This window comes from Malus domestica, chromosome 01 (assembly GCF_042453785.1).
Source record: "Malus domestica chromosome 01, GDT2T_hap1".
Classification (NCBI taxonomy): Eukaryota; Viridiplantae; Streptophyta; class Magnoliopsida; order Rosales; family Rosaceae; genus Malus; species Malus domestica.
The window spans coordinates 14,355,036-14,426,377 of NC_091661.1; the positions used below are offsets into that span (position 1 = coordinate 14,355,036).

The following is a 71,342-nucleotide window of genomic DNA, read 5'->3' on the forward strand; positions in this document are numbered from 1 at the left end:
CCCCCAATGCCACTCCCAGCTACTATCTTCCTTCCTGCAATTGCAAAATGTACTCTTGTAAAGAAGTAGCCGCCGAAGACATTATACAGTTTAAAAAGTAAACAGTTCATACTACAAATCCTCCATCCCTCGGTAGAAATATATCGTCGTACAGAGGAAACAAAAAGTAACATGTCGTCGTACCCAGTGCACAAGGCTCCCGCTTTACGCAGGGTCTGGGAGAGGTGAATGTCGGCTAGCCTTACCCCCATTTATGGAGAGGCTGCTCCCAAAAAGTAACATGTCATTGCATTATTTTATATGCATGCTTACCCGAGAGCAACGGAATAACTGGAAGCTCAAGAGGCTTCTCTGGTGCTCCAACCATCACTAGCTTTCCGTGAGACTTCAACAAACCAATCAAGGGCAATAGAGGGTGGACTGCAGAAACCGTGTCAATGATACCATCCAATGTGCCCATTTCAGCCTAAAAAATCCACACACACACACACACACACAAAAGAAAAAAAAAAGGGTCAGTCACTCCTACACACTTCAAATCAACTTGAATTACTAAACAAACTTGTTTAACTGATCTTCATCACGGCTGACCAAAAACGAATCAGCACAGAGATGTTCAATCGCTTCATCCTTCTTATTAGGGGAGGTACTGATGACATTAACCTTAACCCCCATAGCCTTAGCAAACCTAACAGCCACATGGCCTAGACTGCCTAAACCCACCACACCCACATGGATACCGGGTTTGTCAAGTCCGAAATATCTCAAAGGGCTGTAAGTTGTAATCCCAGCGCATGGGAGAGGAGCCACTCCATCAAGGGGAAGGTTGTCTGGTATACGGACTACAAAGTGCTCATTGGCCACCATGATGTCAGAGTAACCTCCATATGTGGTGGTTCCGTCGTAGTACTTGGCACCATAAGTGAGTATCACTTTGGGGCAGTAATTTTCATGATGCTTGGAACAATTTTCACAAGATGTACATGATCCCACCATGCATCCAACACCTACCTTGTCTCCGACATTGAATTTTTGTACTTTGCTCCCTACCTCCGTCACTACACCAACAATTTCATGTCTGCATTGTCCAGTTCACATTCCATTAGTTTTGGATACCAAATCCAAATTCAGATACTTACATATGTGTTCATTCTACAATGTACTATTTGGCATCAATACTTGTAGCATTTAAAATGAAAGTTTAGTATGTACCCGGGACCAATGGATAGGTAGAAATTCCCCATTCGTTATTGGCCATGTGAAGGTCCGAATGACATATCCCACAGTATAACACTCTGAATATTACATCTTTGTCGCCCGTTTCCCTGCAACCAAAAGAACGCAATTTTCAGAGAACATATAAAAAGAGTGAGTAAACAAGAACTTGATGATGAAGTATGTATTAACACTGACCTTCTTGAGAATGGAAAGAAAACGCCAGATGAATCCCTGGCAGCCCAACCAAAGGCTTTCTTGGGGTGTTCTTGTTCTTTAGACATCACCATTTTCGCTTGATTAATTAGTACGAGAGCTTTGGCTAGTAGAACGACTGAGAGAGAGAAGTTTGGGAGTGGTCGGGTGCTATTTATATGTATATGGAGTGTGGCTGGGATGACGTATTGGGTGAGCGAAATCAAAAGTGAAAAGCGGGGTCTTCTAAATATTCCATTTCTCCTCTGAACTCTCCTAATGGTTTACTGACGTCATCCCATTGCAAAATTGCATAATGGCTTGCCCTATACCGATCTTCCTTTAATGTTTGCTTGATCCTTACTCATTTTGTTCTATTACCATCCAAAAAAGGAATCATTTTGTTATATATTAAGGTCACATACCCCCCAAAATTTCTCCCCAAACCCAACCCAACCCAAGGGGAAAATTTGGGCTAAATGCTAAATGCTAAACCAAGGCCAGATTCCGCCCAAATTTTAGCCTAGAAATTGGTGTGGGCTCCACCGAACCGAGTGAAAAGGGGCGTTTGTGCACTAAACGCAGCTCACCCAATCGCCCAACTCGCGCAACGCGCAACGCCTCAAATAGCGAGGGCCCTGCCCATGTGGGCCTGTCAGCCACGTTTCGTAGCGCCTCCAACGGCTACTTCCATCCAACGGCCACAATCTACAGGCCGTTGGTTAATCCAACGGCCTAGATTCAAATTTTTGTTTTGTTTTTATACTTATATATTGTTGAATCCAATGGCTGAGATCGAATATAATCAAATCTAACGGTAAAAAAAAATAAAAAATCTAACGGCCCAAATTTAAATCCAACTGCTAAAATAATTTTAAAAAAAATTATTTAACTCAAAATTCTCCCAAAAATTCTATAAATACCTATGTATTTGTTCAAACATCCACACAAAACTCAATTTTCTCCTACAATTCTTCCAATTTATCTTTCTACCATTTCTTTCCAATTCCAAATTGTTCAACATGGCAATAGAGCATATTAGAGGTCATAATTGGACCTATGAGGAAGATGTTGCTTTATGCTTGGCATGGGTTTCTATTAGCGAAGATGGTGCAGTTGGCACAAATCAAAATAAGAAGGTTTTGTGGGATAAAATCATTGCAAAGTTTCAAGAAAATTGCAATTGCGGCAGCGGGACGGTGGTGGTGTTTATGATCGGTGGAAGACTATCAACAAAGCATGCACTTTATGGAAGGGAAGCTTGGAGAGAGTTATGGTTGGCATGGCTAGTGGAAGGAGCGCCACATAAATTGCGAGTTTTGTTCTTGATATTTTATTTGTCATGTACATAATATTATTTTGCAACTAATTATTTTTATGTACTTTTTGCATAGGGTGACAAAGCAATGGAAATGTACAAGATAAGAATAACCCCAAAAAATCAAGTTTTTAAGTTGCAACATGCTTGGGACGTCCTCAAGGATTGTTCGAGGTGGGGAACCGATGCGGACCAACAATGGGGAAGATTATTTCAATGTGAAGCCGCATAAACAAATGCCAGAGATGAAGGTGTCGATGAAATGACCCCATCTCATTCTTTTACAAGGCCTCCAGGAAGAGATAAGTAAAAGGAAGCAAAGAGAAAAGGGAAGTCCCAAGATCCGATGAGTGGACACTTTGCTATCGGAATTGCAAAATTGAACGAAACCTATAGCGCTCACCAAGAAGAAACGGCCCGAATGCGTTTGCAAATGAAGGAAATCTTGGATAGGGAGCAAGATAGGTTTGAAATTAATTTGATGATGGAGGACCTCAGCAAATACACTCCAGAGAGGATGAAGTTCTTACGTGGTAAGCAAAAGGAAATTTTGCGAAAGTCTGCCTCAATGAGTATGTTTCAAGATGATAAATCCTCTGAACCTTATATCCCAAGTCCTGTACGAAGTCCATCACCAAGTGACGATGGTGGATATGATTATTAAGTTTATGTAGTGTATGAATTATATGCTTTATTAATTAAGTTTACTAATTATCGTTTGTATTAAGTTTATGTAGTTTATTAATTATGTGGTTTATGAATTATCAGTTGTATTAAGTTTATGTGGTTTATTAATTATTGATTCTATTAATCTAGATGCCTTCAATAATTATTGTACTTATTATTCCACACTTTGATATAGAATTGATGCCTTCAATAATTCAACCTCCATTCAATAATTTATCCAACGTAGTAGATAAAATACTTTGCACAAGAAGACACTTAAATTTATTACTAGAAACTAACAACATAGTACACTTAAAATTATTACATAAATGCTTAACCAACATCAGCAACGTTCACTTTCTCGGTGCCATACATGCTCAACCAAATCCTTGCGGGGTGTGTCATGACATTGAGGAGCTTGAATTCTATTTAAACGTCTCATATACTCACTCAAGGTGACCTATCCTGTCGGGTCTCATATGTGGTTGGAGCGAGATATTCAATATCTCTTGCAATAGATCTCGCATGTGTTGGTTGGTCATCATCCACATCTCCGTCTGAATCTTCTTCAATTTCGATGTACTCATCTTCCACAATCATGTTATGCAAAATTATGCACGTCATCATGATTAAATGGAGGTCTTCGATCTGCCAAAATCGTGCAAGCCTTCTAACAATGGCTGATCGAGCTTGTAGGATCCCGAACACTCTTTCCACATCCTTCCTGTAAGACTCTTGCCTCTGCGAAAATAATTTCTTCTTTGCACTATCGGGATGAGAAATTTTTTTGACAAAGGTAGACCAACTAGGATAAATACCATCAGTTAGGTAGTAACCTAGCTTATACCTATTACCATTTACCTTGTACTGAAATTATGGTGCCCATCCATTAACAACATCATCAAACGGAGGACAAGACCAAAGAACGTTGATATCGTTGTTTGATCCATGAGCGCCAAAGAAAGTATGCCAAATCTATGTGTCGTAAGACGCCACAGTCTCGAGCACGGTGGTTGGCTTGTTATGACAACTCTTGAATTGGCCAACCCAAGCAGTAGGACAATTCTTCCACTCATAATGTATACAATCGAGACTTCCTATCATGCCAGGGAAGCCTCTTTTGTCTGCCTTGCTTAGAAGCCTCTTTAAGTCTTCACGATTTGGCCTACGGAGGTATGTGGCTTCATATATGGCTTCAACTGCCTTACAGAAGTGCTTCAGGTTCTCAATAGCAGTACTCTTCACAAGTCGGCAATACTCGTCAGTTGAGTCTGTAGAGCACTTATTAGCTAGCATGCAAAAAGCAGATATGAGCTTCTGATGAGGTGATAGACCTTGTCGGCCTGTGACATCTATCTTCCTTGCAAAGTAGTGGTCATGATTGACAAATGCGTTCAAGATGCTTTCAAAAAGCTCTCTCCTCATCCGAAACCGCCTCTAAAAATAATGAGTACGAAATCTCAAACGCTCAATGAAATAATCTTTCATCATTTGATCATGATACTTTTCTCTATCACGCTGCACATATGAACGCCCCGTGACATAACCACAATGGCTAGATTCGCCATGGTGCTTAGATTGCATAAATGAGTTTACAAGTTCATCTTTGGCGTTGAACAATTCTGCATCCTCAATCTCAATCCTTGCTTGGTATTGTGCCATCTGCATTGCCATGTTACGCCTTCTTCTATCACCCATTGATGAGATATTGAGAATTTTTAGGAAACAAAAACTCTTTGAAATTTGAAAAATTGGTGAATATTGAGGATGGTTAATATAGAGGATGATTGAATATAGAGAATATTGTGTGATCAACTAATATCGAGATATGTTTATATAAAGGATGATTGATGAAAGTTGAACGGTTGGTGAAAGTTGAAAGTTTGGTGTTGAACGGTTGGTGAATTGAAAGTTAACCCAGGGTTGAAAGATTGGTGAAAGTTTGAGGCTTGATTTGTGGAAAATTTAGTGATTTTTCAATATTTATCGGAATTTAAATATTTTTAGATTAAAATGTTCATAAAATTAATTTACGATAGTTTACATATTTTAAAAAAAAAATTAATTTAATAAATAATAGTCTAAGTTCATTCTTTAATAATTCCGAGCTAAAATTTTAGATCAAAAGGATTGGAGCAGAAAAAGCTGTTTCTGAGCTAAAAGCTAAATTTTATGAGCTAAAAAATTTGGCTTTTAGCCCAACGGTTGGAAATGGTCTAAGGGGTTGGTATAGTAAAAAGAGAGTAAATTTTTTAAATTCTCAGTATGAGTTTGAGTTCCACGAAATTGTATGGGTTCATCCACTATGCTTTAACATATCGTTTGACTTGAGAAGTAAAAATACGCTGAAACCTTATGTGATACCGAAAATACATAAAAAGAGAATCAATCCATTATCGATGGACAGTGAGACCTTCTATATTAAAAGAATAATAATAATAATAAAGTCATCATGCAAATAGCCTATACTTCCACAATAGTATGTTAAGGAATGTGGAACTCTTGGTGGCAGCATCATACATACTCCATTTGCCCTTAATTTGCTGCTTTTAGGTGTTCTTATTAATTTGGATCTTTACCAAATAATTTCTAGGTAAATTATTCTATTCCCTCAAGGAAATATCAAAAAGTGAACCAATGATTACCACTACAAGTGGCTACTTAGCATTTTTTTTTTCTTGGTGGAGAGTGAAGACCATTTAACAAATCACGCCACACCCTATATGTTGGAGAACAATTTATATATGAAACGGATTCAATGTCATGTCGTTCAAATTTAATAATATATTGTCATGTAGAGAAAAACCTGCACTGAAAAATATATTACAGGATGGGGGATGTCACATGACGATGAACATGTTCTATGTAAGTCTTTCTCCACATATCACTTTTCTACAATTGCAAAAAGCAATCATGCTTATGTACTTAGTGCAGGTTCCATCTCACACCCACCGATTCTCCTCCGCTAACCCACTAACATTATCACTCTGCTAAATACCAAGATATTTTACACTAATCTACACTAAGGGAAGAGAGAACAGTTTGAACATGAGACGAAGTGCGTTGAAGAGAAAGACCCTAAATACCAAGATAATTAACCACTTATAGGTAATTATTCAATGTTTTTTTATAAAAAAAAATATATTTACACTAAGGGGTTGGGAGATTAAATTGTTTGTGAAATCATTATTCCTCAAGATTTGAAAGTAAAGAAGAATATCCCTTCTGACACACCCCGACCCGGAATGTCCATCTGGACTCCGAATCGAGTTGTGCTGGCTAACACCCGGAAGGTGCTGAAGCCATAAAGTGTAGTGAGGTGGAAAATGTGAATAAATTTAAACCTAAAAGTGTCTAAATGCAAGAGTGCGCATATGAGAGGGAATGAAACAATTTCACATGTGATGTCAGAGCATAAGTAAAGTACAATAAGGGTAGGATAAGAATTATACCATCAAAGGTAATCATCCATACCAAGAATTACCAAGAATTCCTCATCGTCACAAAAGCTCAGCTACTAAACCTGGAGGGGTGAAAAACAAGGGTGAGTGGGCCTAAAAATAAGGCTTTGTAAAAACCTTTTCAAAAACATAATAACTCTTTACCGTAAAACAAGAATAGTTTCCAATATAACATACTACATATAGTACAAAAATACTTATCATAGCCTGCAATACCTCAACAATTCAATACGTACAATATTTCGTAAATAAAACATCTAACGTCTAATAATCACATAATCTTGCATAAACAAACATATCGTATCAAGTGCGCATCGACATATGCGAACACATGAGTACATGCAGAGATATTCTGACATGAACAGGATTAGATGTAATAAATGATTTACGCTTTAGTACTACAATCACGTGAAAACTGGTGCTATGCGCATCACATACGAGTCCTAATTACCTATAACAATCTAGAATAGGACTGGCACCTACAATGGATCCAAAGTGAGCATACGGTGCGGTGTGAACATACACTTGAAACCTGGTCCTGGCCCAGGCGAGTACTAACACCAGTGTAGCACACGATGAACAAATAATATGAATAAAATCACGCAGTGGTAAATCGATAATTCCCGTCGACATAATACTATTCATAACCATAAATATGATTAAGGCATCCCAAAATAGTACACATACCGGTGCATCCCGTAGGATTATAATGATTTTCTAATTATCATCATTATGACATTTCTTATAAATGTTAATTTAATTATGGCAATCACGTAGGAACTTCGTTATTAGATGTATATATGGAAACTAAACAAATATATACATACTATATAAAAGAAAAGACCCACTCACAGATACTTGTGAAAGTTGCAACCGTTTGAGCTAGGAAAGCCAAAGTCTCCGATAGTAATCACACCTAAGCCAAACTCAACTAAAACGATTAAATTTGAGAGAACAGAGTGCGGAGTTGGAATCAAGGCGTCGAAATACGCCAAAAAGGGTCCCCTAGCAAATTTTTCGTAAAAAGTCAATGAAAAGTCAATGATCAACCTTAAAAAGTCAACCAAGCCGTCGAGGCGGTCAACTACATTAAAACTTTGGAATTTCACTAAATGGAAGCCAAAAGAAAACTTGGGGCATCAAAATTAGCCTAGGAGGGTTTCTTAGAAATTTTGAAAAAGCCTAGGAGGGTTTCTTAGAAACTTTGGAATCAGGCTGGGTCAACCTAGTTACAGGTCACCGAATCAGCCGGAATCTGGGCAGCGATTCCAGAGCTTCGTTCGAGCTTAAAACTTAACCATTTTCAATGAAATAAAAGTCAAAATGAAGCTCGTGAAGTAAGGGTTTGAAATATACCAATAGGGAATGGAGTCATGGCCGGAGTTGGTAGGAAATGGCATCTAAAACCTCAGAATCTCGTCGAAAAACTTAGGAAAGCATCCCCGCGTGGTTTCTATCCTCAAATCATTGGTCAGAAAATTGTGAAATCTCACTGGGAAGTGTAGCGATGGTGGCTACCATTGCTGCATCTATGCAGTGAGCACAGTATCAAGAAAAGAGATAGAGTGTTTGAGAGAAGCAAGGAGGATGGAAGTGGTTTGATGGGTGCGTCTTCGAGGCTCAGTGATTGCCGCTGGACCACCTCGATGTAGCACAAAGAGACGGGAAAGGTAGAGAGTTTGAGGGAAGGAAAGACAGAGAGCTAAGGGAGTCTGAGAGAGTGAAGGGAGAGAGAAGTCGAGAGAGTTCCAAGAGTATGGGGGAGAGTGACACGTGATAAGAGAGAAGTGGAGAGTTTGGTGAAGTGTGGGCCTCACGGTCTACTAGTAATTAGATCACTTGTTAAGCAGAGGCACATGCAAGGATCATTTGTAATTATGTGCGTCTTAGATTTAAAACTCCTATTCTCCTTAATTTAGTAAATTTTTCTTTAAAAAAACTTACTATTGGTCTTTTTGAAAGGGAAGTGTTATTAGCACTCTAAAAATCTCATTCTACACTTCTCACATGTGTATTTTTCTTTCCAAATATAGAAAGTTTGGAGTGTCAATAACAATTTCTTTTTTTAAACCCAAAAGTGTTAATCGAAGGCACTTGCCCCTATTGGCCTACTTCCCATTGCCCTTTCCCTACTCGATGCACCTATTACACTATCTTGACCAACTACGTACCATTTACTTGAAAGTGAAGTATATTAACCGCAAGCCTAATGGACTGAATGCCTAGCACCTGAAGATATCAAACTACTTAGAACTTAAAGTCACAAGAATATGTTAAGCCATCTTCCAGCGATCAATCAATCAATCCTACCTAAGTGTGGGTAGTGGGGGCACGGCCAAATTGGATCGATTATTTCATTCCAAACCCATGATCAAACCAACTACAATATTAGACTTGGCATTCGTGTCGTGTTTCTCGTATTTGTGTTATACCCAATAGCTTAATGGGTCATGTCATGTAATACCTATTAAAGTACGGGTAATATGACCGACCCAAAATCAACCCATTAATATTATCAGGTAATATGACCCGACCCGTTATCCATTAAGAAAAATATATTTTAAATCAATAAAAATGAAAATGAAAAACATAATACTAAATTAGTATATACATACTAAATTTCAAAGTTAACCCCTTCATGAAAGTTGTAAATCTTTTCATTACGAGTGATTACACTTTTCACACTTCTACAATAATTATTATTAATTTTGCACTCAAATAAAACATATTGTTCATGAGATTTGGAGGGTTTTAAAATGTAAACAACCATGTAACCATCGTCTAAGCATTGAGGATGCAATTATAAATGTTTGTTATGCTTTCATATCTTTCAAACTTATACATTAATGATTATGAATTTTGCTTATTTTGAACTCCCTTAAAAATACTATTCATGAGAGTTTGTATGGTTTTATAAATTCAAACGATCATATACCCATCCTCAAAGCATAGATGATGCAACTACGAGAATTTGCATGTTTTTTTCATATTTTTTCACTCATATAAATTAATTATTATAATTTTTTAATGTGTTTGGTATTTTTAAATTACTTGATATTTTTATTTTTAATGTGTTGTATGATTTTTAATCTCAATCTTTGCCTATAATATACTATAAAATAAATAAATAAATAAAACTTAAATTTTAAAATTTATATAGAATAATAATTAATAAACAATATATACGTAGTCATTATATCTATTGTATTTTATAGTAAGTTTTTTTAGTAGTTTAAAAAGTTAAAATCATCAAAATAACTTTTTTCTTATCGTGTCGAAACAGGTTACTTGCATGTCACTCTCATGTAAACCTGTTAAGGACCCATTATTAACGTGTTATTATCGTGTGACCCGATAATAACCCGATTAGTTATTGTGTTGACCGGAAAACCATTATTTTTTGTGTTGTGTTACGAGTCGTGTAAGAAATTGTCAGGTCTATACAATTGTTTGGACCCGATTTTACACCGTCGGCCCAAGCTATCGAGGCCGATGATGAACATAGCTCTCAATCGTTGGATGACAGAGTAGTTAAGATAATAATTATTGAAGGATATATTGTGGTTTTAATCATGATGTTATCTTTTAATGGTGAAGTATTTTGACATTTTCTAATACGGGATAAATGAGTTTCAAATTATCTCCAATTTAGAAGCAATAACATAGTTCCAATTAATTGGGGTTTGTTGACAGAACATGCAGAGATCAACACTTGGCGTGATCAGATAAGTCTTGAAGAATGGGATGGCATGATCAGATGGGCCTTGAAGGGATAATGAAAGAATATTCTTTTATTTTCCCATTTGGTCAAACAAATTTGTCAGATAAGTAAGTAGGTGATAGGTTTTAGCCTATCATGATATAGGGAAATGACCATGTGGAATGCATCCAAAAGATAAGAAAGGAAAAATAGGTTTTTTGGATAATGGCGATAATACTGAAGCAAAATCAGGTTATCTATTTTTCTGTTATTTGCTAAAGGATAGGCTCTCGCTTGTCTAGTTGGGATTGAAGTCAAATTCTACTCGAGGATCAGGTCGTGCCAAGCAAGCATACAGTAACTATAAATACAGATGCAATGACAACGGAAAAGGATCTCCAACTCAACACACAAACTGCCTTGTGCAAACCCTCGCTCTACGCGAAACCTCTCAAACATCTTGAGATTTTTTATTTTCTTTTTCGCCAACACATCTTTAGTTTGGATAAACAGCACTGTAAAGGCAACCGGCAAACATCTTCAATTTTGATAAACAGCACTGTTGCCGTAAAATCAGCCGATCGTGGAGCACCTTCAGTTTGGATAAACATCACTGCATTGAGGTCGACTAGTTACCTATCCAAGTCTCGGTCAAGAAGGATTTTCGAATCCTTATTGGTAGAGATCATCTCATTAGCCTTCTCGGTGAAGTGAGGTGTTACAAGTTACTACATTCGGCACATTGAAAGCTGAATTTAATATTGAACTTCGCAGAACTAGCAACCTTGTCTTCAGGCTCTAGGACCCGAAGGCCGAGAGTGTTCCTTCCTCGGTCGCAGTCGAACGATTTAGAAGTCAGCAGCGCACCCAACACAACATCAACATATTTTACTCCTCGGTCAAGCTCGGGCAACGAGTTGGCACACCCCGCAAACAACCGAATGACGTAATTAGCTTACTAATTACTCGGCCTGTGCGCCACGCAGGCTTGGTAGTTTTTAGGGTCAACATTTTGGCATGTCCAGTGGGACTAAGTGCTAAAACTACGAAGTTCACATGATATATCAAGATCACAATCAATCAGGATGAGATTTGGTGCCTATTAAAGGAAAGTGTCGAGAAGCAAACAAAACTTCTTGAGGAGTACTGTAGAATTCTTGAAAAAATGCTAGGGCCGGGGGGCAATTTTTCGCTCCGGCCACAACTAACATTTGGCCTAAAAAGATTGTCGAGATGGCCGAAGAAGAACCTATGCCACTTGTTTTTTCGGTCGAGACAAAAATTATGGTAGGCCTAGAAGCAAAAGTTCAAGTCTCTAAGCCACAAATCAACTTAGAAAATGATTCTTCAGAAAAGTGCTCCAATGAAGAACAAGGCCGAGACATGGGCCTAGCTGAAAAAACCACACTAATTGATATGATTATTGGTGATAAAGCCGATATAGAGATATCCCATTTGGCTCAGTTGTTTGAGTTAAAAGTCGAAATTGACGAAATTATTATGCCTGGGGGGCATGACAATTGTTCAACACATTTGACAGCTAATAAAAAATATTTCACCAAGTCAAAAAATGTTTCTTTGCTATTCTTTTACCCTTCTTGGTTAGAGCGGTGTAGTGGGAGCTGCAAGCTTCACGTGTCTCAACTTTGTCAGAGAACTTTGGCAAAGTTATCTGTGGTACCCATGAGCTAATGTTGCGTGTGGGAAGTGGGTGATTGAATAGTAAGATTCATGTGCTTTCTACTTCACCAGAAATCTTCGACATAATGCCCATAATTTCCGCAAAGCTGACAGGTGCTGACAAGGCTGGAAAAGTAGGTGCCTCTTCGATTTTTGAGATCGGCCCTCGTGGTCTCTGAGCAGCCCAGCTTTTGAGAAAGCAAGCGCCTCTTCGATTTATGAGATCGGCCTTCGTGGTCTTTGAGCAGCCCAACTTTTGAGAAAGCAAACGTCTCGTGGTCTCTGAGCAGCCCAGCTTTTGAGAAAGCAAACGCCTCTTCGATTTCTGAAGCTCCGTCGAGTGCAGATTTTTTATAGAGGCTGACATTAAGTTCCAAAGCACACTTGAATCTCCACCAGTAGAAGCTCCATGCTTGCACTTCTAAGATCTTGATTTGTCCGACCTCTTCTCTCTTCAACACCTTTGAAAATGTCTGGCCCCTCCGACCGTCGTTTTGACTTGAACCTTGTTGAAGAGGCAGCCACGCCTTCTCCGGACAACATATGGCGCCCATCCTTCGTCTCCCCTACTGGTCCTCTTACTATTGGGGATTCCGTGATGAAGAATGATATGACCGCTGCGGTAGTGGCCAGGAACCTTCTCACTCCCAAAGATAACAGACTACTTTCCAAACGGTCTGATGAGTTGACTGTTAAGGATTCTCTGGCTCTCAGTGTTCAGTGTGCAGGTTCTGTGTCTAACATGGCCCAACGCCTATTTGCTCGAACCCGCCAAGTTGAATCATTGGCGGCTGAAGTGATGAGTCTCAAACAAGAGATTAGAGGGCTCAAGCATGAGAATAAACAGTTGCACCGGCTCGCACATGACTATGCTACAAACATGAAGAGGAAGCTTGACCAGATGAAGGAATCTGATGGTCAGGTTTTACTTGATCATCAGAGATTTGTGGGTTTGTTCCAAAGGCATTTATTGCCTTCGTCTTCTGGGGCTGTACCGCGTAATGAAGCTCCAAATGATCAACCTCTGCTGCCTCCTCCTTCTAGGGTTCTGTCCAGTACTGAGGCTCCAAATGATCCTCCTCCCGTGCCTGCTCTTTCTGGGGCTCTACCGACTGCTGAGACTTCTCCTAAGCAACCTTTGTGAAGGCTCCCTCTTGTTTGTTTATTTTGACTCATGTATATGTACATATTTGTGACTTATCGGGGATATCAATAAATAGCTTTCCTTCATTTCAACGTATTGTGTTGAATACACCAAAGCCTTCTTTGCTAAGTTCTCTGAATTTTCTTTTGTTGAAGCTTGTATGTTGAAGCTTTGTGAGTGGAGCATGTAGAGAGTTCTCATTAAAACCTTGCTAATTGGCTTGTAATGATGCCATCTGTAAGGCTTTTCGGATGGTCATGGTTGTATGTGTTTATATTTTATTCAATTTGTTTTTATACTTGATCTTAACATTTTCTCCCTTCTTTTGGCTGAATATGCAGACGTGATGGCAGCATTTCTTCTGTTGGTCGTATTGCAATTCAATCATTCTGTGCTCCACAGTGTGAATATACCGACATGGTTTGTGGCGCTGCTATTTGCTCTTACCGTTTTAATTGCATTGGGCCTCTGATTTACACCCGCTTCTTGGTTCCTTTGCCCTGCAGTTTTGTTGTTAGGAGTTTGTATGCCTTCTCCTTTTTGAAAACTTTTATTAGAATAATATGATAGATAACGACATTTCCTTGTTATATCAAAGTCTTTGGAATTTTATGCTGGAAGCATGATGAATATACTACTTAAGTTGAGCGTAGTAATGTCGCATTGCAGGAATGGGACATGCTTTCCTTTCTTAGATCTCTAAGAGCCATGGTCAGATCTTCAAATGCAGTTGCTGTTGTGACATTTCCACCTAGTCTTCTTTTGCCATCCTTCTCTATAAGATGGCAGCACATGGCAGACACCTTGCTATCGGTCAAAGCAATTCCAGGTTAATATCTGCGTTCACACTTGTTTTTGCACTGTCAAATATTTCTCCAATAATAATCCACATGAATCATCCATTCAGACGAGGACAAGGAATTGGAAAAGCTCCTTACTGGTTACCAGGACATGGTAGGGCTTCTCAATGTGCACAAAGTAGCACAGAATAATACACAGGTACTGCAAGACTATACTTCTACCAAGATCTAAAACTGTATGAATCAATTTCTGTCTCTCCTTTTTTTTTTTTTTTTTTTGTTGCAAAAATGAATAGCATTTATGCACTTGCCATGAATTTGTAAACATGCACCTGCATGACCCACCACCCAGTCATCCTTAGAATTGCTTTGGTACTATAGCTCTTCCAGTTAACTTAGATTAAACGCACGCACGCCCATATTATAGGGGGCCTTTGCACTCCCCTCTTACAACACCACCGTCTGGCGTTGTGCCTCGCTGTTGTAGCCCACTCCTTGTTACCACTACGAAGCAACCTTTTATCCCCGTATCATGGCTTTTTCTTCATCTTGCAGTCACATTGTTTCACTTAGAGTAGCCAATCTATGTTGGATTTAAGATGTTATGAAAACTCGAGGTTAAAACTAGAATAGAAGGGGTTCAAAGGGAATAACTGATTTGGAAATCAACTTCCTTTCCTGTTCTGTTGCTTTTGCTTATGTGATTTAGTTTGATTATTATTCATGGTTTCTACTGTGTCAGCAGGTTCCTGTGATCCTTGAGGCAACAACGTACTCAATGAAGTTGAAAAGGCGGAGGTTTATGGTTTTAGAATGTCTAAACCAAGCCCCAATCGATGATTCAAGTGGGAGTTCGTATGGCACTTCGGGTAGTTGTTCTGTCTCCTCCAAAACTGGGGCTCTTGATTTTTAACACCCAACTTATATTCCTCTTTTGAGATGTCACTGATAAAAAAATTTCAGCTTGTAAACTCAACTCTAAGAGTCAGCCATCAACCATGATGGCAAATAGCTCCTTGTGTTTCTACAAAATGTTTTGTTTTAGCGAAGCAGTCGCAAGAATTAGAATTTTGGAATTGTTTATTTCTCTGATCAATGTTTCAACAGGTCTTGTTTTACAAGTTTGTGTCTACTTAGTTCAATGGATGTATTAGTATTTGCTAAAACACCCATCTTCTTTGATCAACATTCTCTCCAGAGACGGCCTCCCATGTCGCCCACCCGCCCCATAGAAGTCCCAGTGCCTGGTCGGGGTCTGATTCATTCCATTTTGACGGGTGCCTTTGCAGCGGTTGTCTTTGAATGGATGTCCTCGTCTAGGCCTGGCGACTCTTCTGTTGGCAAGGTGGGGTTTATTTTGTTATGTTGCTTGGCAGCATTTTGAGGACGAGAAAGATAAAATCGAGTCATACTATTTCAAGATGGAGATTGACGAATGTGGAATACTTGACAATTTCTTTTAGGCGGATGCTAAGTCAAGACGTGGTTATGACCATTTTGGTGATGTGATTGTGTTTGACACTGCATCCAACACCAATGTGTAGGGGTTGATGTTTGCTCCTTTGTTAGGAGTGAATAATCAATCAAACAACGATATTGGGTTGTGGATTCCTGAAAAAACGGAAAAGACCAAGAGCTTTGAGTAGTGGTTGAAAGAATTTCTTAAGGTTATATCACGTGAGCCGCCAAAAGTCATACTTACGAATCAATATGGTGCCATAGCAAACAAATTGTGTCGTTGAAAATCCAAAAAAAAAAAATGATGGTGGCACTGAATATATTAATTCTCATTTTACTCACTTGTGTCAAACAAACGGAACGGATCACTTGAATTAAGTCCTAAACCCGCAAGGAAAATATAAACTCGAAGACACTTAAGTCTGTTGTTTGCTAGGAGTACGTCTAGGACTTGGTTGATCAAGTTCTTGAAGAATCTAAGTGAGATCACTACAATAGTCACCAACACGAGCTCCATTTTGCTTCCTGGTGACTGACCGTTTGCAAAGATCATAATCTTGTTTATTCATTAATTCAAAATACATCAATACATTCCGCAACATAAGAAAACCAGAACCATTCTTCAGTAAAGAAAGGGGAAAAAACCCGAAAAAGCTACAGCTTGAATGCGAACTCAATTTCCATTCGATCTCCCAAGGGGCATCAGTTCTACCATGCATCGATGCAAAATCTACAAGGTAGACTTCAATGTGTTTCCAATATCGATGACAAATCGATATCTGACATCTCCTTTAAGAAGGCGCTCCATGGCAATGTTCACATAATCCATTGGGATAACCTCAATATCAGCTGTTATGCTGTGCTTGGCTGCGAAATCAATCATCTCTTGCGTCTCCTTCATGCCCCCAATGCCACTCCCAGCTACTATCTTCCTTCCTGCAATTGCAAAATGCACTCTTGTAAAGAAGTTGCCGCCCAAGACATTATACAGTTTAAAAAGTATACACTTCATACCACAAATCCTACATCCCGCAGTGGAAATATATAGTTGTATACAGGAAACAAAAGTAAACATGTCGATGCATTATTTTTTATGCATGCTTACCCACGAGCAAAGGAAAAACTGGAAGCTCAAGAGGCTTCTCTTGTGCTCCAACCATCACTAGCTTTCCGTGAGACTTCAACAAACCAATCAAAGGCAATAGAGGGTGGACTGCAGAAACCGTGTCAATGATACCATCCAATGTGCCCATGGCAGCCTAAAAAATCCACACAAAAAATAAAAATAAAAACAAGAAAACGGTCAGTCACCCCTACACACTTCAAATCAACTTGAATCACTACACAAACTTGTTTAAATTAATAATCATCTTACCTGCATTTGATCTTCATCGTGGCTGACCAAAAACGAATCAGCACAGAGATGTTCAATTGCTTCATCCTTCTTATTAGGGGAGGTACTGATGACAGTCACCTTAACCCCCATAGCCTTAGCAAACTTGACAGCCACATGGCCTAGACCGCCTAAACCCACCACACCCACATGCATACCGGGTTTGTCAAGTCCGAAATATCTCAAAGGGCTGTAAGTTGTAATCCCTGCACATAGGAGAGGAGCCGCTCCATCAAGGGGAAGGGTTTCTGGGATACGGACTACAAAGTGCTCATTGGCGACCATGATGTCAGAGTAACCTCCATATGTGGGGGTTCCGTCGTAGTACTTGGCACCAAAAGTGATTATCCATTCGGGGCAGTAATTTTCAAGATTGTTGGTACAATTTTCACAAGATGTACATGATCCCACCATGCTTCCAACACCTACCTTGTCTCCGACATTGAATTTTTGTACTTTGCTCCCTACATCTGTCACTACACCAACAATTTCATGTCTGCATTGTCCAGTTCACATTCCATTAGTTTTGGATACCAAATCCAAATTCAGATACTTACATGTGTTCATTCTACAATGTACTATTTGACATCAGTACTTGTAGCATTTAAAATGAAAGTTTAGTATGTACCCGGGAACCAATGGATAGGTAGAAATTCCCCAGTCGTTCTTGGCCATGTGAAGGTCCGAATGACATATCCCACAGTATAACACTTTGAACATCACATCTTTCTCGCCCGTTTCTCTGCAACCAAAAGAATGCAATTTTTAGAGAACATATAAAAGCATTGATTAAACAAGAATTTGATGAGGAAGTTTGGATTAATATTGACCTTCTTGAGAATTTGAAGGGAGAGAAAATGCCAGATGAATCCCTGGCAGCCCAACCAAAGGCTTTCTTGGGATGTTCTCTTTCTGCAGACATCACCATTTTTCCCTTGATTAATTTGTATCTGAGCTTTGGCCAGTAGAACGACTGAGAGGGAGAGAGTGGGAATTGCTAGATTTGGGGAGGGGCTGGGTGCTATTTATATGTATATGGAGTTTGGCTGGGATGACGTACCGGATGAGCGAAATCGTAAGTCAAAAGCGGGTCTTCTAAATATTCCATTTCTTTCTGAACTTTCCACATGGTTTGCTGACGTCATCCCATTGCATTGCGTAATGGCTTACCCTGATGCCGATCTCCATTTAAAATTTGCCTGACCCCTAATCAAATGTTTGAAATCTTCAATTTGAGTTCGAAATCCGTTGAATAGTTTGGGATCATCGAATATATTTTGACGTGTTATTCGACTTGAGAAGTAAAAATTATCTGTCATCTTATGTTGTACCGAAAATATATAAAAGAAGAAATCAATCCATTACTAAAACACGGTAAGACTTTCTATATTAAAAGAATAATAATAATAATAATAATAATAATAATAATAAAGTCATCATGCAAAGAGCCTATCCTTCCACAATAGTATGTTGAGGAATGTGGAACTCCTGGTGGCAGCATTATGCATAATCCATTTCCCCTAAATTTGCTGCTTTTATGGGTACTTTTTAATTTGGATTTACCAAATTAATTTCTAGATAAATTATTCTATTCCCTCTTAAGTAGATATCAAAAAGTGAATCAATGATTATTACCACAAGTGGCTAGTTAGCATTTTTCATTCTTGATGGACAGTGGAGGACCGTTGAAATTCTTCGATATAAAGCTGGACTCTTTGGTTAGTGATAACTGTGGTCGAAAAGAGAAAAAGAAAACGAAGAGGGAGGTAGGAGTTCTCAAATTGATGTGCTTAAAGATCCAATTCAAGTTAAAAGGAAATGAGCGTCGAAAACAAGTACAAAAGAGAAGCTAAGTCAATATTAAAGACACACCAGTGGTAAGTAGAATTGTCCACGTCCAAACACAGGTATGCAACGAAATTAATTACCGATTATGCTTTGCCTCACAATATATTAGTGGTAGTAATATTTAAAACAACTTTGGATTGTTTTGTAATTGTCTAGGTCTTGCACGACTGAACTCGAAGAACACACAGAGGGCACTTCAAAATAAATAAAATTAATATTAATGTATAAGTATGAAAAATGTGAAAGCATATATAAATGCTCGTAATTGCATCCTCTACGCTTAAATGATGGTTACATGATCGTTTATGACACACCCCGGCCCGGAATGTCGACTTGGACTTCGAATCGAGCTGTGTTTGCCGACACCTGGAAGGTGATGAAGCCATAAAGTGTAGTGATGTGGAAAATGTGTATAAACTTAAACCTAAAAGTGCCTAAATACAAGAGTGCGATGTGAGCGAGAATAAACCCATTTCACACGTAATATCAGAGCATAAGTAAAGTACAGTAAAGTAGGATGAGAATCGTACCATTGAAGGTAACCATCTATACCAAGATTTGCTAAGAATCCTCGTCGACACGAAAGTTCAGCCACTAAAACCTGGAGGGGCGAAAAACAAGAGTATGTGGGCTTGAAAATAAAGCTTTGTGAAAACCTTTTTGAAAACATAATAATCCCTCGCCATAAAACAAGTATAGTTTCCAAAATATACATACTACATATAGTATGAAAATACTTACCAAAGTCAGCAGTATCTCAAGAATGCAATACATCATAAACTTTCGTAAATAAATGCAGGACGTCCGTAAGTGCATAATCTCGCATAAGAAAACATATCATAACGAATGCAAATCGACACATGCTGACACACAAATTCATGTAGAGATATTCTGACATGAACAAGACTGGGTGTAACAATGACATATGCTCTTGTACTACAATCATGTGAAGACAGGCACTATGCGCAACACATATGAGTCCTACTTACGTATAGCAATCTAGGACAGGACTGGCACCTACAATGCATCCAAAGTGAGTGTACAGTGCGATGTGCATATACACGTAAAAGTTTGGCCCTGGCCCGGGCGAGTACTGACACTAGTGCAGCAAACGATGAGCAAATAACATACATGTAGTCATGCCACAGTGATTCGATAACTCCAGTCAAGATTATATTATTCATGAACATAAATATAATTAAGGCATCCCCTAATTGTAAGCTTACCTAAGCATCCCATAGGATTATTTCATACTTTCCCAACAATGAGGCATTTCTTATGAACGTTAATTTAATTATGGCAATCACATAGATAATTCATTACTAGATGTATAGATGGAAACTAAAGAAATATATGTATATATAAAAAAAAAGACCCACTCACAATTCATGTTGTCGAGTTGAACTCGCCTCGTAGTATCAAGAGTCCTTGCAATTCGTTTCGCCTAGAAACGAAACCATTTATGTAAATACTTAACGTACTAATGTATAAACGCATTTTTGTACAAAGTACGGCAAATAAATGAACTATTTTAAAATGATTGAATTTCGGAAAATGGACAGCGGATTCGGGTTCATTACGTCGAGAAACCTAAGGAAGGACCTCGGGTTCCTCCATGCACCGCCGCACAGGCCGCCAAAAGCGGCTGCACATGCAGCTATGCGCCACATGCGCCGACCACCCTCATGCGTCTACGCGCCTGCGAGTACGAACGTACTCGCCTTTTTCGCGAAGCACAGGTTCGGCCTTGTTTTTGGGCCAACTTTCAGAGCTAATATCTAGCTCAATTCACCACTAAAATTAATGATTCAAAAGCCATTTTGAAGTTAGGAATGTAGGGAACAAAACCATACAAAGTGAGGCCGAGTTATTGTCGGCGTTGGCTAGAAAGATGATCTAAAAGTGGCCAAATGGTGACGGGGTCTTGCTAAAAATCTGGGGAATTTCTTCCCCCGTGTCAGTTTCGTTATAAACCTTCACCAAAACGCCTGAGATGGGTCGTAACTAGGTTCTGATCGATCTAAAATGAAGGTTAGAGAGAGTCTCGTGGCTTACCTATGTCAAAAAAGGCGAAACTCGCTGGAAAATCCCTTGAATAATGACGATGCAATAGTGCAGTTTTGTGTCCCATGGCTGGGTTGAGTTAGACATCCATGAATATGGCTTTCTAGGTTTGAGGATCTGTAAATCTTTTCAGGATGGTGAGTTTGATGGCAAGTGGTTTATGACCGCTAGTTCTCTGTGTTTACAGAGAAGGAAAGGAAGTGAGATGAGAGTGTTTCAAAGAAAGAAAATAAGGAATAAAAAAGGGAAAATATAAGTAGAGGTGGTGGTCTGGAAGGGTGGTGAGATTGCTCCTGATCTTTTGGTCTCTCTGTTTTCAGAGATGAATATGGTGATGAGGGGGAAAGCTGACAAAGATGAGGAAGTTAGAGAGAGTTAGGTGAGAGAGATGAGAGATAAAAGGGAGAGGAGTGAAGAGAGAGAGGTTCCGGATTGTGGAGAAATTTTTAGTTGTGACAGGAACATGGATGGTACACCACTTGTTTTTATGCAAGTGGTGGAAAATTTTAATTTTTAAGTTATTAACCTTTTAACACACATAACTCATCATTTATATAAGAACACGTGGTGTACCATCTTGTGTGACGGTCACACTGAAAAATCTCTCGGAATTGTGGGGAAAAGAACATACGGGAGAGGTTGGGAGTCAATATAGGCCCCACAAGCTTTAAAAATCTAATAATAAAATAAATATATAATAATATAAATTTGAATAAATAAATAAAATATACAATAGTAATATTTACAAAAAGTATTTTTCGGATTCGTAGTCCGTAAAACCTTCATCATAACTCCAATTTCGATTATGCTCAAGCCTATGTGTTCATGCCGTCAAGTACTTCAAGAATATGTAAATTAATAGCCCATAAGCGTCATGAAAAGATGGTCAATGAAAGTCAATGCCCTCACCTCTAAGGGCATTTTCGTCAATTCACACTTTAAAATTTATAAAATTAGGGACGGGTTGTCACAATCTACCCATCTTAAAAGAAATTGTCGCCGAAATTTGAAATCATTTGCTATACATAATATATTCCAAAAGGTAGGAAGAAAGTATATATAAGGAAGGAATCAAGCTAGAGCGATTGCATAAAATAGAATGTCATACTGTCGCGGTCAGATTGCAATGATTCCTCTTTCATGCCTCCAAACTCAAACTTTTATTCTCCTTTAGTACAATACTATAACATACTGCTTTTATAAAAACATAAAATCGAAAATATTTATATATGTATAATAATATCCCGTCAAAATACATATATAATAATGTAAATTTAAAGTAATTGTACTGAAATTAAAAATGAAAATAGAATATTTTTCACCTACGCACTCATTGCGTCACATACTCCGAAGGTAAGTGTGTAGTATCCTTAGGTCAAGCCAAAACAATAAAAAAATAACTAAAAGTGCAAACGTAAAAGGACTTACATGTCCACTTGCTTAACGAACTCAACGAATAAGTTATTGGTATTACGGTCTGCGGCCCACAATACCGACGACTCACTGTTGTCTCGATAAGCAAGTACCAAATTCCTGAGGGTCCAATATTACCATTATGCCCCCTATTGGGAAATACACATACAATGTCTTATCAAAGTCTCGATCGTGCTCACGTACTACCCTATCGGGCAACATCATCAATATTATAAAATTTTCTATATCGTAATCTCGATCATTCAACTACTTGTTCGCAATACTCACCTGTCAAACATGTATTGTGCATAAAGTCTCCATACAACGTTTCAAACAATGCCATACCCAAAATTGAAAATTCTAACCGTAGTTACACATAACTCTAACAGAGATAGGTGTCAGTGTTAAACAAACTAAGATTGTAGAACGAATAAACGCAATATGTACACTAAGGTCTGAGTAGTTCATTAAGACTAACCATTAGTCTAAGGATGAAATGTGGTACTGGATAACAACTTTGTACTCATAGCCTTCAAGAAGACTTCCTTAGGCTTGGAAGTGAAACACATATCACGATGAGGTACAACAGTGACATGCATACCATGAAATCGAACAATGTAGTTAACAATGCCTTAACGAGTGGTTTCATATTGAATTTCCCTTGGATTTAGCAAAAACAAAGTAACTGGAGTGAATGCATGACATCTCGCTACAACGGTAGCTTTCGGATAATCAATCACCAATGGTCAAGATTCGTTCAGCAGAACATTCGTTGGGTGATTGAGGAATTAATGATAACACTAAAATTTAAGCTTCGAACGATTCTCCTAGACAGTATGTCTGCTTTAGAAACAATACGAAGTTCAGTAGGGTAGGCATGTACCCAAGGTTGACTGGAATGCCTTCTAACACAAGGGGTGAATATAGAATCACAATCAGAATAGGTGCGGATCGAAACATTAGAAAATCTAATAAATTCAAGAAAGAAGAATTTTACCGAGTGGTCTGAAATGTGGTCACTCTGGACCAACGAAAAGTGAGTAGACTTGTCAAGTCGGTCGATAAACACCAAAACATCATCATAATCTCCACATGTACAAGATGCCTCATACAGAAAGCTTATGGTGATATTCCCTCATCTCCATTTGGATATAGGAAGTGGTCATAACCACTCGAACGATTCCTTGATGATTAAGAAATAACGTCAAATCGATGCTCGTGAACTCTAATTGGAATAGGATAAGAAAGGCTAAAGATGTTCAAGGGTAGATATGTCTTTTGTTGATGTAACAGTAATTACGTTTGCACGATCGGGGTAATACACGATAGTGCGATCGTAGACATTAGTTTAGTTTTTCCATCGTCGCTGTCAGAAATTTAGCTATTTCCAAAAGAAAGTATATTTGAGAAGTTTATGAGGTTGGTGAAGATTTTGGACATGTTTCTCCATAGAGAAGTGTCATACGGTTTCCTAAGGAAGAGGATAACTATTGATTTTAGGTCATGTATATGATGGTTCATTTCGAACGGTTCTAACCGTTGGATAATATAAGTGATACTCCGTCATGTTGCCTATGCACAGTCGAAACATCCAGGGAAAAACGTCATCGTGGATTTCCAAAATGATCAATGTCATCGAAAGGTATAAAACAAAGGTGAGGTGAGACAACAGTTCAGTTGTCAGAACCTTTATTCATAATCAACATCACAACTAAACTAACTTTCCTCGATTTATATGCGAAGAAAAACACTATAACAAATTGTCGATAGAATCGACAAGAATAAGAATGTCTCTCATTTCACAACACTTTGTGAAATATTCCAACTTCCTTCTGCTACAATCTTTTGGGAAAAAGAAAAGATTATTGTTTACACAGATTACGTCTCCTAAGAAAAGTATCAATCTAAACAAAGGTAACATTTGAGGAATTTGGTATAAAGTTGTCTACCGGTATATAGAGAATATATTTCGTTGCTGGAGTAGGTAAGAAGGTTGTGGACAAGGCTACTACAAATTTATTAAGTTATGTAAGAAAACTCAGGTTCCAAAAATTGGTTGAAGAGACCGTCAACTCAAAGTAGGGCTAACGGTTTTTTGTCATCACCTGATTGAGTCACTAAAATCTAGATACGATCCTAAGGGTCGGCCTTTCGCCTTCATGGATGAGTTTGAGGTTCCCAAGAGAAGCTATTTAGTTGGGTGAATTCCTAATCGGTAAGCCTTTGTAACTAAGTCATCTCAAAGATGCAGGAGTCGCTCGGTAAGATGCAAGGAGAATAGGTGTTGTATTAGAAAATAGGTCGATGGTGTACTTCACTTCACCATTTAGTGAGACCCCAAGTAGAATTATGAGAAATGACGCTAGAGATGTACGTCCTTGATACGTACCATACTACTTCCTTTCAATGTGCCACGTGATAATAGGTCTTCACAGCTTTCTCTATACTCAATTCGCTCTTACAGTGGAAATTCAACTTGTGCTCACTTATAATGTTTGTCTATGGAGGTGATTAGAAAGATGATTGGTCGAGAAGGTTCTAGTTACTTAAATGGGTAAAAATGGTTAACACCAGTGCGAGTTTACAATCCTTCTACAAGGCTTACTCCTATGTTTCCAAGATTTATTTTCTTTGGCTCAGGTAGTCACTGTTAATCAGTTTATCAGTCGCATCACTAATTAATGCATATATGATACTTTTGATATTTTTGATATTATTCGTTACCCTGAAATTGCAAACCGGGGTTCTGACATAAAGGTATCACTCCCAGATACTAATACATGTGTTCGGTATCAGAAATCATACCGCCTGAACACTGGTTGACAATTCCTGGATATCGGACAGTATCATCAATTAGTAGCGCCACAATAGGCTGACTACAGATTAAAGCCTGTTAATGTGATTAGTTTCGGATGATTGGTAAGGAAATGATCCTATGAGTTGGTTTTTTTTTATTCTAGGGAAAATACTTGCTAAACGGGGATTTCTACTAACTGTAGGTATAACAACTCGTACTATCATGCCTATACTCATCGAAATGACGAGTACAACATCGAATGAATTATGGGAACTAGTATTGGTTGAGACGCCCTAAGGCCGGAAAATAAATTGCTAATCACTTACTTTAGAATGTGTCTAAAAGATTCGATCTTCCTTCAAAAGATCTAGAATTATAACTAGTGCGTTTGAGAAGATTAATGTTATTGAGAGCCAAAAGTGGTTGTTCCCCTAAATGTTCTTCTGTCGAGTGCTACCACTTTAGCACCAAGTTGTCGCTCAAAACATTTGTGGAATCTCGACGAAAGCAAATTTCGTAGAAATTCTAATATGTGGTATTCTAATGGATACTGCCAAGGAATCAAAACCGTTTTTGATTTCAAATCTCAAAAGGTTTGGTAATGATGGAGTGAGAATAATGGTAGGATTGAGTGGTAAGTCTCTAGTGATACAAAACTATTGATACATTAGCGCTGCTTTAGGGTCATCAACTTGTCTCTATTCAGGATTTTTCCTTGGCAGAGAGGTTCTTTGTTTAAATCTAGAGGCGTTCACCAAAACGATATTTTAGAATGTCGATAAGTCGTTTAAGTCACTCAAAACTTAGAAAAACTTAACACATTTTTCGTGCTCGACGAGGTGGCAAGATTCGTAAATTAGGCTCAAGAGCCGACAATGCTTACATCATGTGTGTGATGAACGCAATACTTCCTAAACTTATGGTTTGATACCAAACTGACACACCCTGACCCGAAATGTCCACTAGGACTCCGAATCAAGCTGTGTTGGCCGACCTGGAAGGTGACGAAGCCATAAAGTGTAGTGATGTGAAAAATGTGTATAAACTTAAACCTAAAAGTGCCTAAATATAAGAGTGCATTGTGAGCGGGAATAAACCCATTTCACACGTGATGTCAGAACATAAGTAAAGTACAGTAATGTAGGATGATAATCGTACCATCGAAGGTAACCATTTATACCAAGATTTGCCAAGAATCCTCGTCAACACGAAAGCTCAGCCACTAAAACCTGGAGGGGCAAAAAACAAGGGTGAGTAGGCCTGAAAATAAAGCTTTGTAAAAATCTTTTTGAAAACATAATAACCCTTTGCCATAAAATAAGTATAGTTTCCAAAATATACATACTACATATAGTATGAAAATACTTACCATAGTTAGCAGTATCTCAAGAATGCAATACGTCATAAACTTTCGTAAATAAACACATGACGTCTGTTAGAGCATAATATCGCATAAGCAAACAAATTATAACGAATGCTAATTGACACATTCTGACACACGAGTTCATGCAGAGATATTTTAGCATTAACAGGACTGGGTGTAACAATGACATACGTTCTAGTACTACAATCATGTGAAGATTGGTGCTAAGCGCAGCATATACGAGTCCTAATTGCCTATAGCAATCTAGGACGGGATTGGCACCTACAATCAATCCAAAGTGAGCATACGGTGTGATGTGCACATACACGTGAAAGCTTGACCCTGGCTTAGGCGAGTACTAACACCGGTGCAACAAACGATGAGCAAATAACATAAATTTAGTCATGCCACAGTGATTCGATAACTCTAGTCAACATTACATTATTCATGAAAATAAATATAATTAAGGCATCCCATAACTGTAAGCTTACTTGAGCATCCCAAAGGATTATTTCATACTTTCTCAACAATAAGGCATTTCTTACGAACATTAATTTAATTATGGCAATCACATAGAGAATTAATTACTAGATGGAATATGGAAACTAAATAAATATATGTATATATCACAGAAAAGACACACTCATAATTCATGGCGTCGAGTTGAACCCGCCTCAAAGTATCAAGAGTCCTTAGGATGTGTTTCGCCTAGAAATAGAACCTTTTATATAAATACGTAACGTACTAATGTATAAACACATTTTCGTACAAAGTACGGCTAATAAACGAGTCGAACCCGCCACATGAGCCGCCATAAGTAGCTGTATAGGCAACCATGCGCCGATCACCCTCACGTGTCCACGCGCGCCCACGCGCCTACAAGTACGAAGGTACTTGCCATCTTTACGAAGCACAGGTTCGGCCTAGTTTTTGGGCCAACTTCTAGAGCTAATATCTAGCTCAATTCACCACCAAAATCAATGATTCAAATGCCATTTTAAAGTTAGGAATGTAGGGAACAAAACGATACCAAAGTTAGGTCGAGTTATCGTCGGCGTTAGCTGGAAAGATGATATGAAAGTGGCTTGGTCACGAGTTCTTGCTGAAAATCTAGGGAATTTCCTCCCTCCCTCATGTCAGTTTTAATAAAATATATTTTTCTTAACGGGTAACAGGTCAGGTCATATTATTTGACAATATTAACAAGTCGATTTCGGGTTGGGTCATTTTACCCATTTACTTTAACGGGAATTACATGACACGATCCGTTAAGCTATCGAATATAACACGAAAATGACACGAACACTAGAAACACGACACGAATGTCAGGTCTAGTGATATAAGGTAAAAGTGAATGGGGATTGGGAGGTAAGAATCTGGATCCTTGCCAAATCTTCTTTGTGAGGGTCCCGGGACCCGTGAATCGTGTCCATTCATTGTACATCATGCGGTTAGAAATCATTTTAAATATTTTCATTTAAAATTAAACATAAACAGACCTGACAAAAAAATGATCGCACGATATACGATAAACGGACACGATTGATGGATCCTTCAGATTCTCACTAAAAGGATTCGGAGAGGATCCTGTTGGGAGAGGCAAAAGTGAATGGGGGATTGGGAATTATTAATTACCCATTGGGGGGTGTGTAAAGAAAATTTGATTGGGATTATTAAAAGAGAGGGTCACGTGCTTTTCTAAGATGTCATGTGTATAGCCCAAGTCATATAATAGGAAAACAAACTTCTTCGTTATCTATTTGCAATTTCTAGGTGGCCTCATTACCGGCTCAGAGTCCATCAATCATTGTTGTATCAGCTCAAATCCATCATTCTTTGCTGCAACGGTGCAAGTTCATCATACTTTGCACAGGCTACAACATTTGTATCACTACTAGAAAATGTGCTATAGGGCACCGATTTGAGGGCACCATTCTCTATCAGTGGCTTTGTAAATGTATGTGTCACTATTGTTTGAATTTGGTGCCTTAAACCTTTTTAACACCATTCATTGGTGTCAACTGTAAAAATTTTGACACCAAAGTCATATTGTTTGGTTTTTTAACTTAGGATTCAGTTTTGCTCTCCTATTTTTTGTCAAAAATAGTTTTATATTCATTTAATAGTTGTAAACTTTCCTAGTTGTGTAAATCCTATATTAGATTTTATTCTAGTTATCCTTTCCTATTACAACTTGTATTACTTGGGGAAGAAGGAATATCTTCTCTCCTTTTACTACTATAAATAAAGGCACAATGTAAGAGGGATAATAACACACATTCCCCTAGAATTCTATAAACACATCTCCTTCTATTTCTCTTCTCATTGTCGCCGGCCCTATTCCCTTTAAATAGGCTACAACACGTTATCAGCACGCTCCTACCTCTGCGATTAGGAATTTGACGTTGAAGAATATTTTCTGCATCAAACCAGTTCATCCATATCATCATGCAATCAGGTTCTTTCAAAACAACGGTTTTTATCTCGATATTTTTGCAGCCTTGATAGCATGAACATTCACCATAATCCATGACCTAATTTTATGTTTTTAGAATTTTAGATTCTACATAAATTGTGTATACATTATATTCATAATTATTGAATTATGTGAATTTGATATTTGCCATGAATTGCATCAAATATATGTACATGCCTTTTACTATTGAATCGAATATGCTTTGAATTGAATTATATAAATTGAAAAAAAAAATTGATTAGGAAAGCTAGGGTTCTTTGAACCCGTGCCCTACAATATCTCATCCATGGCGATGGGCCAGACCATGCAAGCCCAGCCCAATACTGAACACTAGTCGCAAGCCTTGAACTGAAACGATGCGCTTGAGGCACCACCGTCCCGACCCACGGCCTAAAGCCCAGGTCTCCTATGTCGGTTTTCCAACGAAACACAACTGGCATTTGTGAAAATTGGACAACACCCATCGTTTTTCATAACGATTTCTCGAAATTCTAGAAGAATTTTGTTTTTTTTTTTTCGAATTCAATTGAATTCATTCGGTTTTCTCTCCCTCGATGTTGAGATTTCATCTCCATTGACAAATACTTGGTTCTCCGATGAACCATGGCTTCCCTAGACTTGGAAATATCGTCTGACATAGCGCCTTCAACTAATTCCGGCATTATTCCCCGGCAAAGCACACCCAGCACGCGCTAGGCTGTGCTTTTGGTCCAACAACATAGCCCTTTGGGCTTTGGTTCTTCACGAACCAATCTAAAACCAAAACTTGGTTTTGGGTTTGTATGCCAAAGCCCGCTACAATCCCTTCTCTCAGCCTGAAGCGGGTTGTGTGCAATTTTTTGGAGGGCTCACTTTTAGCTGCTAGACCCCTTTTTCCTCTCACCGTGGGCCTACAATCCTACCCGAGACAAAACCCAGCCCACCCTAGGGCCTAGGATGCAAGGCACCATTTTTCTTAAGCCACCCGTGGGCTTAGTTTTTTTCTTTTGGGCCATGAGTTTTATTCTCCTAATTATTTTAGGCCTAAATGGGTTTTATATTTTTCCATCCAAGGGAAGAAACAAAGCCTAGAAGTGCCCAAACCTTGCTCCCAAGGCCCCAAACTTCAAGAATAAGGGTAAAGCAGCTGAAACCATAGATGCAGACATGTGCTATCGATGTGGTTCAAATGACCATTGGTCCCGTGTTTGCTGAGCTCCCAAGAAGGTTGTAGATGAATATCATTCTCGTCGCAAGAAGTTTGAATCAAATTTCGTGTAAGTGGAAAAACCGGAGACTACAAAGATGGAGGTTTCTAACTTTCAAGACCATACCACCACTATGGAAGATTAGAATCTTAGACATAGACTTATTTTTCAGTTGAATTAAGACAATGGGGCCGAATTCCACCTGTTGGGGAACCCATTCTTTGTTTTTGGTTACTTTTTGAACAATTTTCCTTTTATATTTGGATTATTTGTTGGTGATTTGTTTTTGGATATTAAGTTTTAATTAATTACCATCCTTGAATAAATGAAATAATTTTGAATTGATATTGTTTTTAGAACTTTTATGCATGTGACCAGTTCAAATTAATTTTTCATTCTAGGTATGACTAGTGGGGAAGTTAGTTGTTTGGTAAATAGTGCAACCACGCACACAGTTTTACGTGAACTCATCTATTTCACTAACTTCATACCTAAGAATGCACCTCTGACAACCCTCTCAGGCCCATTCAACCTGATTGAAGGATACGATAAGACACATATAATGTTGTCCAATGGTACAATCTTGACCATTTCCGAGGCACTCTATTCTCCACTTTCTGAAAGAACGTTGTTGAGTTTCAAGGACATTAAAGATAACAAATACCACGTTGAAACCCACGTAGAAAATAGAGTTGAATTTTTATGCATAACTTCCTACGAATGCAGCCAGAAGCGTATTCTAGAGAAGATAGAGCATATTCTAGAGAAGATAGAGCGTATCCTAAGTGGTTTGTATACTACGACCATACACCCCATCGAATGCCACTATGTGGTTGGCCCTACTACTGGGACTGCGCATGAAATTACACTTTGGCATGGTCTTTTGGGACATGACGAATAGCGATGCGCCGTATCCTCAAATCTTCACACGGACATCCACTAACCCGAAGTTTAGGTTCGATCCAAGGAATCACATGTCAAACATGTTCAATGGAAAAGCTTATTACTAAGCCTTCTTATGACAAGATTTGTTCGAATCCTCCCATTTTTCTACAATGTATTCAGGGGGACATTTATGGACCACAATTCACCCTCCCTGCGGACTATTTAGATACTTTATGGTTTTGGTTGATGCTTCTACATGTGGGTCACTCGTGTGCTTGTTGTCCACAAGGAACGCTGCATTCTCCAAACTGTTGGCTCAGGTTATTAAGCTCAGTGTTCACCACCTTGATTACCCAATCAAATCTATTCGATTGGATAATGCTGGAGAATTCACATGTAAAACTTTTAATAACTATTGCATGACAGTTAGGGTTGAAGTTGAACATCATGTACCCCATGTTCACACCCATAACAGCCTGGCAGAGGCTTTCATTAAGCGCTTACAAATGATTGCTCGATCGTTGGTCATACGTACCAAGCTTTTGATCGTTACTTGGGGCCATGCAATATTGCACGCAGCGAAGTTAGTCCGTCTGAGGCCTGTTGCAACACAACCATTTAGTGCCCTTCAATCCGTTACCAAATACGAACATAACATATCGCATCTGCACATATTTGGTTGTGCGGTATATGTGCCCATCTTGCCGCCCTTACATACAAAAATGGGGCCTCAGTGAAGGATGAGAATCTATGTCGGATATGATTCTCTTTCGATTATTCGTTACTTAGAACCTTTGACATGAGATCTGTTTACCTCTCATTTCACGAATTGTCACTTTTATGACACAGTTTTCCCAACGTTAGGGGGAGATAAAAATGTTCCTGAAGAACAACACGAATTATCATGCACGACTCCCACTTTGTGTCATTTAGATCCCCGCACCGCTCAATATGAAATTGAAGTGCAACGCATATTAGATCTCCAGAGCATATCTTAGAGCATGTCAGATGCTTTCGCCTATCTAACGCTCATGACAAGATCACATATTCCAGCTGCGAATACTCCTGCAAAGATGGATGTACCAAATGTACGAGGGACTTCCTTCCTGGAGACCTGGGACGCCAATATTGGTGATCCACGTACATTAGTGACTAGCCAATCATCTACCCTTACACAAAAGTGTGGCAGGCCCCTTGGTTCAAAGGATTCACACATTTTCAAGAGGAAACCCACGACACAAGGTCTCGAAGAGCCTACCATGAATCTGACTATCGCTTACTCTTTCTATCTAACTCATGACGAAATTCTAGTTTATGAAGGCGTCCTTGAAAAAACGAATCCTCCTCTCGAGAATAGTGAGATTTCGGTCTATTATGCTAGCTTAGATGATGCGTGGTGTAGAAATGAGATGATTGTTGACGATGCATTAGCATTTGTAGTAGCTACTGTGATCATGTTAAGCGATGACATTGAACCGCGTTCCGTTGATGAATGTCGATGTAAAACTGATTGGTCAAACTGGAAACAAGTAATCCAAGTTGAACTTGATTCGCTTGTGAAACGTAAAGTGTTTGGACCTGTAGCTCATACTCTTCCACATGTGAAGCCCGTTGGGTACAAATGGGTTTTAGTTTGGAAGGGTAATGAGAAGAAGGAAATTGTGCGTTATAAAGCTCGTCTTGTTGCACAAGGCTTCTCACAACGCCTCGGGATTGACTATGACAAAACTTATTCACCTGTTATGGATGTGATTACTTTTCGCTACCTTATCAGTTTGGTAGTTTTTGAAAAACTGGATATGTAGCTGATGGACGTTGTAAGCGCGTATCTCTATGGGGATCTTGATATGAAAATCTATATGAAAGTTCCCAAAGGACTTACATTGACTGGTTCAAATATTTCCAAACCCGGAACACGCTCTCAATTCGGCTGAGACATTCATTCTACGGTTTGAAGCAATCTGGAAGAATGTGGTATGCAGAGGAGGAGATGAGAGAATGCAGAGAGAGTCTGTCTGAGTGTGTGAGAGAGAAAACACAGAGTCATTTGAGAGATAAGAGAGAGTGTGAGGTCTTTTAGCCAACGGTTGAGATTTAATGTCAACCGAATCCAACGCTAATCTCAATCGAATCCAACACTTATGGTTTATTCAAGTATATATAATATATACTTTTAGGGTTTGATAACTTTGTATTTTATATAGATGTGAAAATATATATGTAATAATACTATTAATGTTGTAGCCTATTTTATCTGTCAAAAGGAATAGGGCCGACATGAAGGAGAAGAGAAATAGAAAGAGATGTGTTTGTAGAATTGTAGGAGAATGTGTGTTGTTATCCCTCCTACATTGTGCCTTTATTTATAGTAGTAAAAAGAGAGAAGATATTCCTTCTTCCCTAAGTAATACAAATTGTAATAGGAAAGGATAACTAGAATCAAATCTATCTAGGATTTACATAATCACACTTAAACTAGGAAATTTTACAACACTCCCCCTTGAGTGTGTAAATACTCAAGGTAGATTCAGCGTCATGCAGAAGTTGACGAAGTCGACTCGTCAGCACTGATTTTAAGGAACACCGCTTATTCTCAATAAGGTAGGAACTTGCATAAGTAAATGAGTCTCACTAAAAACCCTAAAGCTATGGCAAAAACCCGAGGAGGGACAAAATCCATAGTCTAAGGAAAAATGTGTGAGAAATGCAAAGTCAAAAGAAATGTCTACGAGACATCATCAGGGATATGACCAGCCCAAGGTGGGTGCCTCGTTAAAACCTAGTTAGGTAGCAAAAACCCAGTGGGAAAATGCTCCTAATCGTAGGGAAAAAGAGTACATTAAGATCAAGCAAGTATCTTCAGGATACTCCCTTTGAGTTTAACACAGTTCCAAAGAGAAATAGCAATGTTACAACTCAGAAAGTTTACACATGCCAATTCCATGAACAAGATTCTGAAACGTCGTCTTCAGCAGTGATTTGGTGAAGAGGTTGGCCAGATTGTCTTGTGAACGGATTTGCGTGACTTCAATCTTCTGATGCTCTTGTTGTTGATGTGAAAAGAAGAACTTCAGCACAATGTGCTTGGTGTTGTCTCTTTTGATGTAACCCTTCTTGAGTTGTTCGATGCATGTTGCGTTGTCTTAAAAAATCATCGTCGGGACATCAACGGTGGGATAAAGATACAAGAGCTTTTCAACCAAAAGCATTCCCGAGTTACTTCATGTAAGGTAAGAATTTCAGCATGGTTAAACGATGTGGCAACTAAGATTTGTTTAGTTGACCTCCAAGATATTGCGCGGTGCCTCCAAAGGTAAAGACATAAGATGTTTGAGAATGTGACTGGTGCGGATCAGATAAGTATCCTGCATCGACATAACCAACAAGGCGAGAATTGACTCGAGAAGCCAAGGGTGCGGCATCACTCGAGGATCTGTAAGGATAGAACAAGCCCAAATTCGTAGTACCCATAAGGTAGTGGAAGATGTCTTTCACGCCAGTTCAGTGTCTACGTGTTGGTGCATTACTGTATCTTGCCAAAAGATTAACAGCAAAGGAGATGTCGGGTCTAGTGCATTAAGCTAAGTACAATAAAGCACATATTGCACATAGATAAGGAACTTCAGGCTCCAACATCTCTTCATCATCCTCCTTCAGACATAAAGGATCTTGTTTTGCATCTAGCGAACGAATGACCATAGGAGTACTCGAAGGCTTCGCTTTATCCTTATTAAAGCGGCGTAACACCTTTTAAGTGTAGTTCGATCGATGTACTATGATTCCATCAGAACAATGCTCTATCTTGAGACCAAGACAATATCGAGTCTTACCTAGATCATTCATCTCAAATTCCGACTTCAGGTGCGCAGAAATTCTCGCGAGCTCTTTAGGAGTTTCGATAAGATTCATGTCATCGACATATACTGCAACAATCGTAAATCCGGAATGTGACTTCTTAATGAACACACAAGGGCATAATTCGTTGTTCACATATCCCTGACTAGTCAAATACTCACTTAGAGATTCAGGGTAGATAAAATGGTGAAAGAGATTGATCGAAGTGAACAACAAATTCTAGGAGGAGTTTTGGTTAAAAATTTAAAGGAACAGATTGAGGCTCGAAACAATGAAAAGATTCGAAGAACGATACAGATATATAGAGAAACTGCCCTAGGACCCAATACAAAGAAAGCAATCAAAATACAAAAAACAAGGATGGGTTTGCGTGTCTATGGTAAGGGTGCAAACTTAAACAAATTGGTGGTCCACACTATCCATTCACCTGAAAATCGTAGTAATTCATCGAAAGAACAAGTTCCATTGAATGAAGATGTTTAGCATTTTGTTTGGGGGGGGGGGGGGTTTGGTGGGATCTACAAGTTTGGTTGCTGCAATAAGTTTGGAATTTTGTTGCTCTTCCTGGCCTCCACCGTAACATCCTTCCGGGTTTTCAATGTATAGAGATGAGACGGGTGTTACATAAGATAAACGCCGTGTAAACCTTTTTTGTTCGGTCATAACATCAATAATGTAAACAATTAACCCTTTTACATTTTCAAGGATAAAGTGTTGGCGTGCTGGGATTATGTTTCTCTACTTATATATTTTTTGCATTTCTCTTTTTATTGATAGGATCCTTTGACTCATGCTTCTTTGCTGGTTATGCACTTTTAAAACAGTTGTTGCATTAATGTTTTGATATTATTTGTGAGTGGGCCGTTCTCAAAAAGAAATTGTTTCTTTCCTTATGTTGTCTCATGGTGAAATTGAGAGGATTTGTTTATAAATTGTAACTTTAGTTGGTTTTTATGAACATTCTATTCTCATTTTTAACTTTGAAAATTTTACTTGGTTCCTCAACAATTTTTAATTGGTTCCTCCAAAAAATATATTTGTGTGGATGTTTATGCTGTGTTAGTTCCTTCTTTGTAGCCATATCTGAATTCTTAAAAACTATGGTAATTAATGTGGTTTTTCAGGTGGTTTTTTAAATGGGGAAAACGGAGTGAGTGACGAATTTATATTGTTATTCTCGGTTGGTATGTAACCATTTGAATATGGAAGGCATGGTATCATGCAAACAATGTAACAATTGTAATAGAAGGGTCCCTGCGGTGTGCAAAGGGTGGGTTTAGAGATGGTGAAGTTTGCCTAGGTCGCAAGATTAATGCTCATGGTTTCATAGTTGTGTTGTGTTGATGGCCGTGAAAACTGCCGACATTGGTCGCCTCACTGTTCCTCTACAATTATTTAAGTGTTTGGATCTTTAATGACTTCTAAACTTAATGGTTTTTAATTATTTCAAAGTGATTCATAAAGTTGGATATGATTTTATTAGAGGGTGTCAATTTAAAGTATGGATTAGGGGTTGACATTTTTAGGGTCTTCAACTGTGGATAAAAAGTTGTTCATCACGTTAGAGAGCAATTTCAAGTTGAATTATCACCATGACAAAATGTTTCGTAAACTTACTTACCTTAGAGTCACGTCAATCCATTTTTTCCACCATCGCAGATTTTTCATGATTCTTTTCAATTTTTTTTTCTTATAAATAAAATTGTTCCAGTCAACTTATCGATGCATTGACTTGTTTAAGTGGTGGAGCTTAAGCTCAAAACATGCGGGAGTATTTCTATCATTAATAATTTGTATCAAACTCAAAGTTTAATAAGAGTCCAACCTGCAAACTTTGTGAAACGGAACGATAGAATCACATCAATGCAAGCTTTAATCTTCGAACTCTCAACTGATGCATATCCTTTATGATGAATCACAAATGTTTTCTAGGTATGTTATTGATTAAGTACGTGAGGTGCAACTCCGTCTTGGATTGTTAAAATATATTGATTGTTCGAAATTAAGGGCTTACACTCTTAAATATACACTTTTCATCTTGCACAATCTACTGGTCTAAAGTGAATCAAACCTAAATAATTTGTTTGTTTCTATCAGATTTATAAATGCATGTCTTCCAATATTAATGCCGTTGAGCCATGCATTAGTTTTTATAGTTGGATGTTCGTTCTGTTTTTGGCTTCTCTCTAATTATATATCTGTTTATATTTTGTCTTCTTATTTCTCTAGGTTCTGTTTTGATCTTTGGAGTCCTGCATTGTTCTTTGTCGCATTAATACGCAGCTACGCTTTCGTCTCTACAACGGTTAGATTTCTGTCCATATAAAGAACCCTCACCTTTTTCCTTTTTTTTTTTTACATCTAATCGTTATATTAACTTGCTGACTCCTTTATTATATTACGATTATGGCAAATAAAGATCGTCTCCTCATGTACATGCTATAATGTGTTACAGTAGTCTGCACCTATACTGTTTTTTCACACCTTTAAAGAAGAAACTAAAGAGTTTCCAGAACAACCATAATGATAATACATAAATGATCCTTCATGTATGCAAATGATACTCCTATGGTGTACATCCGTAGTAATTCATATTTACACGTGTTTAATAGTTTGAAATTAAATTTCCAGTCCACAACTTTAGAACATCATATTAATTGTTAAAGTATGCCTTCCAAAGTTTGGGAACCATCATTTCCATCTGTTCTTCTATTTTATAGAACTGGGGGCTTAAACCAGTTTATTATATTGTTCCATAATTCATTAACTCAAACTTGGAAACATACACTGTTTTTCCTGCACAATATGTTGATGCAAAGTAAATTATTTCTAAATAATTTGTGTCTTTCTGTCGATTTTATACATGCATACCCTACATTACTGTGATTCTAGTACATTTGTTAGATTGCTCACAAGATTGATATTGGTAGTAATGTTTAACTAACAACCAAATATCCTCATCTTACCTAGGTTCAAAATAGATCTTATTGTGGAAGATAGCACGAATCACACAACTTCCTCATGATAGGAAGGTATGCTAAAAAAATACTTGGTGTTTCTTGCCACACTCTGGTGATAGAAGATGGATATAACGATCCTTTCGTAGTTCCGCCAACTCTGAATAATTTGATCGGCGAGACAAAACAATTCTAGCTCTCTTTCGGAAATCAAAACACTGACTTCATCGTTCATGGACTACTCCAAAACCAACCGCTCTCAAGCCCAACAATTGCCTTAGTCACACCACAAAAACCTGCTACCACCGCAGGAAAACAAATTATGACTGAAGCAACCCCAACCCATTGACACTTTCCCAGCGACTATATCAACAACCCCATTCAGTTACACCCACAAATACTTCAAAGAGAGCGTTGTTTCCTGATCAAGCAAACAAATCTGACAAGTAAAGTTTTCCGCTTGCTTAATGATCTCATGTGTAAATCTTACAAACTATGCTTCTCTTGGGTATACAAGAATGTATTGCTACTCATTAAAAACCTTCACACCACTATTTCGCACTCTTTTGTCACTCTTACATTCCTCTCTAACCTTATAAATTTATACCTTGATTCACAACAAAAAGCCTCGCAACGACCAAATAGAGACGACCAATTCTGCTAGAATCGCTAGAGAATTTCACAATCTGGTTGTCCCCAAAATTGAAATAGCAGACAAAGTGCCGATAGCCACACTCAGAACAAAATCTCAAACCAAAAAAAACCAAAGAACGGTAAATTACTATATGTTTTTCACGCATACACCTACATAACAAACATCATACTAGCAATTTTTAAACTATTATTTATATTCTTTGCTATAGTGCGGAAGATGTCCTCTCTCACAAAAAGTTAACGCCACAATCTCCGTGATCAATTGCTGCAGGGCGTAGTTCATGTTTTTAGCTTCCAACATTTTTGCTTCAAGACTTAGCTGTTTGAACAAGAACGAAACACTTGGTTTTTTTTTTTTTTTTTTGTTCACTGCTGAAACAAATAACTCACCTGCAAGTCATATATTTTGCCATCTCAACTGCAAGGGAAAATATGTATCGACTGCTTGTTACATATGTTTATTACGGAAACTGGTGTCCTGTATGTTTTTAGCTTTGCACGTTTGTCGTTGAAAACTTAGATGCTAAACTAAGAACAAAACAGTTTTTATGTTTTTTGTCAATTGTTCAAACATGTGCCTAACCTACAAGATATATATTTTCTCACCTTGACTACAGGGGAAAGATTTGTGTTAACTACATGTTACTTCTTTTTATTAGGAAACCAAAACTTTTTTTTTTTCATCCTATTCATCGTACACTGTCTTTCTAAACCAGCTCAGTTGCATGTATATAAAAATAAAGCTACATATCTTACCAACCCATTTACTCATCTATCCCTCACTTCATTCATAATTGTATTGAATTATTCAGGTAAAATGTATCATATTTATGGAGTTCAATGTGATGCATTCAAGTCCCGCAACAACGTGCGGGCACATTTTCTAGTAATTTCTACATTATATGGATGAACATATGAAAATATTCGGAATAGTATGTTCATGGATAGCTAGAGCATCCGCATCAAAATTTGATTCTCGGTAAATATGTTGAACTCCTTGAACATTGAATTCTCTGAGAAGGGATCAAACATGTATCATTATAGAAAAAATTCTCCACAGATTGATGCGAGCCTTTAATCATACAATAAAAAGTCTAGAATATCTTTCAGCAAAAATATTATTTAATCGAAGCCGTTTAGTGCACATAAGACCAAACTTTAATCACATAGGCTCAGGTTTAAGAACTGAAGAAAAACCTATAGGAATAGCTCCTGCAATTTTAACAACACTGTTGGAAACATGGATAACAAATCCGGCAGCTGTGAGACTAGAATGTTTAACAGATCCATCAAAATTCAAGTTCCAACACCCATCTATTGATTCCCAATTGATGTTAAGTTTAGCAATGTTTTTTTACCTGAGTTTGGCTGCTTTGTCAACTAGGGGAAGGGATAAATAGATATTCAGCTTACAATAAAAGGAAAACTAATGAAAAAGGCTTGAAAACTTTGAGTTTTAATAATAAGGACAAAATAAAGAGTAAAGTGAATAGTACCAGGATTGACTTTTTAGTGTAAAAATGTGGTTTTTCGTTAAAGTGAACAGTACCGGGTGCTTTTCGTTAAAGTTCCAAAAGCTTTAAGTCAGATGTTTAGGACACTGCATATGTAAATTATAATAACGAGTCTCAATTTATTTACACTTTGAATACGCAAGCCCCAAAAACCTATAAGTGTTTGGAAAACAAAAACAAAGCTTGATATGTGTAATATAGATTCCAGCAATATGAGATTTGTGTGGTTCAGATATCATCTGGATCCTTTATGTTGCTAGGAGTACGTCTAGGACTTGGTTGATCTAGTTCTTGAACAATCTTAGTGAGATCGCTTTAATAGTTACCAACATGAGCTCCATTCTGCTTCATGGTGACTGACCGTTTATGAAGATCATAATCTTTTTTATTTATTAATTCAAATTGCACCATTACATTCCGCTCATAATGCGACATAAAACAAAAAAAATAAAAAAAATAAAAAAAAGAACACAGTTGATTCTTCAGAAAAGAAAGGGGAAAAAAACCCCCGAAAAATGAGACAGCTTGAATGCAAACTCAATTTCCATTCGATCTCCCAAGGAGCATCAGTTCAACCATGCATCAATGCAAAATCTACAAGGTAGACTTCAATGTGTTTCCAATATCAATGACAAATCGATATCTGACATCTGCTTTAAGAAGGCGCTCCATGGCAATGTTCACATAATCCATTGGGATAACCTCAATATCAGCTGTTATGTTATTCTTGGCTGCAAAATCAATCATCTCTTGCGTCTCCTTCATGCCCCCAATGCCACTCCCAGCTACTATCTTCCTTCCTGCAATTGCAAAATGTACTCTTGTAAAGAAGTAGCCGCCGAAGACATTATACAGTTTAAAAAGTAAACACTTCATACTACAAATCCTCCATCCCTCGGTAGAAATATATCGTCGTACAGAGGAAACAAAAAGTAACATGTCGTCGTACCCAGTGCACAAGGCTCCCGCTTTACGCAGGGTCTGGGAGAGGTGAATGTCGGCTAGCCTTACCCCCATTTATGGAGAGGCTGCTCCCAAAAAGTAACATGTCATTGCATTATTTTATATGCATGCTTACCCGAGAGCAACGGAATAACTGGAAGCTCAAGAGGCTTCTCTGGTGCTCCAACCATCACTAGCTTTCCGTGAGACTTCAACAAACCAATCAAGGGCAATAGAGGGTGGACTGCAGAAACCGTGTCAATGATACCATCCAATGTGCCCATTTCAGCCTAAAAAATCCACACACACACACACACACACACAAAAGAAAAAAAAAAGGGTCAGTCACTCCTACACACTTCAAATCAACTTGAATTACTAAACAAACTTGTTTAACTGATCTTCATCACGGCTGACCAAAAACGAATCAGCACAGAGATGTTCAATCGCTTCATCCTTCTTATTAGGGGAGGTACTGATGACATTAACCTTAACCCCCATAGCCTTAGCAAACCTAACAGCCACATGGCCTAGACTGCCTAAACCCACCACACCCACATGGATACCGGGTTTGTCAAGTCCGAAATATCTCAAAGGGCTGTAAGTTGTAATCCCAGCGCATGGGAGAGGAGCCACTCCATCAAGGGGAAGGTTGTCTGGTATACGGACTACAAAGTGCTCATTGGCCACCATGATGTCAGAGTAACCTCCATATGTGGTGGTTCCGTCGTAGTACTTGGCACCATAAGTGAGTATCACTTTGGGGCAGTAATTTTCATGATGCTTGGAACAATTTTCACAAGATGTACATGATCCCACCATGCATCCAACACCTACCTTGTCTCCGACATTGAATTTTTGTACTTTGCTCCCTACCTCCGTCACTACACCAACAATTTCATGTCTGCATTGTCCAGTTCACATTCCATTAGTTTTGGATACCAAATCCAAATTCAGATACTTACATATGTGTTCATTCTACAATGTACTATTTGGCATCAATACTTGTAGCATTTAAAATGAAAGTTTAGTATGTACCCGGGACCAATGGATAGGTAGAAATTCCCCATTCGTTATTGGCCATGTGAAGGTCCGAATGACATATCCCACAGTATAACACTCTGAATATTACATCTTTGTCGCCCGTTTCCCTGCAACCAAAAGAACGCAATTTTCAGAGAACATATAAAAAGAGTGAGTAAACAAGAACTTGATGATGAAGTATGTATTAACACTGACCTTCTTGAGAATGGAAAGAAAACGCCAGATGAATCCCTGGCAGCCCAACCAAAGGCTTTCTTGGGGTGTTCTTGTTCTTTAGACATCACCATTTTCGCTTGATTAATTAGTACGAGAGCTTTGGCTAGTAGAACGACTGAGAGAGAGAAGTTTGGGAGTGGTCGGGTGCTATTTATATGTATATGGAGTGTGGCTGGGATGACGTATTGGGTGAGCGAAATCAAAAGTGAAAAGCGGGGTCTTCTAAATATTCCATTTCTCCTCTGAACTCTCCTAATGGTTTACTGACGTCATCCCATTGCAAAATTGCATAATGGCTTGCCCTATACCGATCTTCCTTTAATGTTTGCTTGATCCTTACTCATTTTGTTCTATTACTATCCAAAAAAGGAATCATTTTGTTATATATTAAGGTCACATACCCCCCAAAATTTCTCCCCAAACCCAACCCAACCCAAGGGGAAAATTTGGGCTAAATGCTAAATGCTAAACCAAGGCCAGATTCCGCCCAAATTTTAGCCTAGAAATTGGTGTGGGCTCCACCGAACCGAGTGAAAAGGGGCGTTTGTGCACTAAACGCAGCTCACCCAATCGCCCAACTCGCGCAACGCGCAACGCCTCAAATAGCGAGGGCCCTGCCCATGTGGGCCTGTCAGCCACGTTTCGTAGCGCCTCCAACGGCTACTTCCATCCAACGGCCACAATCTACAGGCCGTTGGTTAATCCAACGGCCTAGATTCAAATTTTTGTTTTGTTTTTATACTTATATATTGTTGAATCCAATGGCTGAGATCGAATATAATCAAATCTAACGGTAAAAAAAATAAAAAATCTAACGGCCCAAATTTAAATCCAACTGCTAAAATAATTTTAAAAAAAATTATTTAACTCAAAATTCTCCCAAAAATTCTATAAATACCTATGTATTTGTTCAAACATCCACACAAAACTCAATTTTCTCCTACAATTCTTCCAATTTATCTTTCTACCATTTCTTTCCAATTCCAAATTGTTCAACATGGCAATAGAGCATATTAGAGGTCATAATTGGACCTATGAGGAAGATGTTGCTTTATGCTTGGCATGGGTTTCTATTAGCGAAGATGGTGCAGTTGGCACAAATCAAAATAAGAAGGTTTTGTGGGATAAAATCATTGCAAAGTTTCAAGAAAATTGCAATTGCGGCAGCAGGACGGTGGTGGTGTTTATGATCGGTGGAAGACTATCAACAAAGCATGCACTTTATGGAAGGGAAGCTTGGAGAGAGTTATGGTTGGCATGGCTAGTGGAAGGAGCGCCACATAAATTGCGAGTTTTGTTCTTGATATTTTATTTGTCATGTACATAATATTATTTTGCAACTAATTATTTTTATGTACTTTTTGCATAGGGTGACAAAGCAATGGAAATGTACAAGATAAGAATAACCCCAAAAAATCAAGTTTTTAAGTTGCAACATGCTTGGGACGTCCTCAAGGATTGTTCGAGGTGGGGAACCGATGCGGACCAACAATGGGGAATATTATTTCAATGTGAAGCCGCATAAACAAATGCCAGAGATGAAGGTGTCGATGAAATGACCCCATCTCATTCTTTTACAAGGCCTCCAGGAAGAGATAAGTAAAAGGAAGCAAAGAGAAAAGGGAAGTCCCAAGATCCGATGAGTGGACACTTTGCTATCGGAATTGCAAAATTGAACGAAACCTATAGCGCTCACCAAGAAGAAACGGCCCGAATGCGTTTGCAAATGAAGGAAATCTTGGATAGGGAGCAAGATAGGTTTGAAATTAATTTGATGATGGAGGACCTCAGCAAATACACTCCAGAGAGGATGAAGTTCTTACGTGGTAAGCAAAAGGAAATTTTGCGAAAGTCTGCCTCAATGAGTATGTTTCAAGATGATAAATCCTCTGAACCTTATATCCCAAGTCCTGTACGAAGTCCATCACCAAGTGAAGATGGTGGATATGATTATTAAGTTTATGTAGTGTATGAATTATATGCTTTATTAATTAAGTTTACTAATTATCGTTTGTATTAAGTTTATGTAGTTTATTAATTATGTGGTTTATGAATTATCAGTTGTATTAAGTTTATGTGGTTTATTAATTATTGATTCTATTAATCTAGATGCCTTCAATAATTATTGTACTTATTATTCCACACTTTGATGTAGAATTGATGCCTTCAATAATTCAACCTCCATTCAATAATTTATCCAACGTAGTAGATAAAATACTTTGCACAAGAAGACACTTAAATTTATTACTAGAAACTAACAACATAGTACACTTAAAATTATTACATAAATGCTTAACCAACATCAGCAACGTTCACTTTCTCGGTGCCATACATGCTCAACCAAATCCTTGCGGGGTGTGTCATGACATTGAGGAGCTTGAATTCTATTTAAACGTCTCATATACTCACTCAAGGTGACCTATCCTGTCGGGTCTCATATGTGGTTGGAGCGAGATATTCAATATCTCTTGCAATAGATCTCGCATGTGTTGGTTGGTCATCATCCACATCTCCGTCTGAATCTTCTTCAATTTCGATGTACTCATCTTCCACAATCATGTTATGCAAAATTATGCACGTCATCATGATTAAATGGAGGTCTTCGATCTGCCAAAATCGTGCAAGCCTTCTAACAATGGCTGATCGAGCTTGTAGGATCCCGAACACTCTTTCCACATCCTTCCTGTAAGACTCTTGCCTCTGCGAAAATAATTTCTTCTTTGCACTATCGGGATGAGAAATTTTTTTGACAAAGGTAGACCAACTAGGATAAATACCATCAGTTAGGTAGTAACCTAGCTTATACCTATTACCATTTACCTTGTACTGAAATTATGGTGCCCATCCATTAACAACATCATCAAACGGAGGACAAGACCAAAGAACGTTGATATCGTTGTTTGATCCATGAGCGCCAAAGAAAGTATGCCAAATCTATGTGTCGTAAGACGCCACAGTCTCGAGCACGGTGGTTGGCTTGTTATGACAACTCTTGAATTGGCCAACCCAAGCAGTAGGACAATTCTTCCACTCCTAATGTATACAATCGAGACTTCCTATCATGCCAAGGAAGCCTCTTTTGTCTGCCTTGCTTAGAAGCCTCTTTAAGTCTTCACGATTTGGCCTACGGAGGTATGTGGCTTCATATATGGCTTCAACTGCCTTACAGAAGTGCTTCAGGTTATCAATAGCAGTACTCTTCACAAGTCGGCAATACTCGTCAGTTGAGTCTGTAGAGCACTTATTAGCTAGCATGCAAAAAGCAGATATGAGCTTCTGATGAGGTGATAGACCTTGTCGGCCTGTGACATCTATCTTCCTTTCAAAGTAGTGGTCATGATTGACAAATGCGTTCAAGATGCTTTCAAAAAGCTCTCTCCTCATCCGAAACCGCCTCTAAAAATAATGAGTACGAAATCTCAAACGCTCAATGAAATAATCTTTCATCATTTGATCATGATACTTTTCTCTATCACGCTGCACATATGAACGCCCCGTGACATAACCACAATGGCTAGATTCGCCATGGTGCTTAGATTGCATAAATGAGTTTACAAGTTCATCTTTGGCGTTGAACAATTCTGCATCCTCAATCTCAATCCTTGCTTGGTATTGTGCCATCTGCATTGCCATGTTACGCCTTCTTCTATCACCCATTGATGAGATATTGAGAATTTTTAGGAAACAAAAACTCTTTGAAATTTGAAAAATTGGTGAATATTGAGGATGGTTAATATAGAGGATGATTGAATATAGAGAATATTGTGTGATCAACTAATATCGAGATATGTTTATATAAAGGATGATTGATGAAAGTTGAACGGTTGGTGAAAGTTGAAAGTTTGGTGTTGAACGGTTGGTGAATTGAAAGTTAACCCAGGGTTGAAAGATTGGTGAAAGTTTGAGGCTTGATTTGTGGAAAATTTAGTGATTTTTCAATATTTATCGGAATTTAAATATTTTTAGATTAAAATGTTCATAAAATTAATTTACGATAGTTTACATATTTTAAAAAAAAAATTAATTTAATAAATAATAGTCTAAGTTCATTCTTTAATAATTCCGAGCTAAAATTTTAGATCAAAAGGATTGGAGCAGAAAAAGCTGTTTCTGAGCTAAAAGCTAAATTTTATGAGCTAAAAAATTTGGCTTTTAGCCCAACGGTTGGAAATGGTCTAAGGGGTTGGTATAGTAAAAAGAGAGTAAATTTTTTAAATTCTCAGTATGAGTTTGAGTTCCACGAAATTGTATGGGTTCATCCACTATGCTTTAACATATCGTTTGACTTGAGAAGTAAAAATACGCTGAAACCTTATGTGATACCGAAAATACATAAAAAGAGAATCAATCCATTATCGATGGACAGTGAGACCTTCTATATTAAAAGAATAATAATAATAATAAAGTCATCATGCAAATAGCCTATACTTCCACAATAGTATGTTAAGGAATGTGGAACTCTTGGTGGCAGCATCATACATACTCCATTTGCCCTTAATTTGCTGCTTTTAGGTGTTCTTATTAATTTGGATCTTTACCAAATAATTTCTAGGTAAATTATTCTATTCCCTCAAGGAAATATCAAAAAGTGAACCAATGATTACCACTACAAGTGGCTACTTAGCATTTTTTTTTCTTGGTGGAGAGTGAAGACCATTTAACAAATCACGCCACACCCTATATGTTGGAGAACAATTTATATATGAAACGGATTCAATGTCATGTCGTTCAAATTTAATAATATATTGTCATGTAGAGAAAAACCTGCACTGAAAAATATATTACAGGATGGGGGATGTCACATGACGATGAACATGTTCTATGTAAGTCTTTCTCCACATATCACTTTTCTACAATTGCAAAAAGCAATCATGCTTATGTACTTAGTGCAGGTTCCATCTCACACCCACCGATTCTCCTCCGCTAACCCACTAACATTATCACTCTGCTAAATACCAAGATATTTTACACTAATCTACACTAAGGGAAGAGAGAACAGTTTGAACATGAGACGAAGTGCGTTGAAGAGAAAGACCCTAAATACCAAGATAATTAACCACTTATAGGTAATTATTCAATGTTTTTTTATAAAAAAAATATATTTACACTAAGGGGTTGGGAGATTAAATTGTTTGTGAAATCATTATTCCTCAAGATTTGAAAGTAAAGAAGAATATCCCTTCTGACACACCCCGACCCGGAATGTCCATCTGGACTCCGAATCGAGTTGTGCTGGCTAACACCCGGAAGGTGCTGAAGCCATAAAGTGTAGTGAGGTGGAAAATGTGAATAAATTTAAACCTAAAAGTGTCTAAATGCAAGAGTGCGCATATGAGAGGGAATGAAACAATTTCACATGTGATGTCAGAGCATAAGTAAAGTACAATAAGGGTAGGATAAGAATTATACCATCAAAGGTAATCATCCATACCAAGAATTACCAAGAATTCCTCATCGTCACAAAAGCTCAGCTACTAAACCTGGAGGGGTGAAAAACAAGGGTGAGTGGGCCTAAAAATAAGGCTTTGTAAAAACCTTTTCAAAAACATAATAACTCTTTACCGTAAAACAAGAATAGTTTCCAATATAACATACTACATATAGTACAAAAATACTTATCATAGCCTGCAATACCTCAACAATTCAATACGTACAATATTTCGTAAATAAAACATCTAACGTCTAATAATCACATAATCTTGCATAAACAAACATATCGTATCAAGTGCGCATCGACATATGCGAACACATGAGTACATGCAGAGATATTCTGACATGAACAGGATTAGATGTAATAAATGATTTACGCTTTAGTACTACAATCACGTGAAAACTGGTGCTATGCGCATCACATACGAGTCCTAATTACCTATAACAATCTAGAATAGGACTGGCACCTACAATGGATCCAAAGTGAGCATACGGTGCGGTGTGAACATACACTTGAAACCTGGTCCTGGCCCAGGCGAGTACTAACACCAGTGTAGCACACGATGAACAAATAATATGAATAAAATCACGCAGTGGTAAATCGATAATTCCCGTCGACATAATACTATTCATAACCATAAATATGATTAAGGCATCCCAAAATAGTACACATACCGGTGCATCCCGTAGGATTATAATGATTTTCTAATTATCATCATTATGACATTTCTTATAAATGTTAATTTAATTATGGCAATCACGTAGGAACTTCGTTATTAGATGTATATATGGAAACTAAACAAATATATACATACTATATAAAAGAAAAGACCCACTCACAGATACTTGTGAAAGTTGCAACCGTTTGAGCTAGGAAAGCCAAAGTCTCCGATAGTAATCACACCTAAGCCAAACTCAACTAAAACGATTAAATTTGAGAGAACAGAGTGCGGAGTTGGAATCAAGGCGTCGAAATACGCCAAAAAGGGTCCCCTAGCAAATTTTTCGTAAAAAGTCAATGAAAAGTCAATGATCAACCTTAAAAAGTCAACCAAGCCGTCGAGGCGGTCAACTACATTAAAACTTTGGAATTTCACTAAATGGAAGCCAAAAGAAAACTTGGGGCATCAAAATTAGCCTAGGAGGGTTTCTTAGAAATTTTGAAAAAGCCTAGGAGGGTTTCTTAGAAACTTTGGAATCAGGCTGGGTCAACCTAGTTACAGGTCACCGAATCAGCCGGAATCTGGGCAGCGATTCCAGAGCTTCGTTCGAGCTTAAAACTTAACCATTTTCAATGAAATAAAAGTCAAAATGAAGCTCGTGAAGTAAGGGTTTGAAATATACCAATAGGGAATGGAGTCATGGCCGGAGTTGGTAGGAAATGGCATCTAAAACCTCAGAATCTCGTCGAAAAACTTAGGAAAGCATCCCCGCGTGGTTTCTATCCTCAAATCATTGGTCAGAAAATTGTGAAATCTCACTGGGAAGTGTAGCGATGGTGGCTACCATTGCTGCATCTATGCAGTGAGCACAGTATCAAGAAAAGAGATAGAGTGTTTGAGAGAAGCAAGGAGGATGGAAGTGGTTTGATGGGTGCGTCTTCGAGGCTCAGTGATTGCCGCTGGACCACCTCGATGTAGCACAAAGAGACGGGAGAGGTAGAGAGTTTGAGGGAAGGAAAGACAGAGAGCTAAGGGAGTCTGAGAGAGTGAAGGGAGAGAGAAGTCGAGAGAGTTCCAAGAGTATGGGGGAGAGTGACACGTGATAAGAGAGAAGTGGAGAGTTTGGTGAAGTGTGGGCCTCACGGTCTACTAGTAATTAGATCACTTGTTAAGCAGAGGCACATGCAAGGATCATTTGTAATTATGTGCGTCTTAGATTTAAAACTCCTATTCTCCTTAATTTAGTAAATTTTTCTTTAAAAAAACTTACTATTGGTCTTTTTGAAAGGGAAGTGTTATTAGCACTCTAAAAATCTCATTCTACACTTCTCACATGTGTATTTTTCTTTCCAAATATAGAAAGTTTGGAGTGTAGAATGAGATTTTTGGAGTGTCAATAACAATTTCTTTTTTTAAACCCAAAAGTGTTAATCGAAGGCACTTGCCCCTATTGGCCTACTTCCCATTGCCCTTTCCCTACTCGATGCACCTATTACACTATCTTGACCAACTACGTACCATTTACTTGAAAGTGAAGTATATTAACCGCAAGCCTAATGGACTGAATGCCTAGCACCTGAAGATATCAAACTACTTAGAACTTAAAGTCACAAGAATATGTTAAGCCATCTTCCAGCGATCAATCAATCAATCCTACCTAAGTGTGGGTAGTGGGGGCACGGCCAAATTGGATCGATTATTTCATTCCAAACCCATGATCAAACCAACTACAATATTAGACTTGGCATTCGTGTCGTGTTTCTCGTATTTGTGTTATACCCAATAGCTTAATGGGTCATGTCATGTAATACCTATTAAAGTACGGGTAATATGACCGACCCAAAATCAACCCATTAATATTATCAGGTAATATGACCCGACCCGTTATCCATTAAGAAAAATATATTTTAAATCGATAAAAATGAAAATGAAAAACATAATACTAAATTAGTATATACATACTAAATTTCAAAGTTAACCCCTTCATGAAAGTTGTAAATCTTTTCATTACGAGTGATTACACTTTTCACACTTCTACAATAATTATTATTAATTTTGCACTCAAATAAAACATATTGTTCATGAGATTTGGAGGGTTTTAAAATGTAAACAACCATGTAACCATCGTCTAAGCATTGAGGATGCAATTATAAATGTTTGTTATGCTTTCATATCTTTCAAACTTATACATTAATGATTATGAATTTTGCTTATTTTGAACTCCCTTAAAAATACTATTCATGAGAGTTTGTATGGTTTTATAAATTCAAACGATCATATACCCATCCTCAAAGCATAGATGATGCAACTACGAGAATTTGCATGTTTTTTTCATATTTTTTCACTCATATAAATTAATTATTATAATTTTTTAATGTGTTTGGTATTTTTAAATTACTTGATATTTTTATTTTTAATGTGTTGTATGATTTTTAATCTCAATCTTTGCCTATAATATACTATAAAATAAATAAATAAATAAAACTTAAATTTTAAAATTTATATAGAATAATAATTAATAAACAATATATACGTAGTCATTATATCTATTGTATTTTATAGTAAGTTTTTTTAGTAGTTTAAAAAGTTAAAATCATCAAAATAACTTTTTTCTTATCGTGTCGAAACAGGTTACTTGCATGTCACTCTCATGTAAACCTGTTAAGGACCCATTATTAACGTGTTATTATCGTGTGACCCGATAATAACCCGATTAGTTATTGTGTTGACCGGAAAACCATTATTTTTTGTGTTGTGTTACGAGTCGTGTAAGAAATTGTCAGGTCTATACAATTGTTTGGACCCGATTTTACACCGTCGGCCCAAGCTATCGAGGCCGATGATGAACATAGCTCTCAATCGTTGGATGACAGAGTAGTTAAGATAATAATTATTGAAGGATATATTGTGGTTTTAATCATGATGTTATCTTTTAATGGTGAAGTATTTTGACATTTTCTAATACGGGTTAAATGAGTTTCAAATTATCTCCAATTTAGAAGCAATAACATAGTTCCAATTAATTGGGGTTTGTTGACAGAACATGCAGAGATCAACACTTGGCGTGATCAGATAAGTCTTGAAGAATGGGATGGCATGATCAGATGGGCCTTGAAGGGATAATGAAAGAATATTCTTTTATTTTCCCATTTGGTCAAACAAATTTGTCAGATAAGTAAGTAGGTGATAGGTTTTAGCCTATCATGATATAGGGAAATGACCATGTGGAATGCATCCAAAAGATAAGAAAGGAAAAATAGGTTTTTTGGATAATGGCGATAATACTGAAGCAAAGTCAGGTTATCTATTTTTCTGTTATTTGCTAAAGGATAGGCTCTCGCTTGTCTAGTTGGGATTGAAGTCAAATTCTACTCGAGGATCAGGTCGTGCCAAGCAAGCATACAGTAACTATAAATACAGATGCAATGACAACGGAAAAGGATCTCCAACTCAACACACAAACTGCCTTGTGCAAACCCTCGCTCTACGCGAAACCTCTCAAACATCTTGAGATTTTTTATTTTCTTTTTCGCCAACACATCTTTAGTTTGGATAAACAGCACTGTAAAGGCAACCGGCAAACATCTTCAATTTTGATAAACAGCACTGTTGCCGTAAAATCAGCCGATCGTGGAGCACCTTCAGTTTGGATAAACATCACTGCATTGAGGTCGACTAGTTACCTATCCAAGTCTCGGTCAAGAAGGATTTTCGAATCCTTATTGGTAGAGATCATCTCATTAGCCTTCTCGGTGAAGTGAGGTGTTACAAGTTACTACATTCGGCACATTGAAAGCTGAATTTAATATTGAACTTCGCAGAACTAGCAACCTTGTCTTCAGGCTCTAGGACCCGAAGGCCGAGAGTGTTCCTTCCTCGGTCGCAGTCGAACGATTTAGAAGTCAGCAGCGCACCCAACACAACATCAACATATTTTACTCCTCGGTCAAGCTCGGGCAACGAGTTGGCACACCCCGCAAACAACCGAATGACGTAATTAGCTTACTAATTACTCGGCCTGTGCGCCACGCAGGCTTGGTAGTTTTTAGGGTCAACATTTTGGCATGTCCAGTGGGACTAAGTGCTAAAACTACGAAGTTCACATGATATATCAAGATCACAATCAATCAGGATGAGATTTGGTGCCTATTAAAGGAAAGTGTCGAGAAGCAAACAAAACTTCTTGAGGAGTACTGTAGAATTCTTGAAAAAATGCTAGGGCCGGGGGGCAATTTTTCGCTCCGGCCACAACTAACATTTGGCCTAAAAAGATTGTCGAGATGGCCGAAGAAGAACCTATGCCACTTGTTTTTTCGGTCGAGACAAAAATTATGGTAGGCCTAGAAGCAAAAGTTCAAGTCTCTAAGCCACAAATCAACTTAGAAAATGATTCTTCAGAAAAGTGCTCCAATGAAGAACAAGGCCGAGACATGGGCCTAGCTGAAAAAACCACACTAATTGATATGATTATTGGTGATAAAGCCGATATAGAGATATCCCATTTGGCTCAGTTGTTTGAGTTAAAAGTCGAAATTGACGAAATTATTATGCCTGGGGGGCATGACAATTGTTCAACACATTTGACAGCTAATAAAAAATATTTCACCAAGTCAAAAAATGTTTCTTTGCTATTCTTTTACCCTTCTTGGTTAGAGCGGTGTAGTGGGAGCTGCAAGCTTCACGTGTCTCAACTTTGTCAGAGAACTTTGGCAAAGTTATCTGTGGTACCCATGAGCTAATGTTGCGTGTGGGAAGTGGGTGATTGAATAGTAAGATTCATGTGCTTTCTACTTCACCAGAAATCTTCGACATAATGCCCATAATTTCCGCAAAGCTGACAGGTGCTGACAAGGCTGGAAAAGTAGGTGCCTCTTCGATTTTTGAGATCGGCCCTCGTGGTCTCTGAGCAGCCCAGCTTTTGAGAAAGCAAGCGCCTCTTCGATTTATGAGATCGGCCTTCGTGGTCTTTGAGCAGCCCAACTTTTGAGAAAGCAAACGTCTCGTGGTCTCTGAGCAGCCCAGCTTTTGAGAAAGCAAACGCCTCTTCGATTTCTGAAGCTCCGTCGAGTGCAGATTTTTATAGAGGCTGGCATTAAGTTCCAAAGCACACTTGAATCTCCACCAGTAGAAGCTCCATTCTTGCACTTCTAAGATCTTGATTTGTCCGACCTCTTCTCTCTTCAACACCTTTGAAAATGTCTGGCCCCTCCGACCGTCGTTTTGACTTGAACCTTGTTGAAGAGGCAGCCACGCCTTCTCCGGACAACATATGGCGCCCATCCTTCGTCTCCCCTACTGGTCCTCTTACTATTGGGGATTCCGTGATGAAGAATGATATGACCGCTGCGGTAGTGGCCAGGAACCTTCTCACTCCCAAAGATAACAGACTACTTTCCAAACGGTCTGATGAGTTGACTGTTAAGGATTCTCTGGCTCTCAGTGTTCAGTGTGCAGGTTCTGTGTCTAACATGGCCCAACGCCTATTTGCTCGAACCCGCCAAGTTGAATCATTGGCGGCTGAAGTGATGAGTCTCAAACAAGAGATTAGAGGGCTCAAGCATGAGAATAAATAGTTGCACCGGCTCGCACATGACTATGCTACAAACATAAAGAGGAAGCTTGACCAGATGAAGGAATCTGATGGTCAGGTTTTACTTCATCATCAGAGATTTGTGGGTTTGTTCCAAAGGCATTTATTGCCTTCGTCTTCTGGGGCTGTACCGCGTAATGAAGCTCCAAATGATCAACCTCTGCTGCCTCCTCCTTCTAGGGTTCTGTCCAGTACTGAGGCTCCAAATGATCCTCCTCCCGTGCCTGCTCTTTCTGGGGCTCTACCGACTGCTGAGACTTCTCCTAAGCAACCTTTGTGAAGGCTCCCTCTTGTTTGTTTATTTTGACTCATGTATATGTACATATTTGTGACTTATCGGGGATATCAATAAATAGCTTTCCTTCATTTCAACGTATTGTGTTGAATACACCAAAGCCTTCTTCGCTAAGTTCTCTGAATTTTCTTTTGTTGAAGCTTGTATGTTGAAGCTTTGTGAGTGGAGCATGTAGAGAGTTCTCATTAAAACCTTGCTAATTGGCTTGTAATGATGCCATCTGTAAGGCTTTTCGGATGGTCATGGTTGTATGTGTTTATATTTTATTCAATTTGTTTTTATACTTGATCTTAACATTTTCTCCCTTCTTTTGGCTGAATATGCAGACGTGATGGCAGCATTTCTTCTGTTGGTCGTATTGCAATTCAATCATTCTGTGCTCCACAGTGTGAATATACCGACATGGTTTGTGGCGCTGCTATTTGCTCTTACCGTTTTAATTGCATTGGGCCTCTGATTTACACCCGCTTCTTGGTTCCTTTGCCCTGCAGTTTTGTTGTTAGGAGTTTGTATGCCTTCTCCTTTTTGAAAACTTTTATTAGAATAATATGATAGATAACGACATTTCCTTGTTATATCAAAGTCTTTGGAATTTTATGCTGGAAGCATGATGAATATACTACTTAAGTTGAGCGTAGTAATGTCGCATTGCAGGAATGGGACATGCTTTCCTTTCTTAGATCTCTAAGAGCCATGGTCAGATCTTCAAATGCAGTTGCTGTTGTGACATTTCCACCTAGTCTTCTTTTGCCATCCTTCTCTATAAGATGGCAGCACATGGCAGACACCTTGCTATCGGTCAAAGCAATTCCAGGTTAATATCTGCGTTCACACTTGTTTTTGCACTGTCAAATATTTCTCCAATAATAATCCACATGAATCATCCATTCAGACGAGGACAAGGAATTGGAAAAGCTCCTTACTGGTTACCAGGACATGGTAGGGCTTCTCAATGTGCACAAAGTAGCACAGAATAATACACAGGTACTGCAAGACTATACTTCTACCAAGATCTAAAACTGTATGAATCAATTTCTGTCTCTCCTTTTTTTTTTTTTTTTTTGTTGCAAAAATGAATAGCATTTATGCACTTGCCATGAATTTGTAAACATGCACCTGCATGACCCACCACCCAGTCATCCTTAGAATTGCTTTGGTACTATAGCTCTTCCAGTTAACTTAGATTAAACGCACGCACGCCCATATTATAGGGGGCCTTTGCACTCCCCTCTTACAACACCACCGTCTGGCGTTGTGCCTCGCTGTTGTAGCCCACTCCTTGTTACCACTACGAAGCAACCTTTTATCCCCGTATCATGGCTTTTTCTTCATCTTGCAGTCACATTGTTTCACTTAGAGTAGCCAATCTATGTTGGATTTAAGATGTTATGAAAACTCGAGGTTAAAACTAGAATAGAAGGGGTTCAAAGGGAATAACTGATTTGGAAATCAACTTCCTTTCCTGTTCTGTTGCTTTTGCTTATGTGATTTAGTTTGATTATTATTCATGGTTTCTACTGTGTCAGCAGGTTCCTGTGATCCTTGAGGCAACAACGTACTCAATGAAGTTGAAAAGGCGGAGGTTTATGGTTTTAGAATGTCTAAACCAAGCCCCAATCGATGATTCAAGTGGGAGTTCGTATGGCACTTCGGGTAGTTGTTCTGTCTCCTCCAAAACTGGGGCTCTTGATTTTTAACACCCAACTTATATTCCTCTTTTGAGATGTCACTGATAAAAAAATTTCAGCTTGTAAACTCAACTCTAAGAGTCAGCCATCAACCATGATGGCAAATAGCTCCTTGTGTTTCTACAAAATGTTTTGTTTTAGCGAAGCAGTCGCAAGAATTAGAATTTTGGAATTGTTTATTTCTCTGATCAATGTTTCAACAGGTCTTGTTTTACAAGTTTGTGTCTACTTAGTTCAATGGATGTATTAGTATTTGCTAAAACACCCATCTTCTTTGATCAACATTCTCTCCAGAGACGGCCTCCCATGTCGCCCACCCGCCCCATAGAAGTCCCAGTGCCTGGTCGGGGTCTGATTCATTCCATTTTGACGGGTGCCTTTGCAGCGGTTGTCTTTGAATGGATGTCCTCGTCTAGGCCTGGCGACTCTTCTGTTGGCAAGGTGGGGTTTATTTTGTTATGTTGCTTGGCAGCATTTTGAGGACGAGAAAGATAAAATCGAGTCATACTATTTCAAGATGGAGATTGACGAATGTGGAATACTTGACAATTTCTTTTAGGCGGATGCTAAGTCAAGACGTGGTTATGACCATTTTGGTGATGTGATTGTGTTTGACACTGCATCCAACACCAATGTGTAGGGGTTGATGTTTGCTCCTTTGTTAGGAGTGAATAATCAATCAAACAACGATATTGGGTTGTGGATTCCTGAAAAAACGGAAAAGACCAAGAGCTTTGAGTAGTGGTTGAAAGAATTTCTTAAGGTTATATCACGTGAGCCGCCAAAAGTCATACTTACGAATCAATATGGTGCCATAGCAAACAAATTGTGTCGTTGAAAATCCAAAAAAAAAAAATGATGGTGGCACTGAATATATTAATTCTCATTTTACTCACTTGTGTCAAACAAACGGAACGGATCACTTGAATTAAGTCCTAAACCCGCAAGGAAAATATAAACTCGAAGACACTTAAGTCTGTTGTTTGCTAGGAGTACGTCTAGGACTTGGTTGATCAAGTTCTTGAAGAATCTAAGTGAGATCACTACAATAGTCACCAACACGAGCTCCATTTTGCTTCCTGGTGACTGACCGTTTGCAAAGATCATAATCTTGTTTATTCATTAATTCAAAATACATCAATACATTCCGCAACATAAGAAAACCAGAACCATTCTTCAGTAAAGAAAGGGGAAAAAACCCGAAAAAGCTACAGCTTGAATGCGAACTCAATTTCCATTCGATCTCCCAAGGGGCATCAGTTCTACCATGCATCGATGCAAAATCTACAAGGTAGACTTCAATGTGTTTCCAATATCGATGACAAATCGATATCTGACATCTCCTTTAAGAAGGCGCTCCATGGCAATGTTCACATAATCCATTGGGATAACCTCAATATCAGCTGTTATGCTGTGCTTGGCTGCGAAATCAATCATCTCTTGCGTCTCCTTCATGCCCCCAATGCCACTCCCAGCTACTATCTTCCTTCCTGCAATTGCAAAATGCACTCTTGTAAAGAAGTTGCCGCCCAAGACATTATACAGTTTAAAAAGTATACACTTCATACCACAAATCCTACATCCCGCAGTGGAAATATATAGTTGTATACAGGAAACAAAAGTAAACATGTCGATGCATTATTTTTTATGCATGCTTACCCACGAGCAAAGGAAAAACTGGAAGCTCAAGAGGCTTCTCTTGTGCTCCAACCATCACTAGCTTTCCGTGAGACTTCAACAAACCAATCAAAGGCAATAGAGGGTGGACTGCAGAAACCGTGTCAATGATACCATCCAATGTGCCCATGGCAGCCTAAAAAATCCACACAAAAAATAAAAATAAAAACAAGAAAACGGTCAGTCACCCCTACACACTTCAAATCAACTTGAATCACTACACAAACTTGTTTAAATTAATAATCATCTTACCTGCATTTGATCTTCATCGTGGCTGACCAAAAACGAATCAGCACAGAGATGTTCAATTGCTTCATCCTTCTTATTAGGGGAGGTACTGATGACAGTCACCTTAACCCCCATAGCCTTAGCAAACTTGACAGCCACATGGCCTAGACCGCCTAAACCCACCACACCCACATGCATACCGGGTTTGTCAAGTCCGAAATATCTCAAAGGGCTGTAAGTTGTAATCCCCGCACATAGGAGAGGAGCCGCTCCATCAAGGGGAAGGGTTTCTGGGATACGGACTACAAAGTGCTCATTGGCGACCATGATGTCAGAGTAACCTCCATATGTGGGGGTTCCGTCGTAGTACTTGGCACCAAAAGTGATTATCCATTCGGGGCAGTAATTTTCAAGATTGTTGGTACAATTTTCACAAGATGTACATGATCCCACCATGCTTCCAACACCTACCTTGTCTCCGGCATTGAATTTTTGTACTTTGCTCCCTACATCTGTCACTACACCAACAATTTCATGTCTGCATTGTCCAGTTCACATTCCATTAGTTTTGGATACCAAATCCAAATTCAGATACTTACATGTGTTCATTCTACAATGTACTATTTGACATCAGTACTTGTAGCATTTAAAATGAAAGTTTAGTATGTACCCGGGAACCAATGGATAGGTAGAAATTCCCCAGTCGTTCTTGGCCATGTGAAGGTCCGAATGACATATCCCACAGTATAACACTTTGAACATCACATCTTTCTCGCCCGTTTCTCTGCAACCAAAAGAATGCAATTTTTAGAGAACATATAAAAGCATTGATTAAACAAGAATTTGATGAGGAAGTTTGGATTAATATTGACCTTCTTGAGAATTTGAAGGGAGAGAAAATGCCAGATGAATCCCTGGCAGCCCAACCAAAGGCTTTCTTGGGATGTTCTTGTTCTGCAGACATCACCATTTTTCCCTTGATTAATTTGTATCTGAGCTTTGGCCAGTAGAACGACTGAGAGGGAGAGAGTGGGCTGGGTGCTATTTATATGTATATGGAGTTTGGCTGGGATGACGTACCGGATGAGCGAAATCGTAAGTCAAAAGCGGGTCTTCTAAATATTCCATTTCTTTCTGAACTTTCCACATGGTTTGCTGACGTCATCCCATTGCATTGCGTAATGGCTTACCCTGATGCCGATCTCCATTTAAAATTTGCCTGACCCCTAATCAAATGTTTGAAATCTTCAATTTGAGTTCGAAATCCGTTGAATAGTTTGGGATCATCGAATATATTTTGACGTGTTATTCGACTTGAGAAGTAAAAATTATCTGTCATCTTATGTTGTACCGAAAATATATAAAAGAAGAAATCAATCCATTACTAAAACACGGTAAGACTTTCTATATTAAAAGAATAATAATAATAATAATAATAATAATAATAATAATAATAATAAAGTCATCATGCAAAGAGCCTATCCTTCCACAATAGTATGTTGAGGAATGTGGAACTCCTGGTGGCAGCATTATGCATAATCCATTTCCCCTAAATTTGCTGCTTTTATGGGTACTTTTTAATTTGGATTTACCAAATTAATTTCTAGATAAATTATTCTATTCCCTCTTAAGTAGATATCAAAAAGTGAATCAATGATTATTACCACAAGTGGCTAGTTAGCATTTTTCATTCTTGATGGACAGTGGAGGACCGTTGAAATTCTTCGATATAAAGCTGGACTCTTTGGTTAGTGATAACTGTGGTCGAAAAGAGAAAAAGAAAACGAAGAGGGAGGTAGGAGTTCTCAAATTGATGTGCTTAAAGATCCAATTCAAGTTAAAAGGAAATGAGCGTCGAAAACAAGTACAAAAGAGAAGCTAAGTCAATATTAAAGACACACCAGTGGTAAGTAGAATTGTCCACGTCCAAACACAGGTATGCAACGAAATTAATTACCGATTATGCTTTGCCTCACAATATATTAGTGGTAGTAATATTTAAAACAACTTTGGATTGTTTTGTAATTGTCTAGGTCTTGCACGACTGAACTCGAAGAACACACAGAGGGCACTTCAAAATAAATAAAATTAATATTAATGTATAAGTATGAAAAATGTGAAAGCATATATAAATGCTCGTAATTGCATCCTCTACGCTTAAATGATGGTTACATGATCGTTTATGACACACCCCGGCCCGGAATGTCGACTTGGACTTCGAATCGAGCTGTGTTTGCCGACACCTGGAAGGTGATGAAGCCATAAAGTGTAGTGATGTGGAAAATGTGTATAAACTTAAACCTAAAAGTGCCTAAATACAAGAGTGCGATGTGAGCGAGAATAAACCCATTTCACACGTAATATCAGAGCATAAGTAAAGTACAGTAAAGTAGGATGAGAATCGTACCATTGAAGGTAACCATCTATACCAAGATTTGCTAAGAATCCTCGTCGACACGAAAGTTCAGCCACTAAAACCTGGAGGGGCGAAAAACAAGAGTATGTGGGCTTGAAAATAAAGCTTTGTGAAAACCTTTTTGAAAACATAATAATCCCTCGCCATAAAACAAGTATAGTTTCCAAAATATACATACTACATATAGTATGAAAATACTTACCAAAGTCAGCAGTATCTCAAGAATGCAATACATCATAAACTTTCGTAAATAAATGCAGGACGTCCGTAAGTGCATAATCTCGCATAAGAAAACATATCATAACGAATGCAAATCGACACATGCTGACACACAAATTCATGTAGAGATATTCTGACATGAACAAGACTGGGTGTAACAATGACATATGCTCTTGTACTACAATCATGTGAAGACAGGCACTATGCGCAACACATATGAGTCCTACTTACGTATAGCAATCTAGGACAGGACTGGCACCTACAATGCATCCAAAGTGAGTGTACAGTGCGATGTGCATATACACGTAAAAGTTTGGCCCTGGCCCGGGCGAGTACTGACACTAGTGCAGCAAACGATGAGCAAATAACATACATGTAGTCATGCCACAGTGATTCGATAACTCCAGTCAAGATTATATTATTCATGAACATAAATATAATTAAGGCATCCCCTAATTGTAAGCTTACCTAAGCATCCCATAGGATTATTTCATACTTTCCCAACAATGAGGCATTTCTTATGAACGTTAATTTAATTATGGCAATCACATAGATAATTCATTACTAGATGTATAGATGGAAACTAAAGAAATATATGTATATATAAAAAAAAAGACCCACTCACAATTCATGTTGTCGAGTTGAACTCGCCTCGTAGTATCAAGAGTCCTTGCAATTCGTTTCGCCTAGAAACGAAACCATTTATGTAAATACTTAACGTACTAATGTATAAACGCATTTTTGTACAAAGTACGGCAAATAAATGAACTATTTTAAAATGATTGAATTTCGGAAAATGGACAGCGGATTCGGGTTCATTACGTCGAGAAACCTAAGGAAGGACCTCGGGTTCCTCCATGCACCGCCGCACAGGCCGCCAAAAGCGGCTGCACATGCAGCTATGCGCCACACGCGCCGACCACCCTCATGCGTCTACGCGCCTGCGAGTACGAACGTACTCGCCTTTTTCGCGAAGCACAGGTTCGGCCTTGTTTTTGGGCCAACTTTCAGAGCTAATATCTAGCTCAATTCACCACTAAAATTAATGATTCAAAAGCCATTTTGAAGTTAGGAATGTAGGGAACAAAACCATACAAAGTGAGGCCGAGTTATTGTCGGCGTTGGCTAGAAAGATGATCTAAAAGTGGCCAAATGGTGACGGGGTCTTGCTAAAAATCTGGGGAATTTCTTCCCCCGTGTCAGTTTCGTTATAAACCTTCACCAAAACGCCTGAGATGGGTCGTAACTAGGTTCTGATCGATCTAAAATGAAGGTTAGAGAGAGTCTCGTGGCTTACCTATGTCAAAAAAGGCGAAACTCGCTGGAAAATCCCTTGAATAATGACGATGCAATAGTGCAGTTTTGTGTCCCATGGCTGGGTTGAGTTAGACATCCATGAATATGGCTTTCTAGGTTTGAGGATCTGTAAATCTTTTCAGGATGGTGAGTTTGATGGCAAGTGGTTTATGACCGCTAGTTCTCTGTGTTTACAGAGAAGGAAAGGAAGTGAGATGAGAGTGTTTCAAAGAAAGAAAATAAGGAATAAAAAAGGGAAAATATAAGTAGAGGTGGTGGTCTGGAAGGGTGGTGAGATTGCTCCTGATCTTTTGGCCTCTCTGTTTTCAGAGATGAATATGGTGATGAGGGGGAAAGCTGACAAAGATGAGGAAGTTAGAGAGAGTTAGGTGAGAGAGATGAGAGATAAAAGGGAGAGGAGTGAAGAGAGAGAGGTTCCGGATTGTGGAGAAATTTTTAGTTGTGACAGGAACATGGATGGTACACCACTTGTTTTTATGCAAGTGGTGGAAAATTTTAATTTTTAAGTTATTAACCTTTTAACACACATAACTCATCATTTATATAAGAACACGTGGTGTACCATCTTGTGTGACGGTCACACTGAAAAATCTCTCGGAATTGTGGGGAAAAGAACATACGGGAGAGGTTGGGAGTCAATATAGGCCCCACAAGCTTTAAAAATCTAATAATAAAATAAATATATAATAATATAAATTTGAATAAATAAATAAAATATACAATAGTAATATTTACAAAAAGTATTTTTCGGATTCGTAGTCCGTAAAACCTTCATCATAACTCCAATTTCGATTATGCTCAAGCCTATGTGTTCATGCCGTCAAGTACTTCAAGAATATGTAAATTAATAGCCCATAAGCGTCATGAAAAGATGGTCAATGAAAGTCAATGCCCTCACCTCTAAGGGCATTTTCGTCAATTCACACTTTAAAATTTATAAAATTAGGGACGGGTTGTCACAATCTACCCATCTTAAAAGAAATTGTCGCCGAAATTTGAAATCATTTGCTATACATAATATATTCCAAAAGGTAGGAAGAAAGTATATATAAGGAAGGAATCAAGCTAGAGCGATTGCATAAAATAGAATGTCATACTGTCGCGGTCAGATTGCAATGATTCCTCTTTCATGCCTCCAAACTCAAACTTTTATTCTCCTTTAGTACAATACTATAACATACTGCTTTTATAAAAACATAAAATCGAAAATATTTATATATGTATAATAATATCCCGTCAAAATACATATATAATAATGTAAATTTAAAGTAATTGTACTGAAATTAAAAATGAAAATAGAATATTTTTCACCTACGCACTCATTGCGTCACATACTCCGAAGGTAAGTGTGTAGTATCCTTAGGTCAAGCCAAAACAATAAAAAAATAACTAAAAGTGCAAACGTAAAAGGACTTACATGTCCACTTGCTTAACGAACTCAACGAATAAGTTATTGGTATTACGGTCTGCGGCCCACAATACCGACGACTCACTGTTGTCTCGATAAGCAAGTACCAAATTCCTGAGGGTCCAATATTACCATTATGCCCCCTATTGGGAAATACACATACAATGTCTTATCAAAGTCTCGATCGTGCTCACGTACTACCCTATCGGGCAACATCATCAATATTATAAAATTTTCTATATCGTAATCTCGATCATTCAACTACTTGTTCGCAATACTCACCTGTCAAACATGTATTGTGCATAAAGTCTCCATACAACGTTTCAAACAATGCCATACCCAAAATTGAAAATTCTAACTGTAGTTACACATAACTCTAATAGAGATAGGTGTCAGTGTTAAACAAACTAAGATTGTAGAACGAATAAACGCAATATGTACACTAAGGTCTGAGTAGTTCATTAAGACTAACCATTAGTCTAAGGATGAAATGTGGTACTGGATAACAACTTTGTACTCATAGCCTTCAAGAAGACTTCCTTAGGCTTGGAAGTGAAACACATATCACGATGAGGTACAACAGTGACATGCATACCATGAAATCGAACAATGTAGTTAACAATGCCTTAACGAGTGGTTTCATATTGAATTTCCCTTGGATTTAGCAAAAACAAAGTAACTGGAGTGAATGCATGACATCTCGCTACAACGGTAGCTTTCGGATAATCAATCACCAATGGTCAAGATTCGTTCAGCAGAACATTCGTTGGGTGATTGAGGAATTAATGATAACACTAAAATTTAAGCTTCGAACGATTCTCCTAGACAGTATGTCTGCTTTAGAAACAATACGAAGTTCAGTAGGGTAGGCATGTACCCAAGGTTGACTGGAATGCCTTCTAACACAAGGGGTGAATATAGAATCACAATCAGAATAGGTGCGGATCGAAACATTAGAAAATCTAATAAATTCAAGAAAGAAGAATTTTACCGAGTGGTCTGAAATGTGGTCACTCTGGACCAACGAAAAGTGAGTAGACTTGTCAAGTCGGTCGATAAACACCAAAACATCATCATAATCTCCACATGTACAAGATGCCTCATACAGAAAGCTTATGGTGATATTCCCTCATCTCCATTTGGATATAGGAAGTGGTCATAACCACTCGAACGATTCCTTGATGATTAAGAAATAACGTCAAATCGATGCTCGTGAACTCTAATTGGAATAGGATAAGAAAGGCTAAAGATGTTCAAGGGTAGATATGTCTTTTGTTGATGTAACAGTAATTACGTTTGCACGATCGGGGTAATACACGATAGTGCGATCGTAGACATTAGTTTAGTTTTTCCATCGTCGCTGTCAGAAATTTAGCTATTTCCAAAAGAAAGTATATTTGAGAAGTTTATGAGGTTGGTGAAGATTTTGGACATGTTTCTCCATAGAGAAGTGTCATACGGTTTCCTAAGGAAGAGGATAACTATTGATTTTAGGTCATGTATATGATGGTTCATTTCGAACGGTTCTAACCGTTGGATAATATAAGTGATACTCCGTCATGTTGCCTATGCACAGTCGAAACATCCAGGGAAAAACGTCATCGTGGATTTCCAAAATGATCAATGTCATCGAAAGGTATAAAACAAAGGTGAGGTGAGACAACAGTTCAGTTGTCAGAACCTTTATTCATAATCAACATCACAACTAAACTAACTTTCCTCGATTTATATGCGAAGAAAAACACTATAACAAATTGTCGATAGAATCGACAAGAATAAGAATGTCTCTCATTTCACAACACTTTGTGAAATATTCCAACTTCCTTCTGCTACAATCTTTTGGGAAAAAGAAAAGATTATTGTTTACACAGATTACGTCTCCCAAGAAAAGTATCAATCTAAACAAAGGTAACATTTGAGGAATTTGGTATAAAGTTGTCTACCGGTATATAGAGAATATATTTCGTTGTTGGAGTAGGTAAGAAGGTTGTGGACAAGGCTACTACAAATTTATTAAGTTATGTAAGAAAACTCAGGTTCCAAAAGTTGGTTGAAGAGACCGTCAACTCAAAGTAGGGCTAACGGTTTTTTGTCATCACCTGATTGAGTCACTAAAATCTAGATACGATCCTAAGGGTCGGCCTTTCGCCTTCATGGATGAGTTTGAGGTTCCCAAGAGAAGCTATTTAGTTGGGTGAATTCCTAATCGGTAAGCCTTTGTAACTAAGTCATCTCAAAGATGCAGGAGTCGCTCGGTAAGATGCAAGGAGAATAGGTGTTGTATTAGAAAATAGGTCGATGGTGTACTTCACTTCACCATTTAGTGAGACCCCAAGTAGAATTATGAGAAATGACGCTAGAGATGTACGTCCTTGATACGTACCATACTACTTCCTTTCAATGTGCCACGTGATAATAGGTCTTCACAGCTTTCTCTATACTCAATTCGCTCTTACAGTGGAAATTCAACTTGTGCTCACTTATAATGTTTGTCTATGGAGGTGATTAGAAAGATGATTGGTCGAGAAGGTTCTAGTTACTTAAATGGGTAAAAATGGTTAACACCAGTGCGAGTTTACAATCCTTCTACAAGGCTTACTCCTATGTTTCCAAGATTTATTTTCTTTGGCTCAGGTAGTCACTGTTAATCAGTTTATCAGTCGCATCACTAATTAATGCATATATGATACTTTTGATATTTTTGATATTATTCGTTACCCTGAAATTGCAAACCGGGGTTCTGACATAAAGGTATCACTCCCAGATACTAATACATGTGTTCGGTATCAGAAATCATACCGCCTGAACACTGGTTGACAATTCCTGGATATCGGACAGTATCATCAATTAGTAGCGCCACAATAGGCTGACTACAGATTAAAGCCTGTTAATGTGATTAGTTTCGGATGATTGGTAAGGAAATGATCCTATGAGTTGGTTTTTTTTATTCTAGGGAAAATACTTGCTAAACGGGGATTTCTACTAACTGTAGGTATAACAACTCGTACTATCATGCCTATACTCATCGAAATGACGAGTACAACATCAAATGAATTATGGGAACTAGTATTGGTTGAGACGCCCTAAGGCCGGAAAATAAATTGCTAATCACTTACTTTAGAATGTGTCTAAAAGATTCGATCTTCCTTCAAAAGATCTAGAATTATAACTAGTGCGTTTGAGAAGATTAATGTTATTGAGAGCCAAAAGTGGTTGTTCCCCTAAATGTTCTTCTGTCGAGTGCTACCACTTTAGCACCAAGTTGTCGCTCAAAACATTTGTGGAATCTCGACGAAAGCAAATTTCGTAGAAATTCTAATATGTGGTATTCTAATGGATACTGCCAAGGAATCAAAACCGTTTTTGATTTCAAATCTCAAAAGGTTTGGTAATGATGGAGTGAGAATAATGGTAGGATTGAGTGGTAAGTCTCTAGTGATACAAAACTATTGATACATTAGCGCTGCTTTAGGGTCATCAACTTGTCTCTATTCAGGATTTTTCCTTGGCAGAGAGGTTCTTTGTTTAAATCTAGAGGCGTTCACCAAAACGATATTTTAGAATGTCGATAAGTCGTTTAAGTCACTCAAAACTTAGAAAAACTTAACACATTTTTCGTGCTCGACGAGGTGGCAAGATTCGTAAATTAGGCTCAAGAGCCGACAATGCTTACATCATGTGTGTGATGAACGCAATACTTCCTAAACTTATGGTTTGATACCAAACTGACACACCCTGACCCGAAATGTCCACTAGGACTCCGAATCAAGCTGTGTTGGCCGACCTGGAAGGTGACGAAGCCATAAAGTGTAGTGATGTGAAAAATGTGTATAAACTTAAACCTAAAAGTGCCTAAATATAAGAGTGCATTGTGAGCGGGAATAAACCCATTTCACACGTGATGTCAGAACATAAGTAAAGTACAGTAATGTAGGATGATAATCGTACCATCGAAGGTAACCATTTATACCAAGATTTGCCAAGAATCCTCGTCAACACGAAAGCTCAGCCACTAAAACCTGGAGGGGCAAAAAACAAGGGTGAGTAGGCCTGAAAATAAAGCTTTGTAAAAATCTTTTTGAAAACATAATAACCCTTTGCCATAAAATAAGTATAGTTTCCAAAATATACATACTACATATAGTATGAAAATACTTACCATAGTTAGCAGTATCTCAAGAATGCAATACGTCATAAACTTTCGTAAATAAACACATGACGTCTGTTAGCGCATAATATCGCATAAGCAAACAAATTATAACGAATGCTAATTGACACATTCTGACACACGAGTTCATGCAGAGATATTTTAGCATTAACAGGACTGGGTGTAACAATGACATACGTTCTAGTACTACAATCATGTGAAGATTGGTGCTAAGCGCAGCACATACGAGTCCTAATTGCCTATAGCAATCTAGGACGGGATTGGCACCTACAATCAATCCAAAGTGAGCATACGGTGTGATGTGCACATACACGTGAAAGCTTGACCCTGGCTTAGGCGAGTACTAACACCGGTGCAACAAACGATGAGCAAATAACATAAATTTAGTCATGCCACAGTGATTCGATAACTCTAGTCAACATTACATTATTCATGAAAATAAATATAATTAAGGCATCCCATAACTGTAAGCTTACTTGAGCATCCCAAAGGATTATTTCATACTTTCTCAACAATAAGGCATTTCTTACGAACATTAATTTAATTATGGCAATCACATAGAGAATTAATTACTAGATGGAATATGGAAACTAAATAAATATATGTATATATCACAGAAAAGACACACTCATAATTCATGGCGTCGAGTTGAACCCGCCTCAAAGTATCAAGAGTCCTTAGGATGTGTTTCGCCTAGAAATAGAACCTTTTATATAAATACGTAACGTACTAATGTATAAACACATTTTCGTACAAAGTACGACTAATAAACGAGTCGAACCCGCCACATGAGCCGCCATAAGTAGCTGTATAGGCAACCATGCGCCGATCACCCTCACGTGTCCACGCGCGCCCACGCGCCTACAAGTACGAAGGTACTTGCCATCTTTACGAAGCACAGGTTCGGCCTAGTTTTTGGGCCAACTTCTAGAGCTAATATCTAGCTCAATTCACCACCAAAATCAATGATTCAAATGCCATTTTAAAGTTAGGAATGTAGGGAACAAAACGATACCAAAGTTAGGTCGAGTTATCGTCGGCGTTAGCTGGAAAGATGATATGAAAGTGGCTTGGTCACGAGTTCTTGCTGAAAATCTAGGGAATTTCCTCCCTCCCTCATGTCAGTTTTAATAAAATATATTTTTCTTAACGGGTAACAGGTCAGGTCATATTATTTGACAATATTAACAAGTCGATTTCGGGTTGGGTCATTTTACCCATTTACTTTAACGGGAATTACATGACACGATCCGTTAAGCTATCGAATATAACACGAAAATGACACGAACACTAGAAACACGACACGAATGTCAGGTCTAGTGATATAAGGTAAAAGTGAATGGGGATTGGGAGGTAAGAATCTGGATCCTTGCCAAATCTTCTTTGTGAGGGTCCCGGGACCCGTGAATCGTGTCCATTCATTGTACATCATGCGGTTAGAAATCATTTTAAATATTTTCATTTAAAATTAAACATAAACAGACCTGACAAAAAAATGATCGCACGATATACGATAAACGGACACGATTGATGGATCCTTCAGATTCTCACTAAAAGGATTCGGAGAGGATCCTGTTGGAAGAGGCAAAAGTGAATGGGGGATTGGGAATTATTAATTACCCATTGGGGGGTGTGTAAAGAAAATTTGATTGGGATTATTAAAAGAGAGGGTCACGTGCTTTTCTAAGATGTCATGTGTATAGCCCAAGTCATATAATAGGAAAACAAACTTCTTCGTTATCTATTTGCAATTTCTAGGTGGCCTCATTACCGGCTCAGAGTCCATCAATCATTGTTGTATCAGCTCAAATCCATCATTCTTTGCTGCAACGGTGCAAGTTCATCATACTTTGCACAGGCTACAACATTTGTATCACTACTAGAAAATGTGCTATAGGGCACCGATTTGAGGGCACCATTCTCTATCAGTGGCTTTGTAAATGTATGTGTCACTATTGTTTGAATTTGGTGCCTTAAACCTTTTTAACACCATTCATTGGTGTCAACTGTAAAAATTTTGACACCAAAGTCATATTGTTTGGTTTTTTAACTTAGGATTCAGTTTTGCTCTCCTATTTTTTGTCAAAAATAGTTTTATATTCATTTAATAGTTGTAAACTTTCCTAGTTTAAGTATGATTGTGTAAATCCTATATTAGATTTTATTCTAGTTATCCTTTCCTATTACAACTTGTATTACTTGGGGAAGAAGGAATATCTTCTCTCCTTTTACTACTATAAATAAAGGCACAATGTAAGAGGGATAATAACACACATTCCCCTAGAATTCTATAAACACATCTCCTTCTATTTCTCTTCTCATTGTCGCCGGCCCTATTCCCTTTAAATAGGCTACAACACGTTATCAGCACGCTCCTACCTCTGCGATTAGGAATTTGACGTTGAAGAATATTTTCTGCATCAAACCAGTTCATCCATATCATCATGCAATCAGGTTCTTTCAAAACAACGGTTTTTATCTCGATATTTTTGCAGCCTTGATAGCATGAACATTCACCATAATCCATGACCTAATTTTATGTTTTTAGAATTTTAGATTCTACATAAATTGTGTATACATTATATTCATAATTATTGAATTATGTGAATTTGATATTTGCCATGAATTGCATCAAATATATGTACATGCCTTTTACTATTGAATCGAATATGCTTTGAATTGAATTATATAAATTGAAAAAAAAAATTGATTAGGAAAGCTAGGGTTCTTTGAACCCGTGCCCTACAATATCTCATCCATGGCGATGGGCCAGACCATGCAAGCCCAGCCCAATACTGAACACTAGTCGCAAGCCTTGAACTGAAACGATGCGCTTGAGGCACCACCGTCCCGACCCACGGCCTAAAGCCCAGGTCTCCTATGTCGGTTTTCCAACGAAACACAACTGGCATTTGTGAAAATTGGACAACACCCATCGTTTTTCATAACGATTTCTCGAAATTCTAGAAGAATTTTGTTTTTTTTTTTTCGAATTCAATTGAATTCATTCGGTTTTCTCTCCCTCGATGTTGAGATTTCATCTCCATTGACAAATACTTGGTTCTCCGATGAACCATGGCTTCCCTAGACTTGGAAATGTCGTCTGACATAGCGCCTTCAACTAATTCCGGCATTATTCCCCGGCAAAGCACACCCAGCACGCGCTAGGCTGTGCTTTTGGTCCAACAACATAGCCCTTTGGGCTTTGGTTCTTCACGAACCAATCTAAAACTAAAACTTGGTTTTGGGTTTGTATGCCAAAGCCCGCTACAATCCCTTCTCTCAGCCTGAAGCGGGTTGTGTGCAATTTTTTGGAGGGCTCACTTTTAGCTGCTCGACCCCTTTTTCCTCTCACCGTGGGCCTACAATCCTACCCGAGACAAAACCCAGCCCACCCTAGGGCCTAGGATGCAAGGCACCATTTTTCTTAAGCCACCCGTGGGCTTAGTTTTTTTCTTTTGGGCCATGAGTTTTATTCTCCTAATTATTTTAGGCCTAAATGGGTTTTATATTTTTTCACCCACACTTTAATTTGGCCCGAAGTCCAAATAATTAATTCAATTCTAATTATAGACCTAAAGTTCTATTCCTTGCATATTTTTGTTTTCCTACAGAAATATATGAACCTGAAGTTCATAATTATTTTGAAACCTAAAGTTTCTTATAAACATGCCTTGTTTGAAAACCTAGATGTTCTACTTCTATGTGAATGAATTGATTTTTCTCCATTACACTAGCCACATCGTGTCCATCTATTTTGTGATAGGAACATGTCGAATTTGAACAAACTCGACTTCACCACTTTAGAGGTCTCTGGAAGGAACTACCTCAAGTGGGTCTAAGATGTGAAGCTCTACCTCACTGTAAAGAACTTGCGTCCCGCTATTGAAGAAGAGACTAACAACCTTGTTGTTGAAGCTGAAAAAGCCACTGCTATGATCTTCATCTGAAGACATATCCATGACACCTTGCAAACTGAGTATCTTGCTAAGGAAGATC

The 71,342-nt window shown here is 38.2% G+C and overlaps 7 protein-coding genes across 10 annotated transcripts in view; 2 read left to right on the forward strand and 5 right to left on the reverse strand.

The window, feature by feature from the left end:
• The window catches only part of LOC139195846 (probable mannitol dehydrogenase), a 1,809-nt gene extending 268 nt beyond the window's left edge, over positions 1–1,541 (reverse strand). The window contains exons 1-5 of the mRNA XM_070821584.1: positions 1,414–1,541; positions 1,213–1,325; positions 559–1,079; positions 313–466; positions 1–34 (exon numbers count right to left, since the gene is read on the reverse strand). The exon at positions 1–34 is cut by the window's left edge and continues 268 nt beyond it. Of these exons, the coding sequence (XP_070677685.1) occupies positions 1–34; positions 313–466; positions 559–1,079; positions 1,213–1,325; positions 1,414–1,505 (914 nt within the window). The 5' untranslated portion in view covers positions 1,506–1,541. The remainder of the gene's footprint in view (positions 35–312; positions 467–558; positions 1,080–1,212; positions 1,326–1,413) is intronic.
• A 2,303-nt stretch (positions 1,542–3,844) lies between these two features.
• LOC103447055 (uncharacterized) lies at positions 3,845–5,068 on the reverse strand. The gene is made up of 3 exons (XM_008386257.3): positions 4,991–5,068; positions 4,442–4,831; positions 3,845–4,261 (listed from the first exon to the last, which is right to left on the reverse strand). The coding sequence occupies exons 1-3, from the start codon at positions 5,066–5,068 to the stop codon at positions 3,845–3,847; spliced, it is 885 nt and encodes a 294-aa protein (XP_008384479.3).
• A 7,557-nt stretch (positions 5,069–12,625) lies between these two features.
• LOC139187519 (elongator complex protein 4-like) lies at positions 12,626–15,300 on the forward strand. 3 transcript variants are annotated; one of them, XR_011581874.1, is made up of 4 exons: positions 12,626–13,799; positions 14,049–14,208; positions 14,287–14,378; positions 14,925–15,300. XR_011581874.1 is itself a non-coding variant. In XM_070823322.1 (4 exons), the coding sequence occupies exons 1-4, from the start codon at positions 13,797–13,799 to the stop codon at positions 15,090–15,092; spliced, it is 423 nt and encodes a 140-aa protein (XP_070679423.1). In that variant the 5' UTR covers positions 13,337–13,796; the 3' UTR covers positions 15,093–15,300. The 3 variants fall into 3 exon arrangements, 2 of the variants coding, with proteins under 2 accessions (XP_070679423.1, XP_070679427.1); XM_070823322.1 differs by having other exon boundaries at positions 13,337–13,799; XM_070823326.1 differs by having other exon boundaries at positions 13,735–13,903.
• Positions 15,301–16,176: 876 nt separating this feature from the next.
• On the reverse strand, positions 16,177–18,065 carry LOC114819548 (probable mannitol dehydrogenase). Its single transcript, XM_070823318.1, has 5 exons — positions 17,861–18,065; positions 17,659–17,772; positions 17,013–17,526; positions 16,743–16,896; positions 16,177–16,573 (listed from the first exon to the last, which is right to left on the reverse strand). The coding sequence occupies exons 1-5, from the start codon at positions 17,956–17,958 to the stop codon at positions 16,368–16,370; spliced, it is 1,086 nt and encodes a 361-aa protein (XP_070679419.1). The 5' UTR covers positions 17,959–18,065; the 3' UTR covers positions 16,177–16,367.
• Positions 18,066–40,500: 22,435 nt separating this feature from the next.
• LOC114819540 (probable mannitol dehydrogenase) lies at positions 40,501–42,352 on the reverse strand. Its single transcript, XM_070821588.1, has 5 exons — positions 42,225–42,352; positions 42,024–42,136; positions 41,370–41,890; positions 41,122–41,275; positions 40,501–40,843 (listed from the first exon to the last, which is right to left on the reverse strand). Exons 1-5 carry the CDS (start codon positions 42,314–42,316, stop codon positions 40,638–40,640), a joined length of 1,086 nt encoding a protein of 361 aa, XP_070677689.1. The 5' UTR covers positions 42,317–42,352; the 3' UTR covers positions 40,501–40,637.
• A 12,152-nt stretch (positions 42,353–54,504) lies between these two features.
• On the forward strand, positions 54,505–56,127 carry LOC114819560 (elongator complex protein 4-like). 2 transcript variants are annotated; one of them, XM_029088690.2, is made up of 4 exons: positions 54,505–54,627; positions 54,877–55,036; positions 55,115–55,206; positions 55,752–56,127. In XM_029088690.2, the coding sequence occupies exons 1-4, from the start codon at positions 54,625–54,627 to the stop codon at positions 55,917–55,919; spliced, it is 423 nt and encodes a 140-aa protein (XP_028944523.1). In that variant the 5' UTR covers positions 54,505–54,624; the 3' UTR covers positions 55,920–56,127. The 2 variants fall into 2 exon arrangements, with proteins under 2 accessions (XP_028944523.1, XP_028944555.1); XM_029088722.2 differs by having other exon boundaries at positions 54,563–54,731.
• Positions 56,128–57,003: 876 nt separating this feature from the next.
• Positions 57,004–58,902, reverse strand: LOC139196959 (probable mannitol dehydrogenase). The gene is made up of 5 exons (XM_070823327.1): positions 58,688–58,902; positions 58,486–58,599; positions 57,840–58,353; positions 57,570–57,723; positions 57,004–57,400 (listed from the first exon to the last, which is right to left on the reverse strand). Exons 1-5 carry the CDS (start codon positions 58,783–58,785, stop codon positions 57,195–57,197), a joined length of 1,086 nt encoding a protein of 361 aa, XP_070679428.1. The 5' UTR covers positions 58,786–58,902; the 3' UTR covers positions 57,004–57,194.
• Positions 58,903–71,342: the final 12,440 nt, after the last annotated feature.

Coding starts and splice junctions, on each gene's coding strand:
- LOC103447055 (XM_008386257.3), bottom strand. CDS start 5,068: ATGGCAATGCAGATGGCACAATACCAAGCAAGGATTGAGATTGAGGAT. Junction 4,832..4,990: donor TCAACGCCAAAGATGAACTT/GTAAACTCATTT, acceptor CATTATTTTTAG/AGGCGGTTTCGGATGAGGAG. Junction 4,262..4,441: donor AGAATTGTCCTACTGCTTGG/GTTGGCCAATTC, acceptor CCATAATTTCAG/TACAAGGTAAATGGTAATAG.
- LOC139187519 (XM_070823322.1), top strand. Junction 14,209..14,286: donor ATCGGTCAAAGCAATTCCAG/GTTAATATCTGC, acceptor TCATCCATTCAG/ACGAGGACAAGGAATTGGAA. Junction 14,379..14,924: donor TAGCACAGAATAATACACAG/GTACTGCAAGAC, acceptor CTGTGTCAGCAG/GTTCCTGTGATCCTTGAGGC.
- LOC114819548 (XM_070823318.1), bottom strand. CDS start 17,958: ATGGTGATGTCTGCAGAAAGAGAACATCCCAAGAAAGCCTTTGGTTGG. Junction 17,773..17,860: donor CCCTTCAAATTCTCAAGAAG/GTCAATATTAAT, acceptor TTTTGGTTGCAG/AGAAACGGGCGAGAAAGATG. Junction 16,897..17,012: donor ACGATGAAGATCAAATGCAG/GTAAGATGATTA, acceptor TGGATTTTTTAG/GCTGCCATGGGCACATTGGA.
- LOC114819540 (XM_070821588.1), bottom strand. CDS start 42,316: ATGGTGATGTCTAAAGAACAAGAACACCCCAAGAAAGCCTTTGGTTGG. Junction 42,137..42,224: donor TTCTTTCCATTCTCAAGAAG/GTCAGTGTTAAT, acceptor TTTTGGTTGCAG/GGAAACGGGCGACAAAGATG. Junction 41,276..41,369: donor AAGATCAGTTAAACAAGTTT/GTTTAGTAATTC, acceptor TGGATTTTTTAG/GCTGAAATGGGCACATTGGA.
- LOC114819560 (XM_029088690.2), top strand. Junction 55,037..55,114: donor ATCGGTCAAAGCAATTCCAG/GTTAATATCTGC, acceptor TCATCCATTCAG/ACGAGGACAAGGAATTGGAA. Junction 55,207..55,751: donor TAGCACAGAATAATACACAG/GTACTGCAAGAC, acceptor CTGTGTCAGCAG/GTTCCTGTGATCCTTGAGGC.
- LOC139196959 (XM_070823327.1), bottom strand. CDS start 58,785: ATGGTGATGTCTGCAGAACAAGAACATCCCAAGAAAGCCTTTGGTTGG. Junction 57,724..57,839: donor ACGATGAAGATCAAATGCAG/GTAAGATGATTA, acceptor TGGATTTTTTAG/GCTGCCATGGGCACATTGGA. Junction 57,401..57,569: donor AGTTTTTCCTTTGCTCGTGG/GTAAGCATGCAT, acceptor TTGCAATTGCAG/GAAGGAAGATAGTAGCTGGG.